The sequence below is a fragment of the Anastrepha ludens genome, chromosome 4 (genome assembly GCF_028408465.1).
Source record: "Anastrepha ludens isolate Willacy chromosome 4, idAnaLude1.1, whole genome shotgun sequence".
In the NCBI taxonomy this organism is placed as follows: Eukaryota; Metazoa; Arthropoda; class Insecta; order Diptera; family Tephritidae; genus Anastrepha; species Anastrepha ludens.
The window spans coordinates 34,433,198-34,505,286 of NC_071500.1; the positions used below are offsets into that span (position 1 = coordinate 34,433,198).

A 72,089-nucleotide genomic window follows, 5' to 3' on the forward strand; every position below is an offset into this window, starting at 1 on the left:
TGAAGGTCTACGCCAAAGGCCCAGGTTCGATTCAAGACCTGAAAGATGGAATTCGTGAGGCTATCGAGGACATAGGGCAGCCACTTTGCAATTCGGCTATGGAAAATTTCAGGAAAAGAATATTGTCCTGTAAGCGTGGTCATGGTGGTCATTTGCCTGATGTTATTTTCCACAATTAACGGCATATCTTCCTCTTTATAATGAGATAAAAATCCGATCATTTATATAATATTAGAAAATAGAACTTTTCTTTGAATATCAAAATAACACCTCTGTTTGTTTGTTAACACTAAAAAAATAAGGCATCTCACTGAAATATTGAAATCCGGTTTTGGCAGTTTGATATTAAACATAAAATTAAAAATTACACATGGGCTGAAAAGTCCTGGCCCTAACAAAGAAAACACTTTTTTTTTTGTTCAAGATCAACTTTATTCATCAACGCAATTTCCATCATTGCAGAGCCACTCTAACATTTTAATGCCACTTTTATAGAACCATTTATCTTTTACCTCAAAATAGCCCTCAAATTCAGTTTGCCTCCAAATAGCCCTGAGCCTCCACTAATGGCTGGGAGCGAAAACTGGCGAATACAGTGGGCATGGGAGCAATTTGAGGTCCAATTTATTTAGTTTTGCCACTATTTTGATTGACTTGTGACGCGGTGCGTTGTTTTAGTGATGGCCAACAGTGAGCAAACGCAGCACCAACTTTGAACAGAGCTTTCGCACAGTCAAATGCTCATGCAAAATAAAACCACCACGTTCTTTTGATATATTTCTTATGTCAGCTAACTCACGCAACTTCACCTTTCGATCATTCAAAACGATTTTGAAGATTTTTTTATATATATTCTGTTGCTACCGCCTCATTTGGACGTCAACTGTGTTGAGCATCATCTATGTCTCTACGACCACTTTTGCAATCAGCAAACCATCGTTTTATTGTTGCTTCTGATAGGGCGGAGTCGCCATAACACTTTTCGAGCCCTTGCATTGCTTGAATGGTAGTTTTTCCTAAACAAAATTAAAACACGAAATTCTTTCTGACCCATTCTTTTGAAAATAACAAAAGTAGGGTCACTCTTAGTACAATAACTCACGAAGTACTAAATAGAATATTATGAAATTTTTGTTAAAGCTAGTACTAACTGAATAAGAAAGTGAATTTAATAAAATTAGTTGTATCTATGTGTTAGACCCGGGACTTTTCAGCCCATGTGCTACGACGATGTTTTGTAAAATAACGATATTTCTGTAAGTAGGTAAAGTTTGGAAAATTAATGAAATAAGACAGAAACTACTCCGACAAGCCATAAAATATAGCTTTTGGTTTCCAGGAACTCATCAAGTTATGAATGAAGATATCCAAATATTATTACGGTGGCCGCCGTACAAAATGGGTTGGTGCGTGACTACCATTCTAGAGTGCGGTTGTTCGAATCTCCGTGCATGAAATAGCAAGATGACAGAAAAAGCTTTTTCTAATAGCTTCTGCCACGAGAAAGCTCGTCATAAAAACCCCATTTGCCATTCGGAGGTGGCTTAAAATTGTCGGCCCCTCCAACATCAAGACGCATCCCTTAAATAGGAAGAGGAGCTCGCCAAATACCCAACAAAAGTGCCAATTATTAATGTTTCACTTAACAATGTTTGTTTTTTCTTTTGTATGTTTTTAGATTTCTTAAGATTTGTGCAGCTTTTTCGACAATAGATCTATCAGCTCAGAATCGTTGGAAACATCGCTAATTTTCTGTTGCATTCGATACTGTTTCGGGTCCATAAACAGCACATATGTTTTTCACCACCATATAGGTTTCAAACGTGTTCTCGAGAATACATACCTCAGGTATAAAAGTTTAGGAAGACCGACCTTTTCGCTTACCTTTCAAGTTCGACACACCTGGCCTTCACAAAAACGAGAAATTAAGGATGCAGCTGCCTTCGTTTTATATATATATAGGAGTATGAAGATTGCTGTATATACAGGGTGAACGATATGAAGTGTTACCAACATCACACTGCTTGTATCTGTAAAACTGCACGTCAAAATTGTTTTAACGACAGTTCACTATATTGTTTATACGCCATCAAAAGTTTTGTTGAATTTATTTTTTTCTGTGATGGAATTCAAACGTAATAGTGTGATTGCGTTATATTTGGCTGGAAAATCACAAGAAGCCATTGTTCGTGAGCTCAGCTGCCTCAAGGTGAATAAAATGTTTGTGTATCGCACTATAAAACGTTACAATGATACTGGTAGCATTGCAAAACGCTATAGAGGTGGACCAAAAAAAACCGCAACAACGCCAGAAATGGTTCCGCGTCGAAGTGGAAGAAAAATGGCCAAAGAACTGAAAATATCGCAAGACAGCATTCGACGCATATTGAAAAATGGGCTCAAGGTCAAGGGTTACAAGTTCCAAAAAGAAGAGCAAAGGAGTTGTGGCGCTTGCACGAACGATGCGAATTTCCCAGCATTGTGTTATCTGATGAAAAAAATTTCCTAATTGAGCAGTTCATAAACACTCAAAACGATCGTGTTTACTTGACCGAACGCTCATACGAGAATTTGAGCCTACGTATGGCCACTCGAAGCAATTTCCAATCGCAAGTAATGGGCCGCAGTGACCACTAATGAGCGCTCTCCAATCGTTTTTATCGAGCCTGGTGTCAAAGTGAATGCGACTTATTATCGGGAAAATGTTTTAGAAGCTGCTTTAGAGCCGTGAATACGCAAACATTTCGGTCGTAGACCATGGACGTTCTAACAGGACTCGGCACCGTCTCATAAAGCTCGGGTGAACCAAGAATGGTTAAAAAATCATGTTCCATACTTCATTTCGTCCACACAATGGCTTTCGAATTCGCCAGACGCAAATCCGATGGACTATTCCATCTGGTCCATTTTGGAGAGCAATGTGAGGACTAAAAAATATGCCAGTATGGATGCGCTGAAAAAAGCGATTATACGAGAATGGGCCAAAATACCTCAAGATCACATTCGTGCAGCATGCAACTCATTTTTTGAGGCAAAAGGTGGTCATATTGAGCTAAAGTGAACATATATTAAATTTGTAATCATTTTCGAACAATTTTGTCTTTGAAATCAATAAAAACTAATTTTACACAAAAAAGTTATGGTGTTTTGAATAGGTAACAGTTCATATCGTTCACCCTGTATATACATATATCAGGTCAGTCCATAGGTTCGTGCGTATTTTACCCATAATCTCACTTTTGTACGATTTTGGCAAACAAAACATTATTCGCGGAATATTAGGGAACTATTTATATTTTCTTTGATATATTGTGCATTCAACAAGTGATTTCAATCGCGGATAGGGGCACGTGTTGTTAAAAAATAAAATGGAATCTTCGAACGCGTATAAGAAGCATATTTTGTATTTTTTTTATAAAAGTGGTAAAAATGTTCACGGAGAGGATAGCGTGAGGGTAGAACTGCGCAAAAGTAGTTTTCTAAATTCCGAAGTGGTAACTGCAACGTGGGGGATGCCTCGCGCGCTGGTCGTCCTGAAGTCTTTAACTCCGACGCCTTGCTCGACTTCAGAAGAGAGAGAATGTGTGTTCTCAACTGCTGCAACGGCTTGAAAATGAAAGTTTTGTTTGTACCGTATCGTTACTGGTGATGAAAAATGGGTCCTTTACAATAATCCCGTTCGCTAACGCCAGTGGGTAGATAAAGATGAAACACCAGAAGCGACCCCTAGAGATGGCCTTCACCCCAATAAGATTCACCTGTCTATTTGGTGGGATATGGCTGGTATTTTTTATTGTGAACTTGTGGAACCAAACCAAACGATAACTGCTGATTATTATTCCCATCAGCCATCAAGCCTGATTGAGGCACTAAACAAAAATCGACCGTCTTTAGTAAATAGACGCAAAGTTTTGTTTCACCACGACAACGCTAGACCTCATACCGCAAGGCAAACATTAGGCAAGCTGAACGAGCTCGGATGGGAGCTAGTGCCGCATCCACCACACTCTCCGGATATTGCACCTTGTGATTATCACCTTTTTCGTGGACTTCAATCCGATATGAGTAACATAAACTACTCCTCAAAAGAAGCTATAAAAAGGGATATCGAAGCGTATTTTGGCTCCAAGGACAAAAAATGTTTGAGCAGGGAATTAAAAATTTGCCTAATCGTTGGGAAAACATTGTAAATAATGAAGGAAAAAAATATTATTGATTAATAAATACTTTAAACATCTTTTTTATTAATTTAAAACCACCTTTAAAAAACGCACGAACTTATGGTCTGACCTGATACAATAAACGATGCAAAAAAGCATGTCATAATTTTTTTTTTAATTTTTAAATTAAAGAAAAACAAAATTTTTCACAAATTTGCTTAAAATAAAACTTTTGACACATAATTTATGCTAAAACTTATATAAAACTCTTCATAATATTTATAACCTCAGTTGTTTAAAAAAATCATCAATATCGAACCATATATTCTGAGGTGAACTTTAATCCCTCCTTAAACTGCCGCATCAATGGATCAGAAAACCCGCACTTGGTCGTCGATAAGCGCTACAGAAGCATGATAAATTATTTTTCGTGGCCTAAAATTTAATAAATGCACTTGAACGATCTTTGATGTCAGCAAAATGGTACACCATGTCGATATTTTGCGCCCCTAAAGTTTAGTGAATCAGCCGCCTCGGCGACGACAATTGCCACCTTGGAGCTGCGACTTGACGCCGCTAGACTATTTTTGTGAAGTGTGGCGAAGGACCGTTATTATGTGAGCAATCCATTAACGATGCAGCCGCTTAAAGCGAGTATCGAGCAAGCCATAAATAAACACTAAGGTTGCCGTGCCTCCCGATCTAAGTGAGAAGGTTATTTTGAACCGACTGCCACAAAAACTTAAGCTAACCTAAGCGTGAGGTATAGCCGGAGACTGTCACTAAAATCTGGGCAAACTGGCTTAACAAAATGTATTTATGAAATTGTGTGCCATAAATAATGGAATTGCTTTCTTTTTCGAATAAACAAACGAAATGCTTCGAAAAAAATTTATTTTTCTTAATTTTGTGTTTTAAGTTTTAAAAAGAAAGCACTTTACATACATACGTACATACATAAAATCTATTTTTCATTTAATGTATTACGAGCTCCACCTTTCTGCAGTCAAGAATTCCGTTTCCGCGAAATAAAGTTGTTCAAGCTTTTAAAATTAATATGTTTTAAATGTTTGAGCGAACTTTTAGTTTGTTTAAGTTCCAGCAGAGCGGCATTATGAATGCTACTAAAACGGTGTAAAACTTTTAAAATCATACTGAGGCAATGCTTGTGGCAAACCACCGCAAGTTAATTACCATTGTTATGTCAGTTGCTGCACAACGACTGCCGAAGCGTTCTGAGTGAGTGAGTGATCATTTTGGCTTTAAAGCGAAATGCAAGCGCAGCGCCAACAATAAGAACAACAGCAGTCACTCGCACTTGGAGTAATATGAATTAACTACGTTGCGCATAGTAAAGTTAAAAACTCGTTAAACTTTTGCGATTATTCGCAATGCTCTGCCGACATTTGCGTATTGAAAACTTTGCCTGTGACTGCATGCCACACTCATTAGCTTTGCAACTCCTTGCACGCATACGCCACAAACCACACCCACAGCTGTGTTCACAATAATAGCAGCGCAAAATATTCCAAATATTTAATTTTTTATTTTTTCTTATTTTTTATGAAAACAAAAAAATTCATATTGAATTTATGGAAAATTTTAATCATACCCATTGAAATTTGGTAATAATAAAGCGTAAGCTTTAATGTGGCTCATAAATCGAATTGATTTTTGAAAAAAAAAAACAAAAACCAATTATAGTAATTCAACAACAATGGGAGTATAGAAAAATCTAATTTCTATCAAACAGCCGTTTGGCATCTTAAGATCGTGATCTCTGATTGGCACTCCTGAGCGGCAACTAATATAATAAAATGCCTGGAGCAGATATCGCTAGAGGGAAGTGAATTGAATTAAATTTTACATGATAAGTTGGCAATGAAAATATTCTAGGCCCAATGGGTATCGTGATTGCTCACGGTGAACAACAAGGGGACGCGGCTTATAACTTCGAAGCAGTACTTGGAGCAATTTAAGCGAGAGCGGAATGAATTTTTGCGTCGAGTTGTCAGTATTGATGAAACCTAGATCCATCTTTAAGCAACAATCAAAACAATGGATTACTCTCGGCAGATCTGCTCCAAAGAAGAAGAATATAGTCCCATCGGCCGGAAAGATCCTGCCCATGATTGTTTTGGGATGCGAACGGCGTTATTCTTACGATTTTTTTAGAAAAAGGAAGAACGATCACGGGAGATTACTATGTACAGGGAGTTATTGGATCGCATTCATAAAAAATTGAATGAGACACGCCCACATTTGGCGAAAAAGAATGTGGTTTTCACCATGACAACGCACCAGCATATTCATCCGGAGTTGTCGCCGCCAAACTGCGTGAATTGCGTTATGAATTGCTGCCGCACCTCCCGTATTCACGCGATCTGGCTCTCTGCGATTTTTTTTTTTTGCTCCCTAACGTGAAAAAATGGCGAGCGGGAAAAAATTTATTTCGAACGAAGTCAATGCCGAGATAGAGACGCATTTTGGAGAGTTCGACAAATGCTATTTTTGGAAGGGGTTTAAAAATGGCCGGAGTGTTGGGAGAAATGTATCTTTCTAAAAGGGGACCATTCTATTCTATTCTATTCTATTTTATTCTATTCTATTCTATTCTATTCTATTCTATTCTATTCTATTCTATTCTATTCTATTCTATTCTATTCTATTCTATTCTATTCTATTCTATTCTATTCTATTCTATTCTATTCTATTCTATTCTATTCTATTCTATTCTATTCTATTCTATTCTAATCTCTTCTATTCTATTCTATTCTATTCTATTCTATTCTATTCTATTCTATTCTATTCTATTCTATTCTATTCTATTCTATTCTATTCTATTCTATTCTATTCTATTCTATTCTATTCTATTCTATTCTATTCTATTCTATTCTATTCTATTCTATTCTATTCTATTCTATTCTATTCTATTCTATTCTATTCTATTCTATTCTATTCTATTCTATTCTATTCTATTCTATTCTATTCTATTCTATTCTATTCTATTCTATTCTATTCTATTCTATTCTATTCTATTCTATTCTATTCTATTCTATTCTATTCTATTCTATTCTATTCTATTCTATTCTATTCTATTCTATTCTATTCTATTCTATTCTATTCTATTCTATTCTATTCTATTCTATTCTATTCTATTCTATTCTATTCTATTCTATTCTATTCTATTCTATTCTATTCTATTCTATTCTATTATATTCTATTGAATGCTATATCCAAGTTTGAGTGTTTGAACTACAAAGGTTTTCTTGAAAATTAAACTATATTAAAAAAAAAAATTGTACATAAAATAAATATAGTATAAAACATTGCAATACGTCGCGCTGTTATTATTGTGAACACAGGTGTACACAATTCATGAGCCTTTTATCTGGCAACTGTGGCCGTCATGGATTTTTTTTTTTTTTTTTTTTTCTCTTTTTTGTTACTAAATTATCAACTTGCTGCAGCGTAAATTTCCACTACCACTTCACCCTTGAGCGGCGTTTCTTTAATGGCGTCACTGCCAGTTTGTCGGCGTCATTGTAAAAGCCGCAGTGTTTCCTATTGCTGACAGCGTGCCACTATGCTCATGCACCTATCTACATATACACACAAATTTTAGTATATACTCGTACTTTTGCACTCAAATGCTGCGGAAATGCGCGCACACATAACCCACCTCCTGCTGTGCCGCGCTTCCCGCACTTGCCGCGTCTTCTTGCACAACTTTTCCAGTCATTTTGTATACTTAAAGTTTCTATTTACAATTTTCGGTTCGCTTTTCAATCAGCTAAGCCGCACCATTGCCTCATTTCCGTTTGCTGTCGCTCCACCAGCCAACTCGTTTGTTTTAACACTTCTCCATCGGCCTCATGCATCCACCTTCCGGCAAACACCACGACCAAAAGTCATCGCTACTTTCGCACTTTTGCCTGTTTGTCTTAATTTAAACTACAATCATGAAATGCTATACCCAACTCATTTCAATTTTCCAAAGGCATCGGTTAGCATTTTGTGAAATGGTGCTGAAAGCGCGCTGAGGCATATTTTAAGTCCTGTTAGTGAAATGGTAACTAGCACTTTAATTGCCTGCAAAAACTTTGACAGCAATGCTCAATTGGCTGCCAAGCCCAACGCCCATATCCTCCTCTTGTCTTTACACTTGCCTCGCCAATGAGCGAAGCACAAGTAGTCAACCAAGGCGTTGCTCTTTTCTTCCTTCCTGCTTATTTTGCTCTATTCAACTTTAATGATTTGTGTTGCACGCAGACAAAAGGATATTTGTTGTATTTGTATTGACCGCAAATTGCACAAACACTTTTCTAAGCCATTATCTAGTTTTTTTCCAATTATTCATGAATACAATTTGCGTATTTAGGGCGAAAATTATGCATTTAAATGCCTAAGAATGCGGTTAGCTAAATGTTGCAGTACTTTAATGGCTACATCACGCATCACTGCAAATGATATAGTTTAAGGGGTTAGGGGTAGTCAGAGGCCCGAAAAAATGATGATTTTCACGAATTTTTTTTTGCTACTTAATTAATTAATTTAACAAAAATAAAAACATAGCATAAAAACATCATGTTTTAACTTGACTTCACCAAAACTTCAAAAAAAAATTAATAATTGCAAAAGTTATCGCTGTTTGTGTGAAGCCCGTTTCTCCAGAAGTCCCTTGCGGTGAACATCACAAGTCCTTGCAGATTCATCTAAAACCAATCGGACAAGAAAAATTAGTTTTATTAATAGATAATCTTGTGCCTGATCGAAGCTTTTTTTTTCAAAATGAACAAAATGGCGGCCTCAGAAAATTTTTTCCAGATTTTAGAGAAAAAAACCAACAGTTAATTGTTAAAAAAAAATCGAAATTTTTGAAAAAAAAAATCCTTCGATCAGGCACAAGTTTTTTATGTTTTTCAAAAGCTGTATAAATTTTATTGAAATCTACGTAGCGGTTTTTAAGTTACAGTGTTCACCAGTTTGAAAAACATAGTTTTGAGAAAAACGCATTTAAAGTTTTGCTATCGGCTCCGGAGCGGCCGAGCGCCCTTTGTTAATTGTTGAATAACTTGAAAAGTATTTGTCGGATTCACTTCAAATTTTTACACAATATTTTTAAAGCATTATACTTTAAGAAAATGCAAAAAAAAAAATCAATTTTTTGAAAATTCTGACTACCCCTAACCCCTTAAGAGTCAGAATTTATTACCAAACTCCACAATCAAACAGAAATATTTCTAAACTATGCTTTAAATTTTGCAACTAGTCTCTCTCGGGAAAGTAAAATCAATTAAAAATAGATTGAATACAGCAATACTTGCGCAAGTACTTTGAAATATATAATAAATAAACTTATTTTATTTGAGAAGACTGCAAAAAGTAGTATCAGTAAGTAAAAGTATTGTCTATGAAACAAATGCAGTGACCATCTCAACACTAAGAGAAAATATCGTGCGATAATGACATCTCGACATCACTTCTCCAGCGAGTGGCACTGAATGTATCCGACGTAATAGTCAAGATTTAGAGGAAATATAATAAAAAAATCGAACTTTTCTTTTTTGTAGTAATTCTTGAAACCATTAGGTATTCTTATTTAGCTCCAAATTCTGCCATGGCACACCTTTTTTAAGTCCCAGCCTAATTTATAATAATTGTGACATTACTCATAATAATAATACAATAGAATTCATAAAAAACGAAGAGCAATAAAGTGCAACAATTAGCGTTATACAAAGCATAAATACGAAAACATTTATGACCTTTGAGAGACCTTTTTGGCAAGTTATAAAACTTAAATAGCAAACATAAAGCAAGGACTAGCACATTGAACACCCCTAACATAATTTAAGTGAGCACAAAAGCAGGTGAGATTTTAAGGTATTGAGGTATGAGTTACTAAGGAATGGCCAGATAAATTTACTAAATCTTGGTTATTTCGCTAAATGATGTAGTAAGCTTTCAACGACTTAAATGGCTGTAATGGCGGCAAAACAAAACACTAACAAAAGCAATAAACAACGACAAACTAACGTACTTGTAGATAAGGCCAGTGGTGCGTATACGTAACCTGTGATTTAGTTGCTTGCGAAAGAATCAAGCGTTGGCGTTGACATTTTCCACGCTTTAAAGTATGCATCCAAAATACTAGAAGATTTATGTTAATAGCCATGACTGCATAATAGGTGGCTATGCGTTAATTTGTGGAATTCGCCAAATGAAAATGCTTTCTGCAAATGCCACCAAGTAAATTAATTTATGCCCGCGAAAAATTCAACCAAAAGAAGTAATGATAATTAAACTCACTGCTTCCATTACCAAAAGTAGCGCTCATAGCGTATGATAAGGTAAGACATAAAAACAAATGTGCGTTCCTTTATGTGTGTGGTGAAAAGAGGTTTGGCTATATAGTGGAAAGTGTCACAATGAAAACAATGCCGCCACTCAGCCAGTCATTTTAAGAGTGTAAGAAAATAAATTTCGAACCGCAACATCGGCGACATAAATCAGCTGAAAGATTTACGAGGATTTTTTTTTTTTGTTTTGCTTCAGTGATATGCGAGCTGTTGCTATAAAGTAGCGACGAGAAAGTGCGACAGCCCAGAAGAGAAGGTGGAAGATATAAGAAGTTAGGTTAACTGGCAGTGGTTTTCATACAAATGAATGGGAATGTCACACCAATAGACCGAATGAAAGGAAAGGCAGCATGAAACAACTACAAAAAGTAGATAAGTGATCAGATTTTGGAGCATGAAGATGAGTCGGATGTGCTTACGACACGTAGTGGCAGCGAGCGAATGTTTAACAAGGGTTGCCGCTGATACGTATGGCATATCCAACAAAAGTGAGTGCTTTACAAAGCGTCAAATGAGCGCTTTACAAAGCAGCCAAAAAGTGCACGGAATTTATCAATAAAATGAAAACGCCTCAATTATTTATTGGCTTTTATTTCATTGTCATTAAAGTAGTCACTATGTATAGTGACCACCGCACTAGGAATATCATTATTGGATTCCAGGACTCCGATCTTTCTTTCTTACGAAGCAAATGAAGTGGAGTCTGCAAAACCACTTTTATAACAGAAAAACAACACTGAAAATCACTTTTGCGGCAAAAATTAGTTAGATGTTGCATGCTCAATTTTCGATTTTTTAAATGACTGAAAAATTAATATATGAATAATATTAGAATAGTACAAATGAACGGCCATTCACCCTAGGTATGTATGTAAATAATAAAATGAGGTTGCGACTTTGTCATTTCAAGTTCAAACTATACATATTTTATAGGTTTTGTGCCTCACAAACTGAAGTAGTATTTTTTTTTTTAATAATCCAATAATTTTCACTTTGAATAAAAAAGTATATTTAAAACCCGTTTATTTATTATTGATTACGGGGTAGGAGATCTTCTCAAACAATATTGGTACAACTTTCATCGAGTTAAGTTGTAAAATACTACTCGTACATATCCAACTACTGGACCTAATCCGGGTATCCGGAGATTATAATAATCAAATTCCGAAAATCCCGAAATCGTAAAAATCGAAAACATGTACATCCCTACTCCACACACACACCAGTACTTCCAAGTAGTTGTAAAACATTCTCACTCCTGCAATAGATTCTCTTTTACGCCTCTATCTGTTTTTTTTTTTTTTTTACCTGTATCTAGCCATCTATAATGTCTTGGTCAAAAAAAAATTATTCTTGAATGAGAACAAGCGCTGCTATTTGTGCATAAACGTCAGCCCTCTAAGCACTCGCCGAATCTTGACCCGTCTTATGACCAAAGCATCGCATATAACTACGGCGCCACTAAATTTGAATCGCCCTGCACGGGGAATTTTTTGAAATAATCTGCATACATTTATGTAACATAAAAATAGTAGAAAAGAAAAAGTATTTCTTCACCTAATTGAAAGCTAAGATTTGTCTAGGATGAATACTACGTATGGAGCAGAGCTAAAGTTTTATGAACACGGATCACTTCATCGCAAGTTAAACGACCGCCCTAGCACAAAGGTTTGGTGCGCAGATTCCAGTCTCTATGCGTGGAACACCAAAATGATAAAACAAAAGTGCGTGTAGGGTAGTACACATAACAGAAGTGAAACTGTCAAGGCAGACAAAGAAAGAGGGAGAGACCCGAGAGAGAATGAGAGAGAGAAAGAATATATATATAAATAAATTCTCAACATTTGCAGAGAATACAAATAGACAAAATTTACAAAAAACGGAGAAAACTACTGGTGTAGATAAACGCCGAACACAAACCGTGGCAACAACGCGCATTACGATTCTAGCACCGCAGCAACGGCACAAATTACCGCAAGGCAATGCCAAAAAATCCGACGCCGGAATGAATAGCATTTTACAGTACGCACAAGCACCAGCCAGGACACAAAATAAGCGGCAAAAAGTAGGCCCAAAAAAATGTCAAAAAATGGGTACTAAAACACGCCCCAAACAGTAGGCGCCAAGGAAATATAACGCTAAAAAGTAGGCACCAAACATATATTTCCTACCAGTTTGCACCAACAAAAAAGCGCCAAAAAGTTATGTATCACTAGAAATTAGCTACCACAAGGAAAAACTTAGGAAAAATAGCCTAAAATGTATCTAAGATATATATAAGGTATAGCTCTCTCTCTCCTTTTCCTCTATGTTATATAATTTTTCTCTCTCGCGGAACGAAAATGCCCAAAACGTTGCATGGCCATTCTCGCTCGTCCATCGACGCCTAAGACGTTTCACTTCAAAAAGTTATTTCTAATAGCGATCGTCTCTCGGCAGGCAATGGCACACCTTCGAAAGTGTTTCGGCCAAGAAAACGTTCCTTGTTAAAAAGTAATTGCCGTTCGGAATAGGCTTAAAACTGTAGCTCACCCCACAAATAAGAGGAGAAGCTTAGGTGTAGGCGAGGTGTGGTGGTTAGGTGTGGCAATTCTCGTTTGTTAACAATGTAGTGGAGGGCTAAGGAAAATTGCATTGCAGTGATTGCATTACAAAAGTGTGGTAAAAGGCAAGTGAGATTTACGAATAGCTGAAAAAACTTAGTATTTCTAAAATGCTTGATTACCGCACGATCAATCGGTTTTCCCAAACGTACGAAGTGACAGACAGAAGTCGCGTGGTTCAAACCAGTGCAGCCATGAAAGCCGTTCAAGAAAGAATTCGCAGAAATCCTATTAGAAAGCAGAAAATCATGTCCAGGGAAATTAATGTATCGACTAGATCCATGTCAAGACTAATTAGAGATGTTCTCCACATGAAAGTCTTCTATCGTTCAACTGGTCCTCTTTTGACAACACCCATGAAGAAAATTAGACTCGACCGATGCAAGCAGCTTCTACGGTGGCACGCGGACAGATGCCATGAAAATATTCTTTTCACAGATGAGAAAAATTTCATTTCAATTTTTTGTTAATAAGCAAAACCACAAAATCTATGCTTAAGCTTCCAAAGACGCAAAAAATGTAGTTCCAAGGGTTTAGCTGGGTGTTGGTTTGTTTGGGAGTGTCTTGCAAAGGCGTTACATCTATTCAATTCTGTGAAAACTGGTTAAGACCGGGGCAAAATTATACCAGGAGGATGCCTTAAGAGACGAAATCAAGGTGTTGAGCAGAACTCTCTTCACAGGAGAGCGTTGAATCCTCCAACAAAATTCCGTTCCAGCCTTATGGGCTGAGCAAAAACCACCCATCAGTGGCAAAAACAATATCTCTGGGTTCATTGCCGCAGAAGATTGGTCATCTGAAAGCCTAGATCTGAATCCACTGGACTAGAGTTTGAAGTCAAAATTGGAGATCAAGGCCTATCGAAGATCTCACAGAAACTTGGAGAGTCTCAAACAGCGGTTCGAGCAGCAACGTCAAAACCCATTGTAACCGTGCGTGCTATAACAACTGATTGGCATAGCCATTTAAAAAAAATTTTAGTGAAAAGTGAAGATTTGATTTTTTTTTAATAAAGGGTGATTCAATTTTAAGGGCCGATGTTGAATGTAAACCACACGTAAACGTAAAGCTTTTTGTCTGCATTTCATTTGACATTTTTCAATCCTAGATTAACGCAATTTGAATCATGGAAAGATACACAATCGAGTGGCGCGTTAAAGTTATTCAGGCTTATTATGAAAACGGGCGTTCAAATCAAAATGCATATCGCGCACTTCGTGAAGAAAATCATCTTCACTGATGAGGCACATTTTCCACTCAGTGGATTCGTCAATAAACAGAATTGCCGCATTTGGGCGAATGATAATCCAAGAGTGATTGCCGAAAAACCAATGCACACACAAAGAGTGACTGTTTGGTGCGGTTTATGGGCCGGCGGCATCATTGGGCCGTATTTTTTCCAAAATGAGGCCGGTCAGGCAGTTACTGTGAATAGTGTTCGCTATCGTGAGATGATAACGAACTTTTTATGGCCCGAATTCGAAGATATGGATGTGAATGATATGTGGTTTCAACAGGACGGTGCCACTTATCACACAGCTAACGAAACAATGGCTCTTTTGCGCATCTCTCTTTGGGGTTATTTGAAGGAAAAGGTGTACGTCGGTAAGCCAGCAACATTTCAAGAGCTAAAGGATGAGATAATTCGGCACATTGACGGCCTAGAACCTCAATTATGACTCAGCGTCATCGAAAATTTGGACCATCGGATGGAGGTGTGCCGACAAGGCAGCGGCGGCCATTTGTCCTATATTTTGTCTTATAAGGTCTTATAATTTCTGTTCCAGTATTTCCGGTTTGTCTGATGCCATGCGATGAAATCGTAAACTAATTAGTGTTGTATTTGTAATCCGACTTTTCTTTCTTTTGTTTGAAGGCAACTTAGGTGTTCCCTAAAGAAATGTACTTACAAGAAAATAAAGAAATTCCCAGAAATTTCAAATCAAATTTAAAACCGCTTAATGGAAAAAAATGGTATATCTTGTGGTGTCGCGCTAGTAATGGCGTACATAAAAGCAGCGAATGGCTTTGCTCAGGTTTTTACTGTATTAGCATGTTTCACATCAACAGCCTCTTAAGTATGTATGTACAGCTCAATATGTACAGCAATAATACGTAAAATATGATTTAATCCAGAGCCAAATTCCAGCTGCATAAGATTGCTCAATAAACTGCGCTCGCAGCAAATGGAGCGCAGATGAAAGAATAAGAATAATGCTGAAGTTATAAAGCACAATGCAAAGCGACCTCATTCCTCTGCACTTTACTCGTTTCTTTTACATTGTACAAGTACGAGGATTGTATTTGAATGCCTTACAATTCTGTTCACCAACCAACCACCACGCGCTCTCAAGCTCGCCAGCAAAGAATTAAACTGTAAAAGTAGCCATCACTTAAAATTCTTCATACTTGCTGCTATTTTTCCTAGTATCTTATGTATTTTTTATTTGCTTTCATTCCGTTTATTTATTCTCATTTCTGCGCATCAACTTCAGCACAAGTGCAATTCTAGCCGCAATCATAATAACAAGCCGAGTTGTTTTATTGTTGGCTATCATTGTTTGAGCGTTCATTTTTCGTATATATATTACTCTACAGGGTGTTTTGGTGCTTTTGTAAGAGCTTCAAATATATTTTGGCGATATTTACGATAATGCAGACCATTTGGTTTTTTTTCCTTTGAAAATTTATAGAATCTTCGGTCTTTCCACTCTTAATAATCGTAAAAACTTTAGAGAGGTGGAACTGCACACAAATCACGAATTTAGTGAGTCGCTTGGATCTTTTTGTAAATATTTTCAATGGACTTACTCTTTTCGCTCAATAAATGATTGGCGAATTTATATCTTTAAATTTTTATTCAGCCGATGAATTTTTTCGCTAGCGGGAGAATCTTAAATCTCGACTAACAACCGATCGATGACTGAATTATCCGCTTCATGCTGCTGGGAAAGTGTATCAGGTGGCTGGTATCAAAGTTTGCTATATCAGCAAGCTTAGCTACGGAATGTCTCAACCATAGCCCTGCGAAAATAGCTAAATAGAAGTTGCGGCAATGAATTCACCTCATCCTCCATACTACTGATTTAAAGTGGACCTTAAGTAAAACCGGGTCTCACAATATGCATATCTCGCGCACATTCTCCTGCAAAGGCACCCACGAAATTCTAGAGCTAGGACTTTGATGAACGTAAAGAATCCCTTGGGATCCTCCGATCCACATGTGACCAGAATGATTTTGCGACCTTATAACCTTGCGTGTTTGTCTAGCGTTCAAAGAGATTACGCGAAGCCCACCCTTCCAAGCACAGACCACAGGTAGTCAAGGGAGTCCCAATGCTGTTATTTCGTATTTCGAATCTACTCACAGGTTCCCTGTCTAGTCAATTCATCCGCCTCGCAGTTTTCTGTAATGCCGCAGATACCCTGAAAGGTCCTTTAACAATGAATTCGTATGCGATTGATTGTTGCCTGGTTGACGTAGTAAATGTTTACTTCCGCGGCAGTAATTACACAAGTGAGCAGCTAGTCAGTTCTTCTTTGACTGCGACTACCTCTGCTTAAAACACATTCCCATGAAGGAGTTCACTAGAACCTTTTTCCAATTCTCCACCCCGCTCAATTTTCCAGTTGATGGAATTTAAGAAGAGAAAGAATGACTTGGACGTAGTGAGGATGTAGATTAATCAGTCGCCAGGGAACGTACTCGAATTTCTGGAAATACTTCAATATTCGCAAGCGGGAATCATCCCGGTAGCTCGAGCCACTCAGTCGGATAGCGGCACCTGTAGCAACAGTTTTCCTACGATATATATAGGTAGCGCATTTAGAAATATATATGGAATGTTCCAAAAATCCTTCCAGATCTGGACAAGGTTCCGTCAACGAAAACCTAAATATCGAGTCTTCCTAAACCGTTGCTTTTGAATCAAGAGGTGGTACTTACTACACTGGACTCAAAGAACGAAAAGCTGTAGAGACGAAACGAATAAGGAGAACGTTTAACACAAACTCTGCCACAGGGAAGCAAAAACTTGTAACTCTATATCAGTAAATACATAGTTAAATGGGAGCCTAGCTGACTTGGAGTTAATTAACACTCAAAGGATCCAGCGCTACAAAAAATAAACGTATTGGTAATAAGTGTGAATTGGATCCGGTGGAGAACATCAGCTACCGAAAGGGAAAGCTTATAAAAATGCAGTGGGCAAATGTGACCGTCCTCTTCTTCTTCTTGATTTGCGCGATTACCGCTCACGAGATTTTGGTCGAGTTTAACACCGAGCGCCAGTCGTTTCTTTCTCCTGCTAACCGGCACCAATTGGACACATTAAGTGAAGACAAGTCATTCTCCTCCAGATCTTTCTAAGGCAGAGGATACCATATCGAATACTTTTAAAGCCGTAGCGATTGTATTCCTTCAGACGACAAGGTTGTATGTTTATGTCGTCAAACAGCTCATCATTCCATCTCACGCGATACTCGCCGTTGGTTCAAAAATCTTCAGCAGAAATTTCCTCTCAAATACTCCAAGAGAGAGGCGCATCAACGGACTTTGTCATCATCCAAGTGAGCCAAAAATATAATGGTCAGAAATATGACCTTTACTTTAGAGTTTGAGGTGGAAATACGCGAATTGAAAAATTCATTAATCAAAACCTGTCGTATAGCCACTCAGTAATGCTGAGATTGAAAGAATATATTTGAATTAATTTAAAAAAACTTTTAACAATTTTATTTTAATTTTACTACAAATAATTTCAGCCTTAACTGAGCAAAGGAACGGATTTAAAATATAATATATATTTTTTTAGATTCTTGTATAAATTTCAATATAAATGCTGCGCCAATTGTGAAATTACTAATAAAATACGAAAACCTAATTCTTTATCTTGGTCATGAAAAATCTGCCTGCGGTTCTTTGAATTTTTTTTTTTTTTCAATTTAATCCTTTTTGATTTTAAATCGACTTAGAAGTGAACTTTGTAAAAAAAATGTCTCCTTTTATAGATCTAATATTATAATATATTTTGTAACTTTCTTCTTAAATAAATTTAGCTTCAGTGTTGGCCATCTCAATGTGTATAAGATACCCTACAAGTTAACGGCAGACCTCACACCTCACAGTGGTAAATGTAAATGTAAATAATATTTCTTAGAAAAGCATAATAAAAACCTACTAGTACCTATGAAACTGAAATGATTTTTTTGTTGAAATTTAATTCATATCTTCTTTGTCAAGCAAATACAAAAAAAAGTATTATTTTTTAAAAGACTTTATCTTTAAGAAAAAAAGCTTAAGTCACTTACAATTTCAAATACTTAAGTAATTTGTAGAACTGACATTTTCGAAGACCTGTTTTAAGTCAGCAATACTTCTAAGAAATGCTGCTGCCTTGTTATGTTACTATTTTTCTTATAACACGCGATGTAGTTATATAATTAATGCCAGCTGAGGAACTCGTCACATAAAAAAATGCAAAAAAAATCTAAATTTAAGTTGATGAAACAAAATAGTTATCATAATATTATATGTAGTGTGGCTGGGCAATGACGTAAAAGCATATATAAGTTCAAATAAATCAAATAATAAAAACATTCATTTATTCTGCCTAGAGATAGAATAAACAGTATTCCCCCATTTGACTGCGTAATATTGTATACCCGCTGGCCCACAAACACAAACCATATGGTGTTTTTAAGAGCTTGTGAACTTACAATGATAACACAAAATAAAAATATTATTGAAATAATAGGTCTATTTATAAGTTCGTGCGGTTTTACAACAGATGGCGTAACTTGATTATTATTCCATCGATCCACATTTCCAAACATTCATTGGAGAGCTACTGTCGTAAGGCACAAACGTCAGTATAAGTTTTTTATTTGAAGCGCAAACAACAATATTTTTACCACACTTGAAAATGTCGAATTTCGTGCCAAATAATGTGTTTTTGCGGGGAATTCTTCTTCATTATTTTAATATGAAGAAAAAAGCAGCCGAAAGTCATCGTATCTTGGTGGAAGTTTATGGTGAGCATGCTCTATCTGAGCGAACGTGCCAGAAGTGGTTTGCACGCTTTAAAAGTGGTGATTTTGGCTTGGAAGACGAAGAACGCGAGGGTGCGCCGCCAAAGTTCATGGATACCGAATTGGAGGAATTGCTCGATCAAGATCCGGCTCAAACGCAAGAAGAGGTTGCAAAAACTTTGGGAGTTGATCAATCAACCATTTCCAAACGTTTAAAAGCCATGGGAATGATCCGAAAGGTAGGCCATTGGGTGCCGTATGAATTGAAGCCAAGAGACGTTGAACGCCGTTTTATGGCATGCGAACAACTGCTTCAACGGCACAAAAGAAAGGGTTTTTTGCATCGAATTGTGACTGGCGATGAAAAGTGGGTCCATTACGACAATCCAAAACGTCGGGCAACGTATGGATACCCTGGCCATGCTTCAACATCGACGTCGGCGCAGAATATTCATGGCCTGAAGGTTATGCTGTGTATCTGGTGGGACCAGCTGGGTGTTGTGTATTATGAGCTACTGAAACCGAATGAAACGATTACGGGGGATGCCTACCGACGATAATTGATGCGTTTGAGCCGAGCACTGCGAGAAAAACGGCCGCAATACGCCGATAGACACGACAAAGTTATTTTGCAACATGACAATGCTCGGCCACATGTTGCACAAGTGGTCAAAACATACTTAGAAACGCTCAAATGGGATGTCCTACCCCACCCGCCGTATAGTCCAGACCTTGCGCCATCCGATTACTATCTCTTCCGATCGATGCAACATGGCCTGGCACAGCACTTCCGTAATTACGATGAAGTCAAAAAATGGATCGATTCGTGGATTGCGGCAAAACCGACCGAATTTTTCACAAAGGGAATCCGTGAATTGCCAGAAAGATGGGAAAAAGTAGTAGTAAGCGATGGACAATATTTTGAATATTAAATTTGTAACCATTTTACGTCAATAAAGTTTCAAATTTCGAAAAAAACCGCACGAACTTATTCATAGTCCTACATATTTTTACGTGATAACGTCTTATAATTCGATGTAGCCGAGCGGCGTGTCATGCGGCGTTACCTTGCTTGAACTGCAAGCGAGAGCGCGGAACGAACGACAAAGAGGCACAATCTGCCCCCGCGTTCGGCAACGTTCGACATCTGGCTCTCTCCTACTTGAGTGAGCATATATATGTATGTATATGTATGTATATGCGCATTTGTATATAAATTCACATACAGTAGAGCGCCGATTATCCGAAACAATTGGTGCAGAGGGTGTTCGGATAACCGATTTTTCGGATAAACGAACATTTGCGAAATTCCAGTTCTTTGTTGAGGGTATGGTAACAAAACATGTCATTGGATTAGGAATACATATTATGTATGTAATGCTTTTTAATGATACACTAGAGTACAGTACAAATTATGAATAGTCACATATGCATTTAAGTAGGGATTGCACACACGGTACATAAATACATATGTCTAAAATTTTTTTAATAGTACAAAAGTAATCTAAAATAAAAAGTCGAACATATTTGTTTGCTTAAGTTTTGAGACTCGTTTTTTTGCCGCCAAATCTCTTAGGCGTTTTAAAGACTGCACAGAATCGCATTCGTCTTGGTGTCCCAACCATTTAATAGCAGTCTCAAATCATTTAAAGTCTTCTTCATTTTAATCATTTAAAGTCGGACATTTTTCATCTGAGACGATGTCATCACTAATTTCTTCTTCATCGTCGTCATCTTCAGGAACTTGAACCTGTGCTATTATATCGTCGTCAGTCAACAATTCGTAGCCAGGATCATCCTCGTCAAATTCTAGCCATTCATGCACGTTTTCTTGGTCACATTCTTCAAATCATGAAAACTCTTTCATCAACTCAACCATTTCTGAAACAAAGTTTTCATTTGTTGGTTCTTCAGATGTAAGGCTAGCTTCGGATTCAACTGCTGGACAAAGCTTATTCCAGGATTTCTTTAGAGTAGTCGCTTTGACATAAGCCCACGCTTCTGCTGCCATGAGAACAGCCTCCTTCAAGTTAAAACCTTTGTAGATTTCAAGAATTGTTTTATCTTCCTCTTGGCCGATTAGGACACTACGAAGCAACGCTTTTCTGTAGTAACGTTGGAAGGCTTCGAACACCCCCTGGTCCATAGATTGAACGACTGAGGTAGCATTGAGTGGCAAAAACATCACCTTAAATTTTCCATCTTCTCTCTCAAGTGAAAGGTTTGAGGGATGACTTGGAGAATTATCAATCACTAATAAAACATTTCCAGTGTCTCCAGTTTCTATCTGATGTTCTTTAACCTCTGGAATGAATACAGCGTCATACCACTCGATAAATACTTGAGTGTCCATCCTGAAATTAATGAGAGATTGCCCAAACAAAACTGTCGGCGTCGGATGCGCGTTCGTTTCGCGGCACGATAACACCACCGACGCTGTTATATTTAGGAACTGCGATACTAACTTAAATTCATAAAGCACGTGACAGAAAGCAAGTGTGTACATATGTATGTACAACGCTGTCAATACCTATTAAATTTTATTTGAATTCTAAATATAACATGCTATCGATGAAGAAACGGAAAATACCAAAATCATGACGTCCCTTTGCGTCGCTTTCTGAGTCATTTCTATTAAACGTTTCTTTGTACTTTGTACATACTTTTTCTTCTTCTTTATATCCGAAAAAGGCGTCATGTTTCCTTTCGGTTAACCGACGTTTCGGATGACCGGCTTTCGGATAATCGACGCTCTACTGTACTTGTATTTGCATATGCCTTCTTCCTGTGTGCATGGTAATGAACCATTTCTCTGTTGAGAATAGGACGATGATAGGAAAAATAGGAAAAGAAAGGGGGTGTTTCGAGTGTAATGTGTCTTGAAAAAGGCAAATCGATGATGGTGCCTCTTAGTGTTGTTGACTTATTAACGTCTGATGCACAATCGAGATTGAGCATATCTTTCATGAATTTGATAAATGTTTCGTAATTTTTCACGTTTGTGTAAATGTAACTTGACCTATTCCATTGCGATTTCATTTACCTCCTTCTCTATATCCATACAAAATATCAATCAAACAATAAGATTAAAATTTTCATTTGAAAAATGCGACCATTCCATCAGTATTTTCTTATGACGTTGTCACGTTAAACTATAGTCAGTAAACCGACTTTACAGACAACCTCTTTTTATTATAATCTGGTAGATAATTTCATAGCATTTATTTTTTGAGTAAATTATTCGGCATACATATGTCCGCTACGACTACGAGTTACGCAACGATCAGTCTAATAAATCGATTGTTAAGCACGCTGTTGCTTAAGCGAAATGTCGTTCATGCTTGGCTGATTAATTTTAGTAATAATCATAGTAACGACAGCACTATCCTCATTAATCCTCAGAAATAAGGACCGATTATGCCGCCAGAGCTGTATGAACTTCGCGAATAGATTTATGTTTTTTTTTTTTAAAGTAAATTTCTACAACTTCGAAGCGATGTTCTGGCATTCAACGATTCATGAAGGTTTGCTGAACCTTGCTGAACAGATATGTATGTCATTCACAGTTTGCCATTCTCAGCGGTTGATATCGATAATTCTAATAGAGCTAAAAAAATACCAAATATATATTATATTTGGCGCTTACATTCGTTATTGTGTATTTGGCCGATCTCCTTCTCCTATTTGATGTTTTCCACGAACGAAGCGACAGATAGTTTTTAAGAGGAGCTTTTACATGGCAGAAACACACTCGGAGGTTTGACATTGGCTACCGAAAGACGACCGCTATTAAAAAATATTTTTCTATTTCTATTATAAAAAACTTAGAATTTAACCGATGTTTACTGGATGCTGCATCGTATACATGATTATTTAGTGGATGTTTATGAGCTATGGGAAATTGCTTCATTATTCAGACACAGTTGGCATACCAAGATCACGATAAAGGTCGCCATTCGCTATTGTTCGTTTGTTATAATTTGCTAGAATTTTGTATTTCATTTGTTATAGTTTGCTAGAATTTTGTTTTGCACTATTTATATTGTTTGTAGTACTATGTATATTTAACAAATGATTTTGGAACCCCAAAACTTGCCTTTGATGGCAAGCATGCCTGTAATACTTAAGAAAACAAGGCAACAATACTGCGTAAGGGCTTAGTATTATAAAGGGTATTTCAGAAATGACGCCTAGATGTTAGTAGTGAATAATTCCTAAACGGAACATTTTTTATGTCATTGCCAATCAGACAGATGTGCTGTTTTACACGAAAGAATAGCGCTTTAGAAATATTTAAACTTATTATGAAAATGGTCTGACTTCGTGATTGTTTCGGTGGAAATAAGGCATATCATAGTGGACAGGTGCCCAGTTGAATTTGTTGAAAGCTTCTACTACTACAGCTGCACTATCACGACAAACGGCGGAGCTGATGAAGATGTCAACTACAGGCTAATCAAAGCAAGGGAGGCGTTCAGACGAACGCATTCAGTACGGGCGAGTTCGCAAAATCTCCAGGCGCACTAAACCCCAAATATTCAGCTCATGTGTAAAGTCGGAAATATTGTACGGAAGTGAAGCATGGCAGGTCTTCACCACCATCACACAGACGCTATAATCTCTCATCCACAAATGCCCCCGCATAATCTGTAATATTCTGTACCGAACACCTTCAGCAACGACGCGTTGTGGAGAGCAGCCAATGACGAGCTCATCCTAAGACAAATCTAACGCAAATAGTGGCGATGGATAGCTCACACGCCTAGAAAACCACCAGACAGCATCACGACAATGGAGCAAAAACAAAATCCCAGAACCGTGTACTATGCTCCCGAGCGGCTTGAACAAGGATCTAAAAAAAAGTCAATAATTCAAAAATTGGTAAAAAAATTTATGGAACGTGGTTCTGAGAATAGAAAAAGGACTAACAGACCAAAAATTGGACGGTCTGTTGAGAAAATTCCTGCTTCATAGCAAAGTGTCACGGAACAACCTTCAGCATCCATATGTCGACAGACTCAACATTTAGGCGTTAATAAATCGACTATTTGGTGGACTTCACCTGTAGATATGCTCATAGTGGGCATTTAAATGATGCCATTTTCTTCACATATAATTGTTAAGAGTCGTATTTTGAATACAAAAAAGCCAAAAATGAAAAAAACACATTTAAGTGTTAAGAGTCGTATTTTGAATACAACAAGAGAAAATGAAAAAACAAACAAATTTTATTTTAAAACAACATCTGGGCGCGTCTTTTGAAAGACCCTTTATTATCATTGCACAATTATTGTGGCTTGTGCATGTCTCTTTTCAGTTACCGCTACCACTAAAACGCCGCAAAAAAGATGTTGGTTTTTTTTTACTCCAAAAGTGAACCAGCCTTTAGCCTTTATTGATTTATCCAATACGTGAAAATAATGTCAATGCATGCAAATACAAGTACATTCACTAACACAGATAAGAAGCTTGTTTTCCATAAAAAATCAATGTCCTACAGTTTAACGTCGCCTTCAAACAGCATAGCACAATTCACGCACACCACGGGTGGATATAGCCAAAGCACGCGATGGCACATATCAGCCTCCAGTATGGGCGACAAAAATAAAACAACATAATGAGACCTATCGCCAAAAAGCCGAATGTTTGATGTTGCCTATGGCTGTGGTTGTCAATTCTTTTTAGTTGAATACTCCCCATTTCTTACCGGAAATTTTCGCTTGAGCAGCAACCAAAACAAATCGATTTCATTTCATTTTATTTACTAAATAGTTGTGCATATGTATTTGTACATAAAGTAAGATCGACGACGTTTAATAGAGCAAATAGTACAATAATAAGAAATATATTGACTCGTTTACTCACATAAAACACGTTCTGGGCCAGAGGCAGTTGGCAAACTTATGAAAGTAATTATGGAGCAAAACATGATAAAGCATGAGAAAGTCATAGTAAACTAAGCAGAACCAGTGTTCATTGTTGAAACTATTCATAGATGAATGCAAAACGCACTTCAAGTTACTTTTCTATTCAAACTGCTGCTAATTGGAGCTTGCCCAGGGTAGCAAATACAAACGGAATTGACAAAAATCAGTTTTGCAGCGAAAAAAAAGAAAGCCAGCAACAACTATGTAAGTCGGTTGCCCGCAGCTATTGTAAAGATACATTTATCATAACAACAAACTTTCAAGAATACGTTGCGCTGTCAAGTATTCGAGAATTTACCACTCTAATAAGGCATCTTTCCAACTGGAGTTGTGTTTATGTTTCGTTAATCCAAATACTTTACAAATAGTGTAATTAAACACCACATCAACTTCATTGAGCTTGAGAATCCAACCTATTACAGGGTCCGGCACTCGAAGTGTAACCAACTTCAGACCGCTTCCGCAACTGATGCACGGGTATCAGCTATCTGTTAGTTGGCCAAATTTCAGTCCTGAGTCTTGTTTCCAAGTGCGCGGAGGCATTTTGCCGAGAATAAACGCGAAAAAAGAAATGAGAAATCAGTAATGGATTTCAAACGTAATAATGCGATTGCATTATTTGTTTCTCGCTCCGTTGCTCGTTACAATGATACTAGTCGCATCGCGAAACGTCATGGAGGTGGTCATCAAAAGATTGCAACGTCACGTGAAATGCTTCAAAAAGTGAAAAAGGGACTTGAGCGAAGTTCCCGACGAAGTGCCACTCAAATGGCAAAAGATCTGAAAATATCTGATCGTAGCATTCGCCGCATACTAAAAAATGATTTCAAAGTTACAAAATCGAAAAGACGCATGATCTCAAGCCAAAGCAGCAACAAGTTAGACTCGAGAGAGCAAAGAAGCTCATTCACTTGGCCGAAAGCGATAAATTTCGAAGCATTTTTTTCGTCTCACAAGAAAAATTTTCAAATTGAGTAATTCGTAAACTTCCAAAGCGAAAGGGTTTATTTGACCGACCGTTTATACGAGAATTTGATTCGATTGGCCACCAGGAGGCAGTACCCGCACAGGTAATGGTTTGGGCCCCTGTAACCGCAGATGGGCGCTCTCCAATCGTTTCCATCGAGCCTGGCGTCAAGGTAAATGCGAAATATTATCGGTAAAGTATTTTGGAAGTTGCTTTGAAGCGGTGGGCAGACAAACATTTCAGTGGTAGACTATGGACGTTTCAACATAGCTGGGCACCGTCTCACAAAGCTGGAGTGAACCAAGAATGACTGAAAAACAATGTTCCGAACTTCATAACGTCCACACAATGGCTCTCAAATTCACCAGACGGGAATCTGCGACGAATGGATTATTCTCTTTGAACCATTTTAGAGAGCAAAGTCCAAATTAAAAGACTCACCAGTCTCGAGGCGCTAAAAAAAGACATTGTCCGCGAGTGGGTCTACAAGTCACATTCGGGCAGCTGGTGATTCGTTTCTGGACCGTCTCAAGGGCACAGTGAAGGCAAAAGGTGATTTGAATTCAGTCCCAGAATCGGTGTCGCCAGCAACATACCTACCATTTTTTGAAGGCTGACAACTTTTCGAACGAACCTCGTATGATCAAAAACAAATGTTTATTTTTTAACAATAGATCAAAAAATAAAAATAAAATTCTCTAAACAAGAATAAAAATTTTTTTTTCGCTTCCGCTTTACACGCTTTTAAAAGAGGCGAGGGCCTTAAAACGAAATAGATAAAAATAGATAAAAAACCAAACAAGGAGTTTTCATTCTAAATATATTTTCGAAACCAATTTATTTTGAAAATGCTACTCATTATAAAGTCAAAGTCCAGTAAATAGAGATTGGGTTGAAGAGAGTGGGGCGAAGTCGCCGTGTTGGGCAATTATCAAATTATGCGATTTGCATGCAATATTGGATGCGAGCTGATCATTATAAAGTTCCAGGAAGACTCTATCTGGAGATATCTCACATGACGATATTGCGCTATCACTTGACGTACAGCATCGATTCTTTCTGGCACAACAACCGTTTTTGGAGGACCTGCACGTAATTCATCCCGCAACGATCGACGGCCATGTTGGAACTCGACATATCAGCGCTTCCCAGTGGCTAAGTGTGGTGCGAACGCCAACGCTAATTCACGTCGAAAATCGTAATAAATGATGGCATGAAAATTTTCACGAGTTAACTCCATCTTTTGGGCCAGTTTAACTTTTCTAGGGAAAAAAGAACAAATAAAGCTTGTCAGTGAAAACGTTATATGCATGTTTATTAGGGCGGGTCGATTTGAAAATCGCGCATTGCTCTGTGAAAATTGTATTCTAAGGATCAAAATAAGAAACTTTGCCGAAGGAGTCATACCTCTAAAACGAATTCTGATGTCCCCCAATTTCAAAATATCACCATTTTTGGCCTTTACATGAAAAAATCAGCTAAATGGCTATGTTTTTTCTTTATTTTTATTTATTTATAATAATATTTATTATTTATTTATAAAATATCTATTTTTTCTCTTAAGAAATTTATTTAATCAGAACATATCGCACCCTAAATACAAAAGGGTCACAACTCAAAATGTACTTCTGCTCAAATATGAACGAGACGTTATCATAAAAACGGTCTGCGGATGACATATGGCAAAAATAAATTTTTTGTTTTTTGTTAGGACTGTTATAAGCTTACATGGCAAATTTCAGCGTGATATGTCACATAGTTTGTTTTCTGTGCTACTGTAAACAAGTCAAGCTCGAGTGTGGAAAATTTTGAGTTGTGCCCCTATTGTATTTAGGGTGCGATATGTAAATGACAAAATTAATTTAAGTGAGTTATAGAAAAGAAACTAAAAGTTCGACCCGAATTGCGGGACATCAGAATTCGTTTTAGAGGTATGATTCCTTCGGCAAAGTTTCTTATTTTAATCCATAGAATATGATTTTCACAGAGCAATGGACGATTTTTTTGCCTCCCCACAAATCGACCCGGCCTAATGTTTATGCTAAAAAATACCAAACTTTTCGATACAAATATCAAATTACAGCTCAATAGGTATTTCACATACCTACCGTAGGTTGCTGGGTAGGGTTGCAATAGCGACCCTGTTAAAAAGCTTGCATACCGTTTTACATAGTTTCAGCTAGTGCTTTAACCTTCCAAGTAGCAAGGAGATATCACATGAGTTTGTTAAGCTGTGAAGCTAATAAGAGCCATTGCACAGAGGCGAGTTAACGCAACTCGATAGTTCATTTCCGATTAAGAATTTGCCCCTAACGAATTACCCTAAGGCTATTGTTTCCTATTTGTATTCCTTATTAACTAAGCGTAGACAGCTTCCGGTGTTCGACGCACTTTGAAATTATTTCCTCCTTTGAATGAAATATTAAAGGGACAGACACCTGTAAAATTTCGCAAAAAAAACTTTTTTTGTTCATAAATTTTTCAGAAACCAAAAAAATTTTAGAACGAAAATTTAAGTATTTCTTATATTATAGATTGTGACGACTCTATCCTTTTCGTTCGAGCGCTGGAAGAGGTATAGTTACGTTGCCGACTTTAGACGGGCTTTTCTCAAAACCATATTTTTCGAATTGGCGTACACGATAACTCGAAAAGTTATTGACCGATCTCCCTGAAATTTTGCACACATCTTTTTTATGATATTACTTTCTATGTGAATTTACAATTCGAAAATTTTTGGAAAAAATTTTTTTTTCCAAGCAAAAACAATAGGAAAATTCCCCCCAAAATTTACAATTTTTTTTTTTGAAGCATTTTATTCCGCGAAGCTTTTTTCTTTTTTGTTTCATTCATATAGAAATTATGACATTAATAAACAAAAAACTGTTTAGTTTTTTGTATTCAGGTCACTGACACCGATGCTACAATGCCCGCCGATTGAGAAGCCCCGTTGCGACCTTCCTGGAACAATTGAGTGTACATCCGCCATTTTAAATGATTAAAATAAGAAAAAAATTATATTATTTTAATGTATAAATAAATTGTATGCCAATTTTGAAAAAAAAATATACTTCATTTTTAATAATTTTAAGGAAAATCAGGGAAAATATGGCCGTTTATAGGTATCTGTACACAGTAAAACAAGCCATGGAAGTCATTTGATTAAAAGAGTGGTTCGTATTATTGGCAAGATTTAAAATTTTTTAAGTAAACAACTGTGTTGTAAGGTATTCGCGCTTTTTTTAGCTATTGACAAATTAAATTCCAAACGCCAAATGGTGCATCCTGTTTTCCCTGCTCTCATAGTAATTTATTTACTTTTGTATAAGCATGATTTCTATTGAAAAAAATTTAAGAAAAATTAAGAAAAAATTTTAAATCAGAATAGCCAGTAATTTTTTTGTTATCCTTCCGCATTGCTTACTCGCGCACTGTATCGGTGTCTTTTGAATTTAATTTGAATTTTGAACATGGCCTTCACGCTATCTCGTACTATTTGCATTAGAGTACGTTTAAAATTTTCAATTTCCTTTGCCTTTTACTGACTTTACTGTTAGTATTTTCAGTATAGCTGTAGCTTTACATTTGCCTCCTCTCACGCAACGCAGAACAAACACAAACGTGAACAGTCACAACAAAAATGTGAATGTTAACTCTCGCGCTGAGGGGCATTCATTTCAGGCTGAATGTTAAGGAGAGTTTACACAATTATGACGACGTGTCTATATGAGTTGCAATGTTCTGGTATTTACAGAAGCGTACGTGTCGGTATTATAGCATTAAAATACCAAAATGACAACTACAATGCGTGTAAAGGAAATAGAAATGCAAAATTCTTTACTTTTAGTATTTTCTCAGAGTGTTGTGCACAATTTCAGAGAACATTTGTGAATAATATTTCAACACATCTTAATATGACAGGGCATCATAAAAAATAAAAAATTAAGTTATTCGTATATATGTATGTATGTATATATATGCGCATGTGTTAAGAAAGGTAGGTAAGCACACGTACCAACCAACGTAAATGTACCTGGAACGGTGAGAATTCGCAAACGAATATTTTTGCGCGTATAAAAATACCCCGCGAAGAAAATCTAAAATTCTGCTCTTTTCCCAGATACAAACTTATCATTGCCATGATTATATTTTCATTAGTTTCCTCACGTACTTAACTTTCGAACTTTGAAGTTTGTCATTTAACCAATTTACATAAAGCGCGCGATTTTCTATTCCATCCAGGTACCGCTGAGTACAGAAATAAATTTGAAATTGTCAATTTGTTCACCCAAGCTTTCACGTTTCTAAATGTTTAAATCAAGAAAGTAGCCTAATAATGCAACAAATGGAGCTGCATTGACCCCTAGCGGTCGCATATGGTATTAATAAAGTTTAGCCGTGTGAAAGACTTGCACGCAGGGTTGGCACATTGGCGCAGCAAAAGTACAAACAAATCATAGCAAGAAATAAAAAAAAACCGTAGCGAAAGGCATAAATTTATTTTCCAAATAAGGAGAGTGTCTTAAGAAATTGGTGCACTTAAAAAATAGCATATTTCCGCAATAAATTCTTCACGCGTTGGTCGCCCACTGTACGTAGTTATTATTAGAAGTGTCACGTAATACAATTTGACAGTTTGTCAAAGGTAACCTGGCCCAGGGCACAAGCAATAACTAAGGTGATATAAGATGTCACATTTTCACCCTCCGTCAGCTATTTTGAGCTCCTTAATAAATCCGTAATGTCCTCTTGCAAACGCTACATTTTATTTCAAAGCAAAGAAAAAGTACTCAAAAGCATGGCAATGAAAATTTTTGACAAAACAGTTAGCAAGCAAAACTGTTTTTGTCATATCTACTACAAAACGTGAACAAAAGCGGGCATTAAATTTGTTCATATCCCAAAAGACAAAGTGAAAACAAAAGACTGCGTAAAATCGTGCAAGATCGGAGCAAATTGGAAGAGGGCGAAATTGTCTAGTGATGCTCTTCCGATGCCCATTGAAATTTTGCATTGCTGGAACAAGCCCTAGATAACACATCCTTTGGCTGACGCTTCTACGCAAACAGTGTAAACCATTTTTTAATTAAAAAATGTAGCTTTATTTAAACAAATTTTGACTCAGATCATATAAAGCCGGATCAATTTAAAGGTATCGGATTTTAAATTGAAATAAAACAAAGGAAATACAAATTCATCGGGCAATATTTATTATTTTTGTGTAGACATTTTCATGATATTTATTTCTTTAAGATATCCATAATCCTTTCTAATGTTGGCCGCAACTCCGTCATCTTTAGTATTGTTGGCTTCCAAGCCTCAATCGAAGCTGGTTCATCCACAAAGCATTTAGACTTTACATATCTTCACAGGCCAATCGACTAGTTCGAGACAGGAGATAAATTGGCCACCTTAGCGAGGACGCAGTAGGTAAATGCATTGTTTCACGAGCTGTATGGCAAGTATCACCGTCTAGTTCGAACCTCATCACGGACTTCAATTTCCAGCATCAAGAAGTACTTTATCAATAGCATTCGCTATTCACTATTACACTGGCGCCAGGCCTGGCCAGCCCATAAGCCGCACCAAACGATTATTTTCAATAAATGTAATCACTGTTCTTGAACCACTTCGGGTTGCTTTTCAGCTCAAATATGGCAATTTTTCCTGCTGACGTAGCTATTAGGCCGAAAATGGGCCTCATCGCCGTAGATTATAAGTTGACCCGAGCGCACTATGAACACTTGAAACAGAGCATCGGTTTTCGTAATACGATTGTATGATTTGTTGATAAAGTTGTTAAGGTGTAAGTCTTTCCGGGTAAGTCTTTCTTTAATACAAAAAAAGTAAGTATTTAGTTGACAGTAATCACGCGGGATCTGTCCAAAACCCCTATTGTAAAAATTACCCCCAATTTGATCACCCTTTATATACCAAAACGCACAGAAAGATGAATGGAGTCAGTTTAGTCATGTCTGTCCGTCTATCCGCAAATACTAAACTAATGATATCGAGACGAAACCTGAAGCTGCAAATGTGTAAAACCATAATAAGGCCTACACTCACATACAGCTGCAAAGGCTGGATGCTGAAATCAAATGAAGTCGATCAATTAATTATTTCAATTTGTTTCGAAAGAAAGATTCCCAGAAAGATATATGGCTCAGTACAAATTGAAGATAATTCTTACCGCATTCGGTACGTTCGATGGTGCTGTCACATTCTGCGAATGCATAATGATAGAACTGTAAAAAAAGATCTTTGAAACAAATCCGCAAAGCGATAACAAAAGAGGTGGGCCGAGAAAAAGATGGAGAGATGACATAGAAAAAGACATACAGAAAATATAAGAACAGCTGAGAGCCGAGTGACGTGGAGGTGAATTGTAACGGAGGCAATGGATCACACCGAACTGCGATGCTTTGCTGATGATAATGTTCGTCCATCCGTGCATACAATAACTCCAATTAATAGATTTATTTTGGTATAAAAATTACTCCTATTTTAAGCGAGATTGGTGCTGATATTTACATCTCTTCACTGAATAAATTTGTGGACGAGCCTTCTGTGAGCGACTTTTTACTCAGAGCAAAACAAGTTTTCCAAATCACTAGAACGCCGCTATCATTGGCTGCAGACTAGTGCAATACCTTTTAAGGAAGATAAACATTTATTATGAAAGCCAGTTGGGTGAGGCCTGACTTCTTTGGGGGCCATATCTGAATATTTTGGGATCGCGTTTCCAGCCACATTGCAAGAAACTGAAAAAGTGCCCGACTGTCAACATAATACTGTAGGGTTTCTCTTGGTTATCTGTAGTCTGCTCTTGCACTCAAGTACTTTCTGGCCACGGCCTAATCAGAGGCCTCCTGATAGTTGTGGTTGTTTCAAAATGTAAGCAACCACAAGAAAATATATTCTCAACACGAGTTTGCAGTCGCTTAGTGAGAAGACTTTGATCGAAGGGCCGGGTTTTAAGGCAATTGTTGAAGCTAACATCTCGGTTCCAGCATTTGCGTAGCCGAACGTTTTGAATAGGGTGGAATTTATCCCACTCGATACCTCCAGCATCAGCGATGGGCTCACCTGAAGCAAGAGCGCAGCTTATCAGCATTTTTGCGAGTGCATTCAAAGTCCCGAGAAGGAAAGGTCGCTTTCACGGTGAATTAATAATGCTGGAGAAGACCGGGCTTCCAAACAGGTATATATTAATCACGAGCTAAATAGATTGCTTGTAATTTAGAAACGGCTGCTTCAATTTAAGAAGAAAAAGACAGAACTTAGGTATAGTATATGGCGGTAGCAGTGCTTGACCTACAACAAGAAAAAAACCAAAAAAAAAAATTAATTTGAAAAACAGTCGCAATATAGATATTTGAACACAGATTAAAGACATTATTATTCATATGAAAACTAACATGAAGTGGAGTACCACTTTATTTTTAAGAACTGAAATATGAATGATTTTTTTCAATGTGAGGTTATAGAATTATTGTTATATTAAGTTATATAATTATTGTTGTCGAAATGTGAAATAATAATTTAAATTGCTTATTTTTATGGAAACTTAATCCTTTCTTCAATAGCCTGGTTCAGTGCGCCAACCTAAGTCCCACCAACCTTCTCCATTTCATCAACAGTTTTGACTGGCTGTTGATACCTTGCCGGTCTCATAATGGTATCAAAACGGCGCTTTAGTGCTACTTGGGTATTACCAGAGTGGTATCTCGCATTCCACCCCTCCACCTACCTAGAAACTGAAGTACATTATTATTTCTAAGTATCTTCTCTTACACCGAAAGGACTGAAATAGAGTTAAAGAACACAATGGACAGCCTCTTCCCTCAAACGGAAACGTTTTAAAAATTTTCAATGAAGAGTTTATAAATAAAATTTCTAAAACAAATGCTAAAATGTTTACCCTATGTTCAGGCCAATGAATTAGTAAGAGTATTTCTTCTCATTTGCCTTCATTTGAACTTAAGGGAAAAAACAGCTGAAGTAAAGAGAATATTGCGGGTGTAAATGAGAGTTTTGCTGAAGACCCGGAAGAATCGATTCAGCGTTCATTTCAACAACTTTGCCTATCTTATGGCGCTATTTGGGCTATTTTACGCAAGACTCTTAGTTTGAGTACGTATAACATACAGCCACTCCAAGATTTGAAGCCGGCCGATCTTCCACAGCGGCATGCTTGCAGTCGTTGGGCTCTTGAAAACTCGTCGGAGATCAGCATTTTGGGACCCGAATTTTGTTCAGTTCATTTTTGGCTTAATGGCTACGTCAATAAGCAAAATTGCCGTATTTAAGCTAAAGAGCAACTCGAAGTCATTCAAGAACAGCAATTACATATATTGAAAAGAATCATTTAGTGCCGCCTATGAGCTGGAGGAATCATCGGCCCATATTTCTTCAAAGACGAGGCTGTCATCAATGCAACAGAGAATGTCAAGCGAACGCTATAGCGCCATGATAAACGATTTTTTGATGCCGGAAAATAAATACCATGATCTCAACAACATTTGGCTCAAACAAGACGGCGCTACTTTTCATACAGCATGTGAAACAAAGGATTTACTGCGTCGCCATTTCGGTGAGCAACTTATCTCTCGGCTCGAACTAGTGGATTGACCAACAAGATCGTTTGATATCACACCTTTGGACTTTTATTTGTGGAGGTATGTAAAGTCTAAATGCCTTGTGGATCGATTGAGGCATTGAGAGGCAACATTACTAAAGTTATTCACGAGATACCAACCGAAGTCCCCCAGCGAGCCATCCAAACTTGGTATTTACGTATGGCCGAATTACGGACGGTAGCGGCTAGCATTCGAAAGGGATTATCTTTAAAAAATAAATGTCATGAATGGTTCTACACAAAATTAATAAAGATTGCCCAATCAATTTGAGTTTTCGTTGTTTTATTTCAATTTAAAATCCGATACCTGTAAATTTGTCACCCTTTACATACGTGTATATCTATCTCGCTTCCGCTATGCAGTTACTTATTACCGTTAATGCTTAGTCTTATAATATTTTTGTGTGCAAGTGCGCGGCTGTGAAATAAAGCAACTTCAATAGGAGCCTTTTCCCCAGAATAATTACATGATATTCCTGTTTATGATACTGCAAACAGACTTGTTTGAAGCCAATTTTCCTGCAGGGTAAGCACACCAACCTGTTTATACCCAAACTTCCGCATATATTCACGTGCATATAATACATACCCCTATTCATGGACGAACATTCTGCTGTCAAAAGGCGCTTCTGACAGTTATGACATTTAGACGCTCATTTACACGTGTTACCAACTTCGATGTGAAAAGTGTGTGTGTTCGCAGCGTTTTGCGACAGCGATTAATGGCACTTCGCTAACCTGTATGTGCGTATAGTACGAGTATATGTGGGCGTACATATCTTTTGTACATATATGAAGGAATGATGCGTCTTTTAAAGAAGCAAATATGTATGTAGGTAAGTAACGAGCTACTCCAAGCACATCCATTTACGGCCAATACAAGTTCGCACTGCTTTCAACATTCAAAGTAACTATCTTATACTCGTGCATATGAATGACGATAGGGGAAGTAGGTATTTCTACAAGTGCACTAAGTGCATCCATGAAACCCACCATCAACCAACTGATTAGACCTTTTCAGTGTGGCTTTAGACCTGGCAAATCCACCATCGACCAGATATTCACAATACGCCAAGTCTTGGAGAAAACCATGAAAGGAGAATCATCTCCGCGATTTCTGAATTTGCTATCTCCGCAAAAAGGGACTTCGTTTATTGAGGAGCCAGCATTAACATTGATAATAATGTCAGGAAAAAAATTGGCACAAATTTTAAATAAAGAAATAAAAATTGCTTGTAAAAAAATTTAGTAATTTTTCTCAAAATTATTTTAGTTTACTTTTTTTCATACTTAGCCTCAATTTTCAAAATTGTTTCCCAAAAATTATTAATTTTTTCAGAATTTTTTAGTTCACTTTTTTCATATCCGGTCCAAAAATGAACTAACTTTTCTAAAAATTTAAGAAAGTGTCTACTTGGATCACTTCTCCAAGGAAACCATCTGAAGTTGCGTACAAGTTCGGGTGAATGCGCCCTACTCACTGCTTTTTTATGCATGTTGCTCATTCTCAGCTGCTTAGCAGCTGTTGTTTTAGGAAATGGGAATATGGATCAATAACTTCGTTTCTTCTTTTTCTTGTCTGGCGCGATAATCGCTTACGAAATTTCGACCGCCAGTTGGACACTGAAGCGAAGCCAAGCCTTTCTCCTCCTAATTTTTTAACGCAAAGGAGGCCTTCCTCTTCCTCTGATACAACCAGCTGGTACCGCATGAAATACTTTCAGAGCCAAGGCATTTGTATCGATTCCCAAGCAACGACCCAGCCAATGAAGCCGCCGGATCTTTATTCACTGCGCTATGTCTTCGCTTCACTTGAACTTAATTTTACACATTAAACCTGAAAAATGTATTTATTAAATAAAAACTTACTCTTCTCTCCTTTTTCAACTACGCAGTGAAAACTTTTATATTGCGTTTGATTGACGAGTGATGAATATCAGATTGGCAACACTTTACTGTCAGAACGGGTGACGTGGGCATTGCTGCAGAATTATTACAGCTCGAACAGACTCTACTACTTTAATGCTTTTTCCAATTAGCAATACAATATTTATGAATGTATAAAAATACCCAATATAAATGTACCCCTAAAGCAAAGTACTTTAGAATTGAAACTATCTATTTGTTTGGCTTTGGAGGATGGTTCCATGTGTAGAAGTCCACGCAAGTGGGGAAAGTTACTGATCGCCATTCACTTGGGAATGGCCAAGACGATTCTTCTGCATATGGTTCAAGCAGCTCACAACGGCCGGGATTAGCCCACGTATCCTCTGGGTAGCTTCCGAACACCCGTTCGGGAGTGAGCTAACGTGAGAAGGCGAAACATTCCAGGATAGCTGGTTGTGCGTTGGGTTTGGGACCCGCCACTTAAAAATCCCCCCCAATGAAAAGTTTGAAAAAGCCTCGGATGAGACCTCCCTATACTGATGACGGCCCCTGCAAACGAAATAAGGAATATGATTTGAGGGCATGCACCTGGAATGTCCGGTCCCTTAATGGGGAAGGTGTCTCTGCCCGGCTGGTTGATGTCCTCGTGAGAGTAAAGGCTGACATCACTGCCATCCAAGAGATGCGATGGACGGGGCAAGGTAAGAAAACCATAGAACCTTGCGACGTCTACTACAGCTGCCACGTAAAGGAGCCCAAATTCGGTGTCGGATTTGTTGTGGGAGAGAGACTTCGTTGCCAAGTACTGTCGTTCACTCCGGTGGACGAGCGTCTCGCAACAATCCGCATCAAAGCCCGTTTTTTTAACATATCGCTAATTTGCGCCCACGCCCCGACGGAAGAGAAGGACGATGCGACCAAAGATTCCTTCTATGAGCGCTTGGAACGTTCCTATGAGCGCTGCCCCCGCCACGACATAAAAATCGTGCTTGGCGACTTCAACGCCAGGGTGGGCAAGGAGGGAATTTTTGGTCCCACAGTCGGAGAATTCAGCCTGCACAACGAAACATCCGGTAACGGACAGAGGCTGATCGACTTCGCCGGGGCCCGAAACATGGTAGTCTGCAGCACCAGATTCCAGCATAAGAAGATTCACCAAGCCACCTGGCAGTCTCCTGATCGAAAAACACGAAACCAGATCGATCATGTTGTGATAGATGGAAGACACGCTCCTAGTTTATTAGATGTACGTACGATCCGAGGACCCAACATCGACTCGGATCACTACCTTGTTGCAGCCAAACTGCGCACACGCCTCTGTGCAGCAAAAAACGTGCATCTACCTACGCAAAGAATGTTCGACATCGAAAAGCTGCAATCCCAACAGACAGCCAGAAGATTCGCCACTCGACTCTCACTCCTGCTCTCAGAGAGTACTGCCCAACAAACCGGCATCCACGAACAATGGAGCAACATTTCTCGTTCTCTACGTACCGCCGCCGAAGAAGAAATCGGATTCCGGCGAGCCCGAAAAAACAATTGGTACGACGAGGAATCTCATGCTGCCGCAGAAAGAAAGGATGCCGCCTATAGAGCCACGCTGCGATCGGGCACAACGCGAGCCATGTGGGATCGCTACAGAGAGCTGAAAAAGGAAGAGAGACGTACTATCCGAAAGAAGAAACGAGAGGCCGATATACGTGAGTGCGAAGAGCTTGAGATGCTGGCCAACATGAACAATGCCCGAAAATTCTACCAGAAAGTTCGGCGGCTTACAGAAGGTTTTAAGACCGGGGCGTTTTCCTGTAAGAACAAAGACGGCGAACTGGTGACTGACGTACAGAGCAATCTTAAATTATGGAGGGAACACTTCTCGAACTTATTAAACAGTGACAGCTGCGCATGTCACCGAGAAAGTGAAGATCCCGATACCCCAATCGTTGACGACGGAATTGTCGTTCCGCTACCCAACCATGACGAGGTGAGAATAGCGATAACACGGCTAAAGAACAACAAAGCCGCGGGCGCCGACGGACTGCCGGCTGAGCTATTCAAACATGGCGGCGAGGAGCTGGTAAGGTGCATGCATCAGCTCCTATGCAAAATATGGTCGGATGAAAGCATGCCTGCCGATTGGAATTTAAGTGTGCTCTGCCCAATCCATAAGAAGGGCGATCCTGCAATTTGTGCCAATTACCGCGGGATTAGTCTTCTAAATATCGCCTATAAGGTTCTAGCGAGCGTATTGTGTGAAAGGCTGAAGCCCACCGTCAACCAACTGATTGGGCCTTATCAGTGTGGCTTCAGACCTGGAAGGTCTACCATCGACCAAATATTCTCAATACGCCAAATCTTGGAAAAGACCCATGAAAGGAGAATCGACACACACAATCTTTTCGTCGACTTCAAAGCTGCATTCGACAGTACGGAAAGGAGTTACCTGTATGCCGCTATGTCTGAATTTGGTATCCCCGCAAAACTAATACGGCTATGTAAGATGACGTTGCTCAACACCAGCAGCGCCGTCAGAATTGGGAAGGACCTCTCCGAGCCGTTTGATACCAAACGAGGTTTCAGACAGGGTGACTCGCTGTCGTGTGACTTCTTTAACCTGATGTTGGAGAGCATCGTACGAGCCGCAGAACTTAATCGCTCAGGCACAATTTTTTATAAGAGCGTACAATTGCTGGCGTATGCCGATGATATTGACATCATCAGCCTTAACAACCGCGCTGTTAGTTCTGCCTTCTCCAAACTGGACAAAGAGGCAAAGCGGGTGGGTCTGGTGGTGAACGAGGACAAAACGAAGTACCTCCTGTCTTCAAACAAACAGTCGGCGCACTCGCGTATCGGCACCCACGTCACTGTAGACAGTTATAATTTCGAGGTTGTAAAAGACTTCGTCTATTTAGAAACCAGCATTAACACCGATAACAATGTCAGCCTTGAAATCCAACATAGAATCTCTCTTTCAACAAGTGCTACTTTGGACTAAGTAGGCAACTGAGCAGTAAAGTCCTCTCTCGACGAACAAAACTAACACTCTACAAGACTCTCATCATGCCCGTCCTAACGTATGGCGCAGAAGCTTGGACGATGACAACATCCGATGAAGCGACGCTTGGAGTGTTCGAGAGAAAGATTATGCGTCAGATTTTTGGACCTTTGCACGTTGGCAATGGCGAATATCGCAGACGATGGAACGATGAGCTGTATGAGCTTTACGACGACATAGACATAGCGCAGCGAATAAAGATCCAGCGGCTTCGTTGGCTGGGTCATGTCGTCCGAATGGATACAAACGCTCCGGCTTTGAAAGTATTCGATGCGGTACCAGCTGGTGGTAGCAGAGGAAGGGGGCGGCCTCCTCTGCGTTGGAAAGATCAGGTGGAGAAGGACTTGGCTTCACTTGGTGTGTCCAACTGGCGCCGGTTAGCACGAGAAAGAAACGACTGGTGCGCTTTGCTAAACTCGGCCAAAATCGCGTAAGCGGTTATAGCGCCTATTAAGAAGAAGAAGAATTTGTTTGGCTTTAATAGCTAAAATTGCATCCATGATGAATCGCAAATTTTCGTGAGACCCTTAAGCGTAAATGTTATGCCAACCATTCAGGGCTGACTAAAGAAACACTAAATCAGGTTTGTCATTGTTGAGAGAAGCGCCGAAACTCTTTGAAATTTACTGGAAAACCAGCCACCCGTAGCAGTAATTTGGCCGTAATTGTGTTCCTTTTCAATACAAAGAATTACCCTGAACAAGTAAGTTCCAGGAATATGAAATACTACATAATTGCCACTGGCATTACTATTATCATTTTCAATTCTAATTATCACCAATTACTATAAATAAACAACAACACAAAGTAATTATATTTTACTAACGAAATTACATCAAGTACAGCATACGAATTTCTAATTTGCCGCCCAAATGTCGGAGTTGGTGCGTCATCGTAGTCTGTGGCTGGTTGCTGACTCGTTATTTTGGTCTGATTTTTTTTTTTTTGTTTTTGTTTTGTGGGAGCTAGTTGATTATTCCTGGTGAGCCGACAACAGTCAGCCGTAGGCTGTCGACTATCGTCCTTCACTAATTACACGAAAATGAATAATTCAGTACATGACCGGCCGTGATGACATCGAGTCCAAGGGAAAGTATACAATTTACAGATTTTCATTTTCTATTTTATTATAACTATTTGTTTCCTCTTTTCCTTTTTTAAGCTTTTATTTAAGTTCTCTTCTTCCGCTTCCTTGCACGCTGGCATTTGAACGCCTCGCTGATTTCGCGAAAAATGCAAATAAGTCTCAGTTGCTGTGTGCTTGCTAATTTACTATATTTATGTACAATTAAATATATGTATTTATGTGTAAAATATATATACTATATACATATATTTGCATAGTTTTTTATATACATGCGTTATATAGTGAAATTGTTGTAAAATAAATGTTATAAGGAAACCCAAAGGCAACATCAGCTTTTCGAGTAGACATAATTAAAAGGCAAGCCAAAAGCAGTGCACTGGCTTCCACACAGATTTATGTGCATATATTTAACTGAATTAGTTGTATATTGTACACAGTATACAATTTTTGGTGGAATTCAAATTTCATTTCTCCGACAAGCTCTAATGCAACTGTAATTTTCGCATAGTAAAAAGTTTCAATTTAACTATTTAACCAAATATAGGGCAATAAAAAGCAGAAATAAAAAGTTTGTTGAAATTTGTTTTTCGTTTAAAATTTTCAGCTACGTGTTTTCAGAAAGTAAAAGGAACTATTTATTTACGAGAGCAGCATTCCCATTTGCATTATAAGTACTTCAACGCCGCGGCACAACCACGAACACGCTCTGCAGATATTGGCGAAGTCGGAAACTAAGAAGAGCAAACTCCAACTAAAAGTTTGAACCTTGCCTTAGTGCCCCTGCTATCAAAAACAAATGATGACAACAAAAAATATTCATCCCCTTTGATTTTGAAGTCCAATTAAAATTATATTTGAAAAAAGACCTCTCTACTGACAAGGAGTGAAATTTCGGGCAGTGAATCACAAATGGAGCGTACACAACATACAGTAATTCAAGTAAAGATTGATCAAATTCGCGTCCCTAAATAGTTCACACTTTACAAGATAGGAATATGACACATATCCTGGTGAAAGGGTTTTAAAGTTGTGGGGAATATCAGACTGTTAGCTGATTGTGAGTGAGTCCGACAAAATCGGCTGATAGGTTGACAAAACAGGAGATGTGTTAAAAAAAAAAAAGAGATTGTATTAGTGACTAGCAAACCCGGCCCGCTTCGCTGGGCACACTAAAATAGAATAGATAGTGCTCAGAACAGACAAGATATGGTTTTCATAATATTTATTCCTTTATTCTTTATTCAAGCGCTTTGGCATAAACAATATTTTTTGTTTTTCTATTTGTTTTTGAGTAAATATATAATGTTGTTGGCTTCCCAACACGTGAACAGCCAACATATAGTTGACCATGGGTGAATACTGGTTCTTCTAAATTCATCTCGCATATTTCTAAAGTTTGCCCTTGTGATTTATTGATAGTTATTGCAAATGCTAAACGAATGGGCAGTTGCAAACGCTTGAATTCAAATGGCAATTCAGGTGGAATCATTGGAATTCTTGGTATTAGAACGTCTTCATTCTTGAATTTGCCAATTAAAATAGTTGCTTGGATAACATTATTCATCAATCGTTTGACTACTTCATTTTGTTCTTGACGTTCTTCTGATGTCGCGTTATTCCGGGCATTTCTCATGCGCCTATTATTATTTGTAGAACGACCAATATGATTACGTGATTGTCTTGGCATTTGTACTGTAATAAACATGATTGTAATTATGGTATTCTGAGATTTTAAAATATATTTTTTTTTCAATTTTGTGGATTATATTCTCGATGCATATGTGTTTAAAAGCCCAAGTCCACATGGTCAGGATTATTTTATTTTGTTGTGATTTTCTTAAATCATCTATTTTCTTCTGAAAATTGTTGACAATTTGCATGATAAGACTATTCATTTTTTCATCAAAGTTACGCATTTTTCGTGCTCTTCTTTTGCATCCTTTAACAATTTCTTTGGTTTTTTCATTTTTTTTTACCATTTTTTTCACTCATGGTGTATCGTAGCTTAACGCATATGAACGGAAAAAATAAATCCACAAAACATAATTTCATTTGAACATTCGGATTTCACATTAAATTCTCAAATTTCGTAAGAAATTATTCACTGTTCCAAAATCCACTCCAAAAAACTTCACAAAATGTTTACACTTTGCACTTACGTCTTCTCCTTATGGCGTCCAAATCAGAAAGAAATATTGACACATTGTAACTCACACTGTCAATTTGACAGTTCAGTTCCGCCCCAAGCGTTAAAAAAGTAAACGACATTATGGCTGGTTCAAAAGAACGCTGTACGCGTTGCCGGTATTCCGAATTACAACCAAACTTTACGAAAACCATTTTCAATACTTACTTAACAATGTGTGTACACATCCTAGGGTTACCCGGGTCCACGTTTTGGCCTATATCTCGATACCCTAGTCACGGAACGGTATGGCCTTTTAGCTTTAAAAGAACTCTATACTATAGAAATCATCAACAGCTTCCATTTGCTACCTATATTGTACAAACACATCCTAGGGTTACCCGGGTCCACGTTTTGGCCAATTTTTAAAACACAAACCAAAATTTTAAAACACAAACCTTCTCCACATGTGTCTCTTCAATGTGGCAAAGTTTGGCTACAATCGGTTGAGCCATTCTCCGTAAAGTTCATCACAACGCGAAAAACGGCTGAATTTTTATATATATAGATATACGACATCCTTTACTTCGTTGCCGTCTGAACAACGACTGATTGGATGGATGTGTGAAAAAGTGTGAAACGAGCGGACAGGAATCAGTTACCGAGAGCCCTGTGACGTGGCAGCCGAAGTTGCTCGCACAATTTGGTTTTTCACCACAACTATTGACCACATGTAGTTTTCCTCTCCCTCTCTTAATTCTACGCTGTTGAGAATGTAGGGATCTACAACTGCGGCGAGAATAATGAGGTGGCATCAATCGTGGTACTGCTACTTTACACTCAGCGATTTTGACAATATCAGCCGACTTTCGTGACGTCATCCTAGTCCAGTCAGTGGTTATTGTGACTTACCATTTTCGCAACTTCGCTAGCCTTGGAGTTTTAGTTCTTTCTACCGAACATTTTCCTAATCCCTTTTAGTTAGTATATTATGTATTTTAAAACATATTTGTTTTAAATTCATGGAATAATTCACTCAATTCTATTCAGCGATTGCGATTATTGTTGGTGCTGGTGATTATTCAAGTGTTATTTGTGTTTGACATTTCTTCGCTTTATTTACATTTTTTTCCAAGTTCGCACTTCTTCTTCTCCTTCGAGCACCCAAATCTACCTCTCGCAACTGCAGTTTCACCTAGTTTTGGATATAAAAAAGCTCTAAAATGCGCATTTAAAGAAAATAAAGTACAAATTTTTAATTGAACTAATTAAAGATCTTTGTATTGTTTTTCAAATTGTTTTTATTGTTTGCGTTTTTTTTTTTTAAATATGCAATGGTTATGTACAAGAGACTGTATTTAAAAAATCCATCCTGGTATTTCAAACCTATGTTCAGAGAATTTCTGTCAAAAAAGTCCGAAAAACACTTTTTTGCTATATTTAAGGTTCTGTAACAACAGTGATTATGATTTCTTCAGTATTATCTGCTATTATATTTTTACTATGAATACACCTTTACGGCTTTAATTCATGTTCAGTAAATTCAAAGGCTTTTTAAAATTTATAAAACGGTTTTAAAGATTAGGAAGAGTTGCGGGTAGAAGATCCAATAGGAAAGCTCCATAACCTCAAAAGGAGCAAAAAAGGAGATTTGCTCTTTCAAAGCATCAAATTTTATAAGAATAAATAAACCTCTGGGATGGCAGGCTAGTGCACTTACGCTAGACTAATGAGGCCGCCTAATGTAGTTTAAAACATACAAAAATATTTCATTTAAATATGAAAAATGTGTGTTTAATTTCATGTGCACATAATATGTTTTGCATACTAACAAATTCCTGTTGGCGCCACAGGCAAACAATGTAGCATCGGCGAGGCGTTCAACGTATTAAATTCCATTTATTTTCTGCATTTAATTTGTTATAATAAAAAAACAACAACGTTGAAAATCTGTTGTAAGTTGTAATTTTCACCGCATTTGCCGTACGGCAAAAGTAGAACGTTCCCAATTTTTGCCAATTCTGGCATGGTACACGGCATATATCATATATAGCGCCTTGGAATCATTTAATATACATATAATCCAGTTTCTTATCAGTCAAATTCGTTGCCACACACGGACACAACAGACACGTTGTGACGTGCCTATTAGACACTTTAAACAGGTAGCAGCAGTGTAGCAAAAACAACAAGGCGAATGTATTTTGTTTTTGCTTTTGACTCCTCTAATGTTAAAATCGATAAACAACGATTGACAATCTAGAGTAATTAAAAACATATTTTACAATTTAGAGGCCAAATAAAAAGCAAATCAAATCAGCTACTCTACTGTTACTTCCTGCTCAATGTATCTGGAATGTTTCCTAACATTCTGCAGATGCAGTTTCCGAGTTTTTATTAAATATCAACTATTATAATTTTTTCATTGAAAACACCACACATAATTTTTGGTTATGGTACTTTAAAGACTCTGAGATGAGAAGCGAAATAAATATTTATTTATATTATAATTATTCATTTGTCTCTACAGGATTTTGGATTTCTATGACCCAAAGGAATTAGGCTGTTTAGGATTTGCTCATTTTTCTCAGAATTTCGCACTAAAGAATATTGTAATGAAAAATTTGGCACCTCCCGCACCCAGTAGAGCAAATCACTGACAATGAAGTTTGTAATGGAAACTAAATCAAGCCGGAACAACTCCTGAAGGCTGCATATATACATGTATAAAGGTATAATTGGCGCGTACACCCCTTTTGAGTGTTTGGCCGAGCTCCTCCTCATATTTTTGGTATGCGTCTAGATGTTGTTCCTACAGTTTCAAGTCGACTCCGAACGGCAGATATTTTTATGAGGAGCTTTTTCATGGCAGAAATACACTCGGAGGTTTGCCATTACCTGCCGAAGGGCGACCACTATTAGAAAAATGTTTTTCTTAATTTTGGTGTTTCACCGAGATTCGAACCGACGTTCTCTCTCTGAATTCCGAATGGTAATCACGCACCAACCCATTCGGCTACGGCGGCCAAAGGTTGTGGTACAGCAAAATCTCTTCGAAAACTTAGTTCTAGAGAAGAGAAATAATCAGTATTAGTTTTAACGATCATATGGTAGCGCAAATAGTCAGCACTTCAGATTTTAGAACTACTTCTTAATTGAAAATTCATGTAAAAAATAGGCATGAAATAATGGTGCTATTATTCAAGTGCGTTGCGTTTTTTTCGTTTTTCCCTTCTTCAACAAAAACAAAAAAAATTTAGTTGCGTTACTCGTGACCGGACACTTTATTATTATAGAATCTATACGGGGTATAAAACTAAGCGAGAATTTTTCTAAAAATTCATATTAAAAAGTTCAAAATTAAATGGGAATTTGGTTGAAATTCTCTAAATTTTCAAATCGGAAAATATTGGAAATATTAGAAAGAAAAATGATCAAGGATTTAACTCGCCCCTCAACATTCTACAAACCAAATAAAACTTTCAATGTGGGATTATTTCGGGCTTTTTTTACCATAAATTATTTGATCGAAAATGTAATATTTTGCCAAAAAATATACGAATTTGGGGAAATATAGGATTTTTCAGTAAGAGCGCTTCAACTTTTTTGAATAAAACACAAACGGTTTGACTTTTTGAACTCATTTTTTTTTATTATCGAGTTTGAACGTATACATTTAAGTATGAAATTCGATTTCTTTTGCATGACCACCGCGTGCACGTTTTACGAAGTCCAATCGTTGAACCCAATTTTTGACTACTCTTTTGCATAAATCGGCCGAAATTCCAGTAATTTCGCGTTCAATATTGGCTCTGAGCTCACAAATCGTCGCCGGCTTGTTACTGTAGACCAATGACTTCAAATAACCCCAAAACGGGAGGGCTTGTTAAATGGACCGTAAAATGGCCGTAATGCTCTTAAAGTAGCAGCAACAGAACGATTATTTTCATAAAAAATTTGTACGATTTGCAATCGTTGCTCAAGTGTGTAGCGTTCCATGATGAAATGTATACTAATGAAGTTTACAAATGGCAAGCGAAAAATAAAAAATATTGCGTCATTCGCCCTCCCTATCGGAAAAAAGTTGAAGCGCACCTATTGAACAACCCTATAGTACCGTTATCCTCATTTTATGAAATATGAAGCATGAGAAAGTGCAAGGTTGCACAAAATGAATCATCCAATTTTGTTTTTAAATAGCTTTTTTGTTAAAGGGTTAGGGGTAGTCAGAGGCACGAAAAAATGATAATTTTAAATACTTGTTTTCGCTCGTCAATTCCTTTATTTTACAAAAATCAAAATATAGCATTAATACAACATGTTGCGACTTGACTTTAGGAAAATTAAAAAACCAAAAATTTGGAAATTGTTAAAGCTATCGCTGTTGTATGGAGTCCGTTGCTCCAGAGGTCCCTTGCGGTGTTCATCACAAGCCCTTGGAGAACCATCTAAAATCAATCGGTCAAGAAAAACTAGTTTTATTAATAGATAATCTTGTGCCTGATCAAAGCTTTTTTTCAAAATTAACAATATGGCGACCTCTGGAAATATTTTTCAGATTTTCGAGAAAAAAAACGGACAATTATTGTTTAAAAAAATTGAAATTTTTGAAAATAAATCCTTCAATCAGGCACGAGTTTTTTGTGTTTTTCAAAAGCAGTATAAATTTTATTGAAGCCTACCAAGTGGTTTTTAATTTACTCTGATCACCAGTTCAAAAAATATAGTTTTGAGAAAAACGCATTTGAAGTGTTGCCATCGTTCCGGAGCGCCCTTTTTTAATTGTTAAATAGCTCGAAAGGTATTTGTCGGATTCATTTCAAATTTTCACACAATGTTTTTAAGAGTGCAAAAACAAAAACTCCAATTTTATCAAAAATAAATAAAACAAAGTTATTTTGAGTAATGGAAATTTTCATTTTTATCTTTACTCTCTTTATTGCTTGTCTGTTTGTATGCTGCAGCTGTCTAATTCACAAGTGTCAAATTTGATTTACGCACGACACCATTCTCTAAGATAGTTAATCTCTCGGCTGGCTGATTAATTTTGCGCCAGGAAGGCTAGCAAATTCTATGTGCAAAGCAAGAACTTTCCCCATTTTATTGACTTATTTAAACATTTCGAGGCAATATTTTATCATTACCCAAATTTCTCTCATTTTGATTAACCGCTGAAAGCCGTACAATATCAAAATGATTATCTCGTGCCTTCTGCCCTCTTGGGAAATCATACCTACTAAAGCAATGCTTTCAAAATATATTATACGCGACTGGAAAACTTATAAATATTTACATATAAAGAAGATATTTTCTTCATAATGAGAAATAAGAAAATATTACTTTTATGTATGTTTGTGTATATCGGCGAAAAAGCTGATGACACCCAGTAGCTGGAAAGAAACTATACTACGAACGCATTGTTGTATACTGTAATTTGTTGTCATTACTACCCTAACCACAACTAAATTGGAACACATTCTTGCTACTTCCACTCTCGCATACTAACACCTCCAAAATGCTGCTCGCTTTGACTATAGTTAATTATGCTGATAATATCTTTGGGGGTTTGAGTGGCCGCAATGCTCATTAAGCATTTAATGATGCATTTAGCATCAACAAAAACAACAGAAGTAACAGAAATTTAAAAGCATACTACTCCGTATTTAAATGGCTTATGGACTGTGGTTTCTTGCGAGTAACATTTGCTCTATGTAATGGTGATTAGACCCCATTCATGACATTTTAGTTATCATATTTAAAACTAGAAAACGCGCGGGCTGCTCTATTGTGCTGCTGGGGGAAAGTTATTTTGTGCATTAGGAGCCAATAGAGAATGTATACTGGGTTATTCATTTCGATTCAGTTCGATAAGAAAAACACAATTTTTTGGTTTGAAAAACACTTTATTATTCAGTATAGTCTCCCTGAACATCAATACACTTGTTCCGATGAGATTCCAATTTATGAATTCCATCCCTGATTTGAGAATATGGAAGGGCTGCAAAATACGCCTCCACAGCTGTTATGAACTCATCAGCTGATGAAGAATGCTTTCCAGGCATGATTTTTTTAGGTCTAGAAACAGATGGAAACCCCTAGGGGCCAAATCAGGTGGATGCTCCCACAATCCGAACATTAATTCATGAACTTTAGCTATTGTCAAAATGCAAAGGGTCAGTTGTCACGGCGAAAAAAATTTTTTGTTTTGCAAACTCGATTTATTTCATGATTTTTTTCCTTCAGCTGGTCTGGAAGGTTACAATAATATGACCACATTTCAATTCAGCAACCCATCATTCTACCGTACTAATTGATGGTGAAAAGTCTTTATCCACCTTCAACATTCATTCATAAATGTCTTTATCTTTTATCTTTCTTCCGAAGATAAAAATTCAACCACTGATACTACAAAGAATGAATTGACAGATTGAAATGAAATTTCACACACGAAAAAAAATTTGGCTAGTAGCGCTCTCTGTTATCGAACCGCAAAACTTATTAAACACCCTAGTATGGAACACCACTTGGTATGGAATCGCTTAAAACGGAGTCTTCTACGCAACATCATCACTAAAAAATCTGAGGGGTTTTTTTCAAAAATGGCAAAAATAAAATGTTTTCCCAAAAATCTTTAGTAAAAGAAATCTTTTTGGGGAAAACTTTAATTTTTTTTAGGGAAAATTTACATATTTCTATAAACACATATATAATATAATTGGCGCGTCCACTCTTTTTGGGTGCTTGGCCGAGCTCCTCCTTGTGTTTGTGGAGTGTTGATGTTGTTCCACAAATGGAGGGACTTACAGTTTCAAGCCGACTCCGAATGGCAGATATTTTTATGAGGAGCTTTTTCATGGCAGAAATACTCCAGGAGCTTTGTTTTTCTTAATTTTGGTGTTTCACCGAGATTCGAACCAACGTTCTCTCTGTGAACTCCGAATGGTAGTCATGCACCAACCCATTCGGCTACGGCGGCCGCTTACATATTTGCAGTACATATATTTTACCCCGAAGGATTAAGATTAAATTTATAAGAAAAAATTAAAAACCGTAGATATCTAACTCCAAAGAACTTTATACCAAAACTTTCAACACTGAATAAATCTCAAATTATTTTTATAAAATTATTTGAATCACTTGCAAAATAGCTCGGTTTCAACACTGAAGAAATTACCCTTGAATTATCAATTTTGTGGCTGTTAAAATATCTTACTGCCTTTTTGCTTTCACTTTCTGATATTCTAAACTTAAAAGTCGCGCCTGGCCAATTACCGATCAAATTACCAAGCTAGCCACTGCGGTGCTTCGTTACTTCGCGCTTTCTTTGGATTTACAAGTACAAATCAAAATAACGTAATAAATATCTGCATAACGAAGCAACGAGCTGGATGTGAAGGCCCTGTTATTATACTCAAGCTTATTTTTTTTTTTAATTCATTTTATTTTTTAATATTCAGTAGCATCTGTACTTAAAACCAAGACATTTTGTTAGACAAGCAACGATGTTTGCTTATTATCCTAATAAATCCATCGTTGACTTCCCTTTCGGTCTGTTAAAGGAGATGGAATTCAGAGTTATTTCTATGATTAAAGGGCTTGTGAGAGATTGAATTATTTTATTGCGAGATATGCCAAACTTTTTTATTTCTTCAGCTATTGTACAGACAAACTCGTTTGTTTGTCCGGCGGCAATGCTGAGAAAAACGTTATAATTCAACGAACTCCAAAAGTGTACTGTTTTATTTTGCATGTAGGCTTGCTCATATACATACACACATACTTAATTCTAAAAGTTCTAATTCTAATTTGGTCCCCTTTAATCACCTGATGTTCAAGGTTACGGGACTGCAATGCAGGGGCGGATCAAATGATGCGGTCAAAAGGGCGCACATAATATGACCAATTATGTGCAGGGGCGGATCAAAGGATGCGGTCAAAAAGGGCGCATAATGTGACCAAACATCCCGGGCCCGTTGAAATGTATTTCAAGCAGGTAGTACAGCTATTTTATGAACTGGTCGGCGTAAGATTCCTCTTGAAGTTTTAACATCGACGACTCTAATGCGATTATCACTGCCAGCAATGCACTTGATGATACGTCCCATAGTCCATCGCTGTGGAGGGGCGTTCTCGTCTTGGATAATCACTAGCAATCCTTCGAATACATTAGGATTACCACTCGTCTATTTGGTCCGCGCTTGCAAGCTGTTTATATATTCATGTGACCATCTTCGCCAAAACGACTGTTTGATCGCAACAGTGCGCTGATATAATCCATGTTGGAGCACATTTCCTCTCCCTCTGAGATTGCTTTAAGAGAGCTGCCTATTAAAAAATGGCCTGGAGTCAGGGCTTCAAGGTCGTTCGGGTCTGATGACAAAGGTGAAATTGGCCGTGAATTTAGTATTGCTTCGATAGAAATCATCACTCTGTTCAGTTCCTCAAAGGTAAGGCGACCATTCGCCATACTGCGGTTCAAAAGACCCTTTGCTGACTTCACAGCGGCCTCCCATAGGCCTCCAAAATGCGGAGCCCTAGGGGGAATAAAGTGGAAATTTATAAACTGATTAGTACAATAATTTATAATAGACTCTTGATGTTTTTGATGAAATAAAAACATCTTCAACTCTTGAAGTTTTCTGCTGGCACCTACAAAATTAGTCGCGTTATCGCAGTATATATCAGTTGGTAATCCTCGCCTGCCGATCATACGCTTCAGTGCGGCCAGAAATGCATCTGTTGACAAGTCAGATACTATTTCTATGTGCACTGCCTTCGTTGAGAAGCACACAAATATGGCTATATAAGTTTTGTATGGTCCTTTGCCTCGAATGCGCAGGTATGTTTCAATTGGTCCGCAAAAGTCTATACCACACCGTGCGAACGGTCTTGATGGCGTAAGACGTGATACAGGAAGGTTGCCCATCGTCTGCTGAAATAATTTCGGCTTATATCTTACACAATGTATGCAAGATCTCACAATGTGACGTGCCACATCTCTTGCATTTATGACCCAGAATTGAAGGCGTAGTAATGCCACCGGTGCTTTAGCACCTGCATGGTAATGAGTGATGTGTAAATGTCGAATATAGAGCTCCACGAAGTGGCATTTTCCTGGCAATATGATAGGGTGTTTCTGAAAATCTGCCAAATCTGCTAGCTCAAGACGCCCACCCACCAGTAGTAGACGAAAGCCACCATGAATCTGCAGAAACGGGTTGAGAAATTTAAGTTTCCCAGTTATTGTTTTGGTTTGGTTGATCAGCCCTATTTCGTCAGCGAAGTGCTGTTGTTGTACATTCCAAACAATGCACCACAGCGCTTGCTTCAAATCTTGAGGCGATAGAGTTCCTTTGTCTAGGTGAGTTTCAAGCGGCCTGCTTGTTAATTGATGAAAACGAAATAGCCAGGCTACAACTCGTAAGCAATGATTGTATGTACTGTTTCTCTCAAGCACCTTCAAAATGTAGTTTTCTTCGATGACTACTTTAAAAGCTGACTTACGTTTTTCTCGAGAAACTTCTTCCATATCGAGTTGGCCACATTGATTGCTGGGCCAGTTTTCGGGTTCAAGTTGTAAGAATGATGGTCCTGAAAACCAAATTGAACTGCTTAGTTCAAGTGCAGTACAACCTTGAGACACGATATCAGCCGGGTTGCACTTTGTTGGGACATGCCGCCAACTCACGTCTACTGTGAGATCTTGAATCTCTGACACTCGATTACCGACGAATGTTGATAGGGTAGCTGAGTGCAGTTCAAGCCAATGTAGCACAATTTGTGAATCAGTCCACAGAAACACAGTGGTGTTGGCGTTGAATAGAGGTTTTATTTTTGCTAGTAGACGTGCCAACAACAAGGCGCCCCACAACTCGAGTTTAGGTAACGATTGCTTCTTAATTGGAGCTACACGCGACTTGGCAGTCAAAAGGGTGACAGTACGTTTGCCTTCTGTTGATTTCGAGCGATGATAAATAGCACAGCCATAGGCTCGAATAGACGAATCACAAAACCCATGAATTTGTGAAGAGTTGTGATTTGTTGATCCAGAATACCTTGGAACTGAGAGCGTACTCAGATGCGTTATGTCCTTGAGAAATCGTTCCCATGCCGTTTGTAGGTTCTGAGGCACCGACTCGTCCCAATTCAGCTTCAAGAGCCATATTTCTTGTAATATGATCTTTGCAGTAATAATAACCGGAGCGAGAAGTCCCAAAGGATCGAAAAGCGCTGATGCAATAGATAAGATTGATCTCTTGGTTCCACGTCCATTCACAGGTTGTTTCGACTGAAAAGAGAATAAGAAAATATCTCGTATTTGGTCCCATTTTATACCTAAAGTGCTCGTTGTAAAACTTTCGTCGATATTTAAATCTTTCATGGTGTCATCTTCTCGAAATTTATGGTGGTTAGAATGCCACTTCGCCAAGGGGAAACAACCACGCCTCAGTACCTCTGTGACTTCGTATTTGATTCGTGATAGCTCTGCCAGGGTATCGACACCGCATAAAAGATCGTCAACGTAGAATGACGTTTTAATTGTGCTGGCACCGAGCGCATAATCCGATTCGTATGCATCAGCAATGTAGTTGAGGCTCTGTACTGCGAGATAAGGAGCGGACGCCGTACCATATGTTACCGTGTTTAACTGGTAAGTGCGTATTTCATCGTGGGGCGTACTTCTCCATAAGATGTATTGGAATTTGCGATCGTTTTTATCCACCAAAATTTGTCTATACATCTTTACGATATCAGCAGTAAGTGTGTAACGATATAATCGAAACCGTAGTAGCAAAATGTATAGATCGTTCTGCAGAGTAGGCCCCACAGCAAGAATATCGTTGAGTGACCTTTGGGTTGTACTCTTGCAGGAGGCGTCGAATACTACCCTGAGCTTAGTTGTTGTGCTAGTTGGCTTCAGGACATAATGATGAGGCACATAGTAATGTGGATTATCAAAATCCACCTTTTTAACGACGCTCATATGCCCAAGGCGGGAATACTCTTCCATAAATGCGATGTATCGTTTGTGAAGGTCAGGACAGCGCCTTATACGCCGCTCCTGAGCAATAAATCTTCGAAGTGCAGTTGCGTACGACTGGCCAAGACAATGAGGGGCCTCTTTAAACGGTAGCTTGACAACAACTCTCCCCTCGACGTTTCTCTGCACGGTTTGCATGTAACTTTGTTCACAATTCCTTTGCTCAGTGGTCCACTTGTCTGCCTTTGATGGTTCATCCAGCTTCCAGAGGCGTTGCAAATTGGCATCCACTGATTCCTCAACCGAAAGTAGGCAAATTGATGATGAATTTTCTGTAGGTCGTTGATATCGGCCAGAGACGACCCAACCTAATAGAGTCTTCTGTAGTGACGGTAACCCAGGTGCTAACTTTATTTGCCCAATAGACAGAATGTCGAAAAAGATTTCTGTGCCGATGAGTAGGTCTACACGTGTTGGCTTGAAGAAATTTTCGTCGGCGAGTTCAATGTTAGCCGGCAAGTTCCAAGATGTGATATTAAATTCAGCCTCTGGCTAATAAGCGATTTGCGAGGTAACATGGAACGATAATGGTGTCTCATAGTCACACATTCGAGATTTGACAGTGGCTGATGTCTTGTGTTTAATATTTGTTACCGAGTCCCCAATGCTCTGGATTTCAGCGTGGTGCCTTTCTCTTGGGAGGCGCAATTTTCGGGAAAACTCCTCGGTAATAAAATTTACTTGGGAGCAGGAGTCGAGTAGCGCTCTACCCAATTGAAAACAGCCAGACGCATCTCGGATGAGTACCACTGCAGTTGCTAGTATTAATTGGTCTTGTGGCGATTTTTCTTGATGTGTGTGCGCAGCTGCAGTACTTACATGTCGCGTTGGTTGCTCAAGTGATGATGTAGAAAGCGATACTGACTGAATTTTGTTTGAAATAGGAGCACAATGAAGAAGGCTGTGATGAGAACGAGCACAATGTTTACATCTGAATGCGGACGAGCAATGTGCTAGTTGGTGTTTATTAGACAAACAATTTAGGCACAGACCTAACCTTTTAACCTCCTTGAAGCGGTCAGCAATCTCCATTTGCTTGAAGTGGGAGCAACTGCCAATCAAGTGGTCTGAATTAAAACATAATGCGCAAGAGCGATTTATACACGAAAACGAATAGCCTTTACGTGGCGGCTTATTTCTGTTTTCCTGTTTGTAGCTGGATTTTCCGGAATCACCAAATGAGAGGGAGCCCGATGCTGACTCTAAAAACTGACAGCGTCGTTCAAGAACCTTTGCGCACTGTTCCCAAGATGGTAGCGATGTGAAGTCTAACGACTCCTTCCACTTTTTTTGCGTTTCTTCATCAACCTTGTTCATTACAAGGTGAATGAGCAGTAAATGCGAAATGTTTTTATCAGAGCCGATTGACAACAGGGAACTATAAAGTGCAGACACGTTGTCGACCAAACTTTGTAACTGAGAAGCACCACCTTTTGCAGCAGAAGGCAGCTCGAATAACGACTTGATGGTTTCCATGAAGATGAGCGTGCTGTTGTCGTAACGGGACTTTAATCTGTCTTATGCCTTTGAGTAGTTCTCGCTGGTGATTTGGAACGCCTTCACAGTCTCCAAGGCCTGCCCTTGTAAACAATTGAGGAGATGGTTGAACTTCTCAATATTAGACAGCGATGACTCATTTCCGATGACGTGCATGAATGATGCGATGAAATTTTTATATTCTGAGTACCTTCCATAGAATACGGGTAACTTTAATGCTGGTATTTTTGAATGCGAGACAGGAATTGCTGTTGTTGATTTACGGAACGTTGAGTTGTGTTCATCTTCACCGAGCTGCATTTGGATGTTTGACCGAATGGTGACGCAGAGGTTTTCCAGGTCACCCCTACCATTGTCTTCTGGATCGAGCTTCTCGATTTGCGTTTGATAGCCCAACCCCTGCTTAAAATAGGAATCTAAAATTCCGAGTCGACACTTGAGTTCAATGGGCGAAAGTATTTTCCCAGTTTTACTTTCGCTTGTCTCCACTATTGTCCTTATGCGGGACATGTTTTTCCGGGTTAGTAAGCGCTGCTGCTTGACTTCTTCCAGCGACATGATTCACCAAATAAATTTTGCGAAAAGGTATGGATGTGTGATTTGCGAAATGACAAAATGATGAAAATGTCGTGCCGAAAAATATTTGGTGGTTGGTGAATCACTGCAGTAAAACTTAAGTTTTATGCCAACAGCAAAAGTTGACAATAAACCACGGTTGCGAAAAATTGCTGAATTTATTCCGTTATCAGCGATTGCCACTAAAAATTAAGAAACACTATATGTATGCCCCACGTTGGGCGCCAGAAAATGTACAGGCAAACTCGTTTGTTTGTCCGGCGGCAATGCTGAGAAAAACGTTATAATTTAACGAACTCCAAAAGTGTACTGTTTTATTTTGCATGTAGGCTTGCTTATATACATACACACATACTTAATTCTAAAGGTTCTGATTCTAATTTGGTCCCCTTTAATCACCTGATGTTCAAGGTTGCGGGACTGCAATACAGGGGCGGATCAAATGATGCGGTCAAAAGGGCGCACATAATATGACCAATTATGTGCAGGGGCGGATCAAAGGATGCGGTCAAAAAGGGCGCATATAATGTGACCAAACAGCTATTCTGAAAAATTTGATCCCACGATATTTGGGCATTTATGATGTAGTATGGTGCGTTTGTATTCATTCTTCGGGTTATTGAATAAAATATGTGGAGTATTTTGATGTTTAAGTTAGCTGCAATACCCTAGCGTTGTATGCCATAGGTCCATATTTGTTTTAAGTTAGCTAAGTAGAGAAAGAGCTTGCTTCTGAGAGATACATAATAATTTCGATTAAATAACCAGTATAGGCTTCGGAGTTTAATTCCAAGTGCTTTGCGTTGGGTGAAAATATGCCTTTTCCATGTAAGCTTACTGTCGAGGTGCATGTCAAGATATTTTTCTACTATTTTGGGGAATGATTAGATTTCTGAGGCTAACAGGTGGGCAAGTATTTCGTTTGAGTGTGAAGGGAACTTGAGCAGCTCTTATTTTCGGGCTTTCATCCATTGAGCTATTCAAACAAGCCTTTTCTGGAGTTTGAGGAAAGCCATTTCGGTGTGGGAGTCTATAGTGAGTAAGGCTATAAATAAACCAAATTTCAGAAAAAAAAACTTCTAGTCATAATATCTATATTTTGATGAAAGAAAACACTTTCTACCTTTTTCTGTTTTTTTCACATAAAGTGTTTTATTTAAAAACAACAAAAAAAATATATAAGGGCTCTCAAAGTCTCTTATAAAATATACACGAAGGCTTAACTTAAATAAGGTCACTTTTCAGACTCACATTCAAAGTCGGTCACGACTTAAAAAATCGAAAAAATTTGTACACAACGCAAAATTAATACTTCGTTGCTCCACCTTTTTGCTTTTCACCAGCATATAGCCGGCTTGGCATCGATTCCACTAACTTTTTGCAAACATCAGGGCTTATTTTATTCCATTCTTCCTGCAGAGCAATTTTGAAGAGTTGAATTGATGTACACTGCGTTTCCTGCATTCGGCAACCTAATTCAGGACTTTGTGTAGGGGTTTTTATTACCTTTGGATAGTTATATAACAACCAGCTCTTGACGTCATATACGGAATGTTTGGGATCATTGTCCTGGTAGAATTGAAAATTACTTTCCATGCCTAGTTTTCTCACGCTTTCTTTCAAATTTTGTTTCAAAATTGTTTAATAAACGTGTTTATTCATTATTCCATCAATGAAATGCAATTTTCCACCTCCTCACGCCGCCATGCATCCCCAAACCATTACAGATCCACCACCGTGTTTAACCGTTTTTCTTAAATTCTTGCCTTCCAACTCTTTGTTTGATTTGCGCCACACTTTACCCCTTCCATCACATCCAAATAAATTAAATTTAAATAAGTAAATAATACGTAAAGAATGAAAATTAAAACCATGAAATTGTTATTTTTTCCCCCACTTATAGTGCTCCAAAAATCGAAATCCTTAGCCATATATTGGCGAGCAAAAACAAGCCAGTCATTCTGGTTTTTCTTGCTAATTAGGGGCTTCTTCCGCGCAAAACGGCCGTGAAAATCATTTTTTCGAAGAAATCTTCTTATTGTTTCGGGATTTACCTCCACCATAGAAGCTTCTTTAACCATCGCAGTTAATTTTGGAGCAGAAATGAAGAGATTTTTCTTCACTTCTCTGAGCACCATGCTCTCATCTTTGGAGGAAAGCTTCTTTGGACGAGTTCCACGATGCTTATTTGCAATGAAATCATTTTCATTGTATCTAGCAATAATATCGTGCACTGCTGACTTAATTTTTTTTCTCAATTTCGATATTTCTCGCTCAGATTTTCCGTCTAAGTGCAGTTGAATTGCTATTTTGCATTCCTCCAATGTAGACTGTTTAACAATACGTGGCATTTTGCAAAATACTTTTATAAACTCACCCAATGATTGACAAGGCAACAATGAACAATAACTTTTAATACAAATATAGAAAATTTAGAAATAACGGTATGCATGTTTGCAAAACATCGTTTGCCCGACTTTAAATGTGAGACAGAGAAGTGGCCTTTTTCAGTTTTTTATACATTAACATTTTATAAACAACTTGGAATATATTTTTTTTGTTGTTTTTAAATAAAACAATTTTTGTGAAAAAACAGAAAAAGGTAGAACGTGTTTTCTTTCATCAAAACATAGATATTATGACTAGAAGTTTTCGTATGCATCTGCCCAACTTTAAATGTGAGTGACTGTATGTATTGTCATAATCCCATTTCTAAAAAATTTCAACTTTCTTCAAATTAATACGATCATATTTTTTATTTATTTTTGTTTTACATTTCTTTATGACAAATGCATTGATTGTATTGCTTGTGCATTCACTATAAGTTCAAATTCATATATTATATATAAACTTGTATTACGAGCCATGTCTAGAGCAGGCAAGCAAGAGTAGGCTGGAAACTCCGACATTGACACACCATTTTGACCGCCTTCAATGCGCTCTAGCTAAAATACTATTCAACTACGTTTGTGACAGTCGGACAGATTACAACGTAGGTAGAATGCAGAACTGACTAGACATAACCAACGCCACACGAATCCAAACTGGTTTCAGCACTTGTCTATAGATTTGCGGCTTGTTACGGGTTGACAGCTCGGGTATCTGGCGATAATTAAATTAATTACACTCAATTTAAGGTCAAGTTGTTCCTCCTTTTTTTCTAAACATTTACTTTCTAGCTTAGTTTACCATAAAGTGTCAATTCGAGTAGATGTTTAGCTTTGTTTACGAAGGGAATGCTTACATCCTTGGTGTGCATTGGCTTGTGATTATATATGAAAGATTTTAAATTCTTTGGTTTAATGGGTGATTTTTAACCCAAGATACTTTGCTTGCTTTGCCAATAGTAAATATTTATATTTCGCAGATCTAAAAAAAAAATTTAAAACGAAAGTTCTTAGTAGTTTGTAATTTTTTCTAATGTCTGTGCCATTTAACTCTAGACATAAATAATTGAACGCTAATCACTGACGATATAGTTTTTGACATAAATATATTTTTTTTTTATAAAAGTTTTAATCTTTCTCAGCTACCATGGCGGACTCCATAGTTCTTACAACTTTGTGAGCTTTGTCCCTTGTACCCTATTGCTGAGTTCTTCTTCTTCTTGCTTACTCGAATGTAATAATAATAATAAAATTTGCATATCTGTAGTGTAGCCAATGATCGACACTTCGACCTAAAAGATCTTTCGTGGCCCACTACATGTTTTAGAAGTAGTTAATACTAGTTCTATTGACTGGCACTACTGGCCTTAAATGTATTACATCACGACAATAGCAGGGCAGCTAAGAAGCAGGTGCTAAAATTATTCCACTTTGTCCTCCAGACAGCTTCTGCAAAACGGACTTGAGACAATCCCAAGCTTCACCGCATGGACATCTAAAGGACAATGTTAAGGATACCCACCGAATTCAATAGATGTGGCTTTGTTAGACTTAGAAGTTTCATCGGGCGCCACCGATCTACCCGTGGCCAGAAGGATCTCTCGCGACCTTACACGCACTAACCCAGCGCTCGCTGAGTTCACGCGAGGGCCATATTTCTAGGAGCAGACCACAGATTCTCAAGGCAATCCCAATCCTCTCATTTTGTGATGAAACCGACTCGAGGGTTCCTGTCTAGCCAGCCCAGCAGTTTTCCTCTATGCCGCTGTGACCGCGAAGCCAAATGAAGTATTTGGATGCAATCGAGAGAGAAGCCAGGCATTCCCTGACTAATTTCGAACTCACAAACAACGAGCGCAAGGCCCTAATCGCCGCTTGGCTGTCAGAGTAAATACATTCTTTACAGTAATTAGCAAAGTGAGCAGTCCAGTCAACAGGTCAACAGACTAGTCCATTGCTTCCCTAATTGCGGCTACCTCCGCTTAGAAAACTCTACAGTGGTCCGGAAGCCTGAATTTGAGCTTGTTTACTGCACTAAGTCGGTTGAAGTTGTTAAGGCATTTATGCACTAACTCCGATTACACAGAACGTGAAACTTATTAGTTTAATGCAGCTTGACTGTACGAGTATATAGTATAAAAATAAGTAAGCTGCGTGTGCACCCTTGTTGCCCCTTATATGCGCCAAACCATTTGCCCATTGAATCGAAAATTTTCGTATTCGTTTTCGAAATGTCTGTGGGCCATTCGATACTTCTGAGATCGACCCAAGATCCTCCCAGTTCCCATTCAACGTGGTCTGAGATTATGATTTCAAAGATATGGGTAAAAACACGTTTTCATATACTCTGAAATTACTCGTATATTCGGATCCGGTATCTCTGTTATGATACTTGTATGACCAAAGTCAGGAAAATCTTTCCCGAGTAGTATTTACAATACAATTTTAATTCACTGCCGGCTGCACATTTTTTGGAGAAAATAAGCAGGGATGATAATCTTTCTCTCGCTGATATAGCAAGTCTGTTCGTGTCAACGATTTTCAGTGTCCAGCATTCCATGCCAAATAAGAACACAAAGCACACACAAAGCATTTCAAAAAACAAACTTTAATCTTACTGATCTTACAAAATGTAATCTACCATCTCTGGTTCTTATTCCAGTTCATGGGTTCCAATTTTTATTAAGCCAGCATTTAAGGTATAGGGTGGGCCATGTAAAGTTTGATTTTTGAATCGGCTATAAAAAAACAACCAATCAATATTTTTCCAAACTTTTTTTTTACTTTGAAGATTGAACATTGTCATTTATGAGTGAAAAATAATATCGTTCAAATGACTGGCATGACTGGCTTTACAGTAGGCCATTCGATCAACCCCATTTTTAAGCACATTTTCGATTGTTTGGGCTCCAATTTCATGAATGGCAACTTCGATTTCCTGTTTTAAAGCATCAATCGTCTCTGGATGGTTCGCATAGCATTTGTCCTTAACGGCTCCCCACAAAAATAGTCCAATGGACTTAAATCACAGCTCCGAGGCGGCCAATTGATATCGGAATTTCGGCTGATTATTCGGTTTTCAAAAACGGTAGCCAAAAGTTCGAGTGTAACTTTGGCAGTGTGACAAGTTGCACCGTCCTGTTGAAACCAAATGTCGTCCATGTCATCCTCTTCAATTTTTGGAAACAACTCGTTGAGCATGTCACGGTAACGCTCGCCATTTACTGTAACCGCGGCTCTTCGCTCATTTTCGAAAAAAAAATGACCCGATGATGCCGCCAGACCAAAAACCGCACCAAACAGTGACTCGTTGTGGATGCATTTCCCAAATCCGAAAATTTTGCTTATTGGCGTACCCACCGATGTGAAAATGAGCTTCATCAGAAAAGAAGAAGACTCACCACTTTGGAAATAGGTTTTCAATATTTCCGAATTTTGTTCAAGCGTATAGCGTCCCATTTCGTAAATGTCAAACCTTTAAGTAAATTATGAATACATTTGACATGTCATGTGTGTTACCATTCTCAAAAAAATAGGTGGTTCAAAAAGCAAACGCTATATGGCCCACCCTGTATTTGAAATTTGAAACTGTTTTTTCTATACGTAGTGAACCAGCAGCGTATGATTAGCGCCAGGGCCTGCATGACTCCTACTGACATGAATGAATTTTACGATCGTAATAATTCCGCTATAATAAACGCCTTTATTATTCAGTAGCGTCTGCAAATCATTAAAGTTGTTATTGTAAAGGTGCGGTATCGCCGGCGTTTAAAATGTTATTTATAATTACTCCATTTACTTTAATGCCTTCGTCTGAGTCCCAAAGCGCTTCAGGAACGATATTTTCAGCTCAGAGGTTGGAAAGGTGATGTATACACCCTTTAAGGACTAAGATTTCCTGCGTCTTTGCGGGGCCAATCGGCTCCAATAAAGATTCCTGATGTCATGTGGTGCTAAGTTATCAAAGAACTTGATACGTTATACTGAGTCGAACCCTTGAGTTTGGCTGAGATTAAATTGTATCTATATATGGCAATAGATGAGACAATGTGTTGTGAGGTTCAGTTTACTAGACAGGGCTACACAACCGCACACTACAGGATATCACCTTCAATAGTTGTTCTCCTAATCGGCACATACAACCACAATTGCTACTAAGGTCCGAAAGAAATGTTTCTGGCGACAATTAAAACAATTGGTCGGCCGGTTTCGAATTATGCAGCGCTTATTTGGTAGCCTGGCACTGTGGAGGATGTTCCAAACTTGCAAAAGTTCTGTCATCAGGACAACAACGGGATGCTCCCTAATGTATCCTTTGCAATATCTTCACAGCGAGGCTACTGTGCTTTCAGTTAAGCAGAATAATAAGATGCTCAGCAATCAATTCCCGCTGGGTTTCTACCATAGGAACCACCCCTGCAGGCACTTACTGGAGGCTGAGCCCTCTCTCACACATGAGAGGCGGCAGCTCTTTTGACAATAACTGACAAAATTCAGGACCAAACATACCGACTGACCCCAACAGCTTATTGACAGGCCTTAAAAGGCGTTCATCGGAAGTCTCTTATCACCGTTTCAAACTGCAGTTACACGAATGCCATCATCGGAGTCCAATCACCACACACCGCAGCCGATGAGCTCGAGTTGCCTTGTGAAACCCGCATCATATTTTTGCAATTCTGTGCAGAATATTGTAGTAGGATAAACTCCTACCTAACCAGAATGTACCCCTACATACTCAACATATATCCAACACGTGAAGGTACCACGCTCTATGCTAACCACTTAGCCACATGCCCTCTCAGACCCACTCACCTAACATTTCTTTGCCGTTGGGCCCACCCCATCATGTTTTTTGAGCTCACCTTTAGTTGAGATAGTTGATGACAACCGGTGACCAATCTGCACCATATTTAAAGCCCAAGAACTCCTAAGTAACAAAACTCCAGAGGCAATGTTTAAGCTCTTTCGCTCTTGTCGATTTAGTTTCACTTTCGCATTCCGCAATGGGAATAAATAAGCGAAATAAGCTGACCGAATAACAAAACAACAAAAACACAAATAGACCAATTGAAAAAATGGCATCTTCGCAACTATGCGCATTACCATTATTTAATTTTATTTGTTTTAGTTCTTATCCTTTTATAGCCCACGTTGAAGAGCGGAACTTGCAACTGAATTGAAGTAGAAGTGTTGTAACAATGAAATACCGACTGCGTAATTCAAATTTGCATTTGCAAAAAGCAAATAGCAAGTGAATCAACAAACTTGCCCATCCTGTCTCATTGCTTTATCAGCTCTGTTGTCCTTGGCTTATATCTGCAGTGCACCTTTTCACCCACACCGCGTTTGTAAGTATGCATAAAATGCTCTTTATAGCTATATTCTATGCTTTCATTCCTAAAACTATATGTTTGCACATACATACATTAAGGTGATCCAGTCTGCATGCAAAGAAATAATGTGTTCTCGCACAATTCATTAGATTTGGTATACTTTTCCATGACGAGCTTCAAAAGGGTATTGATGATCTGGAATGTGTTAAAAATTGAAAATTTGTATTGGAAATTTATTTTCAAAACCTTAGTTGATAGAATAAAAATTGAATGTCTTTAAAATATTATTCAAAACTCCTTGATCCGTATTTAGTGGCTAACACTTTGGCGTTTATCAAAGCAGTTAAAAATATTGGCTAGATTAACTCAAGTTTTTACATATACAGCTCACGTAGCCTATTATCTTGAAGAAATTAGTTTTCACCTTGATTGCTCTGAAGTTACCACAGTCGCCCACATAGCCGTAAAATATGTCATTAAATAAGGATTTTAGGAAGCTGATGCCTGTTGGAGCCAAACTTTTTCATACCTCGACCCAGTTGCTTTGTCATTTGCCATTTGGGAAAGCAATTTTTCTATTTCTTCTTCTCCGGGATGGAAGCTTCGTTGTATTCTAAGATTTTTTTCTACATTTTGCTCGTATTTTTGAATTGCTCATTCATTGAAATATTCTTTCCACCTGTTGCAAATTTTAATGTCGTTTTAGTCGTTCTCTTTCTATGGCGTCTCTGTGCCTAAATTTTGCAACTCTACGGACGAAAACATTTTCCTTTCATGGCCAAATGCAATTTTCCGAACTGGTAGAAGTCACAGGAAGCCATATCAGGTGAATACGTTGAGTGACTGATGGTTAAAATGCAATTGGTACTCAAAAAATCAGTCTCAAGAGTGGACCGATGAGATGGTGAATTAACTGGCAATAAGAGCCAGCCTCCTCCTTCACGGTATTCAGGACGAATTCGACGAATGCGATGCATCAAACGCTTCAAAGCGCCAAGATAGAAAATTGCATTGGCAGTTTGGTAGGTTGGCACGAACTCCTTGTGGACAATTCCATTGGAATCGTAGAAACAAATGAGCATCGACTTTAGTTTTGACTTCTCCAGACGCGACTTTTGGGGTGGTGGCTCGTCTGTGGTCTTCCATTCGGCACTTTGACACTTAGTTTCAAGTTCATGTTGGAAACACCACGTATCATCAAAGTTGTAAAGGAATGTCTCGTCTTTTCTTCCTTTTTAATGAGGTCTTTCGAATGTTGGATTCTGAGCAATTTTTAATCCTGAGTTAACTTGTGCGCAATGAAACGTGCGCAGACCTTTCGTATGCTGAAATGATCCGTTAAAATGCGATAAATCGGTTTTTTTTAAGAGATATTCAACTCTGATTCCATGAATTTCAACAATGATCTCGGTTAATTTTTGATAAATTTACGAACAATTTCAATGTAGTTTTCGGTGATTGCTGATTTTGGGCAGCCCTTATGTTCATTGTCATTTATGTCCTCACAACCGCGTCTGAAACGTGTAAACCACTCATGAACTCTGGCAGGATGATTGTCTATCGCCATAAACGTTTTTCATCAATTCAAATATTTCGGTAAACATTTTACCGATTTAAAAAAAAAATTGATATTAGCTCTTTGTTCGAAACTCATTTTTGATCCGATGGCACAAACATACAGACACTTTAGATGCAATAACTTCGCTTCCACTGAACCTGAATTGAATGTCACTAAGGTTTCACTGGAAGTCAGCTGGGGATGTCACTTCCAACGCACTAACTCATTAGAAAGATGGCACCATCAAAATCATTTTTATGACGCCAGTCTTGTTTATTTTAGACTTCATCCTGTTTAAAGATTTATTTGTCATTCTTTGCAGCACCAAGGTTCTCATAAAATCCATCTGTAGTACTTGCTTCCGATTGTGGGACTGCCTTATTTGCTTCTTTTTTGCGGTAACATATAATATTTTTTTGGCTTCTGATGTTGTATACTGACAACTTTTGTGAATTAACTTTTTTAGTAGCGATTATATAACGCTTCTAACAAATGAAAAAGAATCATTAATAAAACAAGAAATTAAAAAATAAAATAAAACGTTCAGTCAGACCCATTTAAATTGTGTTTAATTTCAGCTGTGTATAAAACCTTAAAACAATAAAATAATTAAAAAAGTAGTGTGGTAATATAACTTATATTTTACCGTTTTCTGGAAGTCTATATCCTTAGATATATATATAAACATTCAGTGACAAATTTCATACAGACGATCTTATTTTTCAACCAATAAAGATATGCTTTCGCCCAATTCGTTCATGGAAATTTTGTTTTTTCGACACATTTCGAACTATTTTATATTTTAACACAAACACTTTATTGGTATTTTCCTTTAACATTTTGTTAGAACTGATACAATTGAATTCGTTGGAATTCATGCAAATCCCGATCACTGAGTTTCTTCCTTTGTCATAGATGGTTTTTATTTGTGTTAAGGCGCGCGCCACTTAAGAGGTTAAAACGTGTTAAAACTATGTTCTGCAAAAACAAATATAAGTAGAAATCATGAAATTTGTCAAAATTTATTATTTACTCCGAAAAACGTCAATGCTTTTTGTTGTGGCACCCTAATGGTCTACTTATACATAATCCAGTAACAGTTGAGTAAAAACAGGCAAACCAGCAACCTTAGCGTGGTCAGCATAATTTACTACATACATACTCGCATACAAGTTTACATAGAGCTAAAAAACTACAATAAATAACAAGATTGCAAATAAAAATCGAGTTAAATCAATTTCTTTTAAGTTGTACAACTCTTCTAACAATACTGCTGGGTTAAGTGAAAAAAGTTAGTAGTTGTAAAACACTGCCAAAAGTGCGATAAGCTTAAAATTTATACAATACAAGCGGCAAATATGTAAATATGTTCGAATATCAGCAGCTGAGTTAAATTCAGTAGACCTTTAGCACTTAAAAATTTTTTGTTGGCCTATAGGACCCGTAGAGCGCAGAAATGCGATCCCGAGAAGTAGGAAAACCCCCACTAGTGAAAGCAGGTTGCTAACTGACCTGCTTTTCTACGGCTGCCAATGCGAGTACTATGTTTTTGGAATGAACCAAATTTATGTTCTGGTGTTATAAAATAAAAATCTTCAATGCCTTGACTTCAATTCTGCTCAGCCTTTTGCTCCTTTACTTGACATTTTATAAAGGGTCTTTCAAACGACGCACTTAGATGGTTTTTTTGTTTTAATAAAATGTGTAAAAAAATGTTCATAATTTCTAGTCAAAGTGCAACTCTCAGCAATTACATGTGAAAAATAGCACTATTTAAACGTCCACCATGAGCATGTCTATAGATAAAATCCGCCCATCAGTCGATTCATGATTACCTAGATGTTGAGAACATCGAGATGTCGATGTTGAAGTTTATTGCTCAACACTTTGTGCTACTCGACAGAGCCAGTCTTGGAAATGTCTCACCAACTTTTGAATTGTAGACTCATTTTCGCCAAACACATCTCGAATTTTGTGATATGTTGTTCTTATGTTAAGTTAGGTTGAAGCGGTTGCCCACTGTGGAGCACACTCAGGCACATAGCCCATTGAGACGCTGTGGCTAACTGTCCTTATATCGCCTACAACCAGTGTGCTCTTTTCAAACAATTTAGAAGATCTCCGATTTCCACAGAACTACCATAAGAGCTTCCAATTCATTAACGAATTGTCTACCTTATGGGCATCCTCTGGGCGCGCCTGCCTGCGCAGTGCTCCGATATTACTAGAATCAGTGTGCTTAGACTGTTCTTATTTCGGCTTAACACAGATTTTGGACGTTTCGGCCACAGTTGTCGATCGATTCTGCATGTGGTTTCATTGCTTCATCTTTCATTCGCTGATCTCACAATTCCCTCAAAGCTAAGTAGCTTACATGCTTGTAAGCGTATGCGTGTGCTATTGTATGTGTACACATCGGTCAATTTAGTGCCGAGTCTCGCCGAGCCTTGTTCTTAAATATTAAAACAATTAGCATAAATTAGGCATCATGCATAGGAATTCCGAAAAGTAATACTTCCCTAGTGGGTTCGTTCCAAAGGAATTGGCACTGAAAACGTGTCGGTGAAATTTACTGCTTACAAAAATGTAATTTCTACATCATTACAGGGTGCTCGAAGTATAACCAATTAAAAAAGCCATAAATTTAGTTTGGAAAATTACCTTTATTCAATTCAAAGTGAAAAATGTGTGAAAATAATACAAAGTTATGAATCAATTTACTTTTGCTCGATATGACCCCCTTTTGCCTTGACTATGGCCTTGAGACGGTCCAGAAATGCATACCAGGCTACCCGAATGTGACTTCCAGGTATTTGGCCCACTCGCGGACAATGGCTCTTGTCAGCGACTTGAGGCTGGTTAATCTTCGAATCTTGCTTTCCAAAATGGCCTAGAGAGAATAATCCATTCGTCGCGGACTCGCGTCTGGTTAATTTGAGAGCCATTGTGTGGATGTTATGAAGTTCGGAACGTTGTTTCTTAGCCATTCTTGGTTCACTCGAGCGTTGCGAGAGGGTGCCGAGTCCTGTTGAAACGTCTGAAATGTTTGTCTGCCCACGACTTCAAAGCAACCTCCAGAATACTTTCCAGATAATATTTAGCATTTATCTTGGCGCCAGGCTCGATGAAAACGATTGAAGAGTGCCCATCTGTGCTTACATCGGCTCAAACCATTGCCTGTGGCGGGTGCGGCCTCCTGGTGGCCAATCGCTGACTCAAATTCTCGTATGAATGGTCGGTTAAATAAACCCTATCATTTTGAGAGTTTCCGATTTACTCAGTTGAAAAAATTGTCGCGTCAGAAAACACAATGGTCGGAAATTGACCATTTTGCGCAAAGCGAAGCAATTCGTTCGCTCTCTCAAGCCTGACTTGTAAGGCTTGACTTTCGGATCATTTTTCAGTATGCGGCGGATGTCACGGTCAGCTATTTTCAGTTTTCTCGCCATTTGATTGGCACTTCGTCGCGAATTTCGCTCAAGTAGCTTCTTCACTTTCTGAACCATTTCACGTGGCGTTTCAGTCTTTTGATGACCACCTCCATGACGTTTCGCGATGCTACCAGTATCAGTGTAATGAGTGATGGTGCGGTAAACAAAAACTTTATTTACTTTATGGTGCTTGAGCTCACGAACAATCGCTGGTTATGATTATCCAGCCAAATATTCAGCAACCACACTATTACGTTTGAAATCCATTATTGATTTCTCATTTCTTTTTTTCGCGTTTACTCTCGGCAAAATACTTCCGTGCGCTTGTAAACAATACTCTAGACTATCATTTAGCCAACTAACAGACAGCTGACGCACGTGCATAAGTTACGCGAGCGGTCAGAAGTTGGTTACACTTCGAGTGCTTGACCCTGTAGAAGAACTACATTCGGGAGGAGATGACCTAGTTTCTTTTTTAAACGAAAGATATGATAAGTTTTTTTAATTTTTTCCGTATGTTACCAAAAATATTAGAATTTAACTTAATTATTCAGTTTTTTCTTTTATAGGGAAAAGATTGTTCAATAGAAGTCAACATTTCTACAATAAACTGGCTTGGAAATAATGCATTTCCTATTGACTCCACTTCCTTTGCTACATTATAAAGATGCCAGCAAAACCATTGGTGATCAAAATAACAACGCAATTGTACAGAATTTGGTCGATTCAATGCCTAATGAGATTGAAGTGATCATAAAAGATAAAGAAGGTCTCACAAAAAATTAAACACGCCCAAAGCCAATTGGCACACTTTTTCAGACAACAGAGACAATTAAATGCAACGTTTCCATGTTTAACGTAAAATTGTTTTATGGAGTTTCACGCTTACGAATTTATGCACAGAAATGAAAACATTGCAAAACGTTGTACTTCAAAGTTACAAATTGAACAAATTATAATAAAGTTGTTTAAATTTAAACTGTATAAAGAAGCAAAGCGAATGGGTCTGGTGGTGAACGTGGATAAAACGAAGTACCTCCTGTCATCAAACAAACAGTCGGCGCACTCGCGTATCGGCACCCACGTCATTGTTGACAGTTATAATTTCGACGTTGTAAAAGACTTCGTATAGTTAAGAACCAGCATTAACACCTACAATAATGTCAGCCTGGAAGTCCAACGCAGAATCTCGTTTGCCAACAAGGGCTACTTTTGACTAAGTAGGCAAATGAGTAGTAAAGTCCTCTCTCGACGAACAAAACTAACACTCTACAAGACTCTCATCATGCCCGTATGGCGCAGAAGCTTCGACGATGACAACGTCCGATGAAGCGACGCTTGAAGTGTCGAAGAGAGAGCTACTGCCAACACCATCAAATTGATCCCAAAGCTCCTTCGGTGCAAGAATGCAGTATTGCTCAAGGCGGTTTATTCGGCAAGCAGAAGGAAAAAACACGGATATCGACCGTCAACGATTATGAGATGTTTAAATGCTGCGAATGAACTAGGTATTCCTATCAAACCAGAGAAATTCGATTACAAACGTCCTGTGCCATGGTTCCAGTTTAATAGTCTACTGTACCTAGACATGCATTCTTTTAAGAAAAGTACAACTCCTCCTACAGTTTACCGTCAAGCCTTCGAACAACTTGCCTCAAATCTAAAAGAACAAGGATGGAAATTTTTATATACGGACGGGACTAAAACTGTTTCCACCACAGCCTTTGCGGTAGTAGACTCCGACCATAACACAATTTCAGCTGGTCATCTACTAAACTTCTGCTCCGTTTTTACTGCAGAAGCAAACGCCGTTCTGCTGGCAACGCAGTATGCTCTCCGAACTGGTGAAAAATACGTTGTATGTACTGACAGCATGTCCACCATTCGTTCAGTAACCAACATACCAAAAAGCAACTTTATCATCTCAACGATCCGCAACGTTTTAGCTGGTGGAAATAATTTAATCAAAATCATGTGGGTTCCAAGCCACGTAGGAATACCTGGCAATGAAGCCGCTGATGAAAGAGCAAGACTGGCAGCAAATCAACCACTTATCGCCTTGAACGTGATTCTCAAAGAAGATGTTTTTAGGCTTTCAGAAGCAAAATTTTTCAAAGCCAAACTTTCTGAGTGGAATAATTTCCGGCATCACTACTCAGCATTAAACTCGGTAAGGCAGTCACCCACCTTCCCGAGGGGAATAAACTGTAACGATCTTAGAAATTTCTCCCGCCTACGAATTGGTCATACGACAGCAACGCATAACCATCTCCGTAAAGGTCTTCCACCTCCACAGTGTCCATTTTGCAACAGCGGTTCAATCTCGGTCATCCACTTGCTCGATAATTGTCAACATTTTTCAACAATAAGATTCAACGTCTTCGGTTACAATATCCCTTCCGATGCCCTGAAAAGCTATGACTCCGAATCCATCGAGAACATCAACAAGTACCTTCCGTTAGCTGAGCTTAGGAAGTTAATTTAGAGTTAATTGTCTAATAGCGTATAATGTAAGATATTAATATAATACTACTTATTGTTACTCTGGTAAATTCATTAACAAGCGAGACGAAGGTGTTTACACTAGTGCTCCATTTAAATGTAAAGTAGTGGATCTCCTCTACTTTTCTTATATATAATAATAATAATAATATTTCCATATACACTTGGACGATTATAGTCATTGAGAATAATAACAATTTAACAAAATTCAACATACCTATTCACAGGTGTACCATTTCTGAAGTAAATTTTAATTATTTGTATCGGGATTTTGTTTTAAGAGCTTGACAACTTAAATGATAATACAAAACACAAATATTGTTGGAATGAATTGTTTTTGATTAGTTAGATATATAGGTCATTGCATGGCATTTATTTTTTGAATATAATATCCTGCATTTATCTGCCGTGGCTACGAGTTACATGGTTAATTCGATCAGTGCATTTTTTGATTACTTTTTCCAAAAAGTTTGGCTGCATGGTGTCAATGGTGGCTTGAATGTTGCAATAATCGATTGTTAAGCGCGCTGTATAGCAAGTTGCGCCGTCTTGTTGGAACCCAATGTATTCGGTGTTTAGCTGATTAATTTTTAAGCAGGTCAGCATGGCTCGATAGTGCTCGACATTTACCGTAATGGCAGCTCCTTCGAAAGAAATAAGAACCGATGATGGTGCTCTATGAACTTCAAAGAAAATTTCCACTGTTTATAAGCGTTGTAGGTAAGCGATATACGATATAATATTCGAGAGAAGTCAATGTGACTTTTAGAAATTTGTAGATTGTCACAACTGTCACTGCCACGCCATCGAACTTTGACTGCTCACAAACTCAAAACAAGAAATCCCAAAAGGACACTTGAACTTGAAAGACCCAGTTGGTGTACCATATCTTCTGAGATTTTACCATTTACCATATATAG

The 72,089-nt window shown here is 38.1% G+C and overlaps 1 protein-coding gene across 1 annotated transcript; it reads right to left on the reverse strand.

The window, feature by feature from the left end:
* Positions 1 to 20,818: 20,818 nt before the first annotated feature.
* On the reverse strand, positions 20,819 to 58,306 carry LOC128861768 (uncharacterized). The gene is made up of 3 exons (XM_054100151.1): positions 58,010 to 58,306; positions 52,346 to 54,374; positions 20,819 to 20,997 (listed from the first exon to the last, which is right to left on the reverse strand). The coding sequence occupies exons 1-3, from the start codon at positions 58,304 to 58,306 to the stop codon at positions 20,819 to 20,821; spliced, it is 2,505 nt and encodes an 834-aa protein (XP_053956126.1).
* Between the last annotated feature and the right edge of the window lie 13,783 nt (positions 58,307 to 72,089).

Excerpts from the sequence above, each read along its gene's own strand:
- LOC128861768 (XM_054100151.1), bottom strand. The coding sequence starts at position 58,306 with ATGCCACGTATTGTTAAACAGTCTACATTGGAGGAATGCAAAATAGCA. Across the intron at positions 54,375-58,009 it reads AAGAAGCTTCTATGGTGGAG|CCAGAGGCTGAATTTAATAT; the intron begins GTAAATCCCGAA and ends ATCGCTTATTAG. Across the intron at positions 20,998-52,345 it reads AGAAGTTTCTCGAGAAAAAC|AATGTGACCAAGAAAACGTG; the intron begins GTAAGTCAGCTT and ends CATGATTTGAAG.